Source organism: Myodes glareolus, chromosome 25, assembly GCF_982192425.1.
Source record: "Myodes glareolus chromosome 25, mMyoGla1.1, whole genome shotgun sequence".
Taxonomy (NCBI): domain Eukaryota; kingdom Metazoa; phylum Chordata; class Mammalia; order Rodentia; family Cricetidae; genus Myodes; species Myodes glareolus.
Genome location: NC_142050.1, coordinates 21,987,274 through 22,059,362, shown reverse-complemented (window position 1 = coordinate 22,059,362; position 72,089 = coordinate 21,987,274). Strand labels below are relative to the sequence as shown.

Below are 72,089 nucleotides of genomic sequence, written 5' to 3'. Positions count from 1 at the left end.
GACAGTATATGTTTCATGTGCACATCGTCTAATGTGGGTAGAGACTGTATGTTGCATGGCATATATTCACGCCATCCTCTATTCAGCCCTGTAGAAACAAAGGCTTGCCTTTCTACTGACTTTTCCAAAGCTGTTAGCTGGTAGTGGTGAACTATGTATCTTTCTGATTCCTCATTTCGTAGTAATTTCTAGCCAAAGATGTGTGATGTTTAATTTTTAATTCAATTTTTGTGTCCTAAGGAAAAGAGCTGTCAGCTTATATGCTGCAGAACAATCCATCTGGGTTGGTTGGAATGATTCTTTTCTTCCTGTTTCTCCTGTTTTGATCCTTAGGTAATGAGCTCTCTCTAAACCTAAGGGAATCTATAGATGAACGGGTATGATAGATATGACCAAGGGCACTGTTTCTCTCTCTGTCTGTCTGTCTCTCTGATCCCCCCACCCCGCTCTCTGTTTCTCTGTCACTCTCTCTCACACACACACACACATACAAAAATGGGAGGGAATATGGGGAGAGATGGAAGAAGGTAAGGAAAGGGAGAGAAAGGAGGAAGGGATTAATTTTAGCTTACAACTTTTAGGTCACACTCTATCGTTGACGGAAATCAGGGCAGGATCTGTAGGCAGGAGCTGAAGAAGAAACCATGGATGAGTGCTGCTTACTGGCTCGCTTATTATGGCTTACTTTGTCCATTTTTACCATCCAGAAGCAGAGGTCAAGGAATAGCAACACCCACAGTGGGCTGGGCCCTCCAATATCAATCATTAATAATGACAGTACCTCAAAGATTTGGCACATTTTATAGAAGCACTGTCTCATGATGCCCTCTTTTCAGATTTGTCTATGTTCATGTCAAGTTGTTGAAAACTAATCAGCACTATGGCATTCTGTGCATACTTATTTAATTCATTAATAAGATATTGGGTCTGGGGAGAAGGCTCAGTTTGCAAAAATGCTTCCTGTACAAGCATGAACACCTGGATTCAAGTTTTCTGGTGCCCACATAAAAATCTAGGTGTGGCTACATATGCTTGTAGCCCCGAGATTGAGGGCACAGCAGAGACAAGAGGATAGCTGGAGTTTCACAAGGACCAGTGTAGCATCAGGCTCACTGTTTTATCTCAAAGGAATAATAGTGTTTTATACTACATGCATCCAGCACACCCATGTGAAGGCACGCACACGCACACACACACACACACGCACACACACACACACACACACACACACACACTTATATATACTTTAAAATGTTAAAATCATGCTTGCACATAAAATAGTCATTCTCTTAGTGAGATTTCCCTTTGAATTTTATTGTGGTTAAATTGTTAAATAAAGTTATGTATATTAAAGACACAATATAGCGACCTCAGAAGCAAATAAATTGTAAAATAATTACTAATCGAGTTATCATAATGTCAACTCTTACATTCATCCATATGCATGTGTTGAGAAATTTATAACCTATTATTTTAGAAATGTTTGAGTAAACAGTTGATTGTTATTAGCAGTTCGTCTACTCTCACTTCCCTTGTGTGAAATGCAGGGTCTCGGAGGCCACAGAAGTTCAGAGACCACATCACCAGGCCTATTCATTGCTATACTACTTGCACACATCTTTCATCATGACAGCTCATCTCTCTGTACTCCCAACTGTCCAGTAATTTTTCTGAGATCATATTTTTATTATACATGTATGTTGTTAAAAGGACCACTGTTCAGTAGCTCAGGAATTGAGGGGGAGTCACTGAGTACATGAACTTATCATTCAATTTGACTTTTCTATCTAAGGAAGCAAAATTTAACTCTTTGGGACTGATGAAAAAGGGAAAAACACACATAAACACACATGAAGGCAGAGACTGTGCTTCCATTTCTTGGCCATCCAGACCTGAATAATCACATAGAAACTATATTCATTACAACACTGATCGATGGCTCAGGTATATTTCTAGGTAGCTCTTATATCTTAAATCAACCTATGTCTATTAATGCGTATACTGCCATGAGGCTGTGGCTTACCAGTAAGGTTCTGGGTATTATGCCCAGATCTACAAAGTCTCCCCAAAACCATCAACAAGACCAAATCAGGCATATAAAAGCAAAGAGCCTTTATTCTATACAAGTTTGCAAACTCAGACTCTTTGTGTGTCCAGTGTATTGGAATGATCAGAAGGACCCAAGCTCAGCTAGAGATGGTTTTTTATAGTGGTAAAGGAGGGGGTGAGAGATTTCTAAGGTTCAGGACCCCTGATTGGCTGACATTTGTCTAGGGGTGTCCTGGGGAGGGTGGTCTGGCAGGTGATCCTATCTACAATGGCTTAAACGTTAGGAATTTCCTTTGGATGGTGTGTTCCTAAGTGGTATCTGGGCAGCCTTAGTTTGTGGTCTTTCCTGCAACCAGATATTGCCTCAGGGTAAACTACTGAGACTCAGACCTCCATTAAGCTTATGGTGGCTAGGTCCTACACTGGCAGGTGATAATGATTGGAAGGTAAGAACTTCCTTTGGGTGGTCTGTTCTTATTAAACTTATCATGGGTGGGTCCTACACTGGCATTTTTTCCCCTTTGGCAGATACAGGGTGTTTGCCTGACTTCACTTTTTTTTTCCTCCTCTATCTTTGCTTGGATTTCCCACCCTACTATATCCTGCCCTGCCATATGCCAAAGCTGCTTTATTTACCAATGGTAATAAAACATATTCACAGCATACAGAGGGAAATCCCACATCACACACTCTTTCAGGATCTCCCTATCTTCTCTCTTTACCTTTACTTTTCCTTTAACAGGTTATATAGCCCAACAAAAATTTTCAAGCAATATAAAAATTACAATGTAGTTATAATCTATTTTTCAAGTGAATGACTGTAATGCATATAGATGAAAAGAAACATGTTTCTCATTTTCCTTAAATGTTTAAATATTTTATGTTTTACAGGTGAAAAAGAAATTATTCCCAAGAACTCATACATGTATGTCCAAACAACTTATTATAGATTAACAGAGTATAAGCAAGCAAGATATTTTTTTCTCAGCCAATTCCTTTACTGGAAGGCTAGAGTTTGCAGTTACAAAGAAAGAATCAATCATTTTATTATCTCAAAAATAATCTTAAAAAACTTAAAATAATCACAAATCTAACCTTTTATATATGAAAACAATCAGCTAGCTCTATTTTAAATCCTCGGGTTGCACAGTCATTAATCAACAGTTTTTTTTAATATCAAGTAGCTGAGGGCAGAAACAGGTACAAGGAATTAATCATCACCTTTGATCATCAACCCATCCTATCAAGAAAGGTCCATCAGCCAGTAATAGCCAGGCTGCCATTGTTTTTTGTTTCCTGACTCCAGTGAGTCCCTCACTCAGCTATTAAAAGTATGTCATTAAGTTGTTCCCCAAGGTTTTCATATTTTGTCTCAAAATCCATTACCAAAAATATATTAGCCTAACCTTAAGTCACTATTTAAAACTTCGTTTCAGCTATGACGCACACCAAAAACCACAAACACATCTCCCAATATTAAAATTAAAGGAACATGGGCCAGCTTAGCTTCTGGGACTCAGTTGTTTTTCTTAATCATTAATCTAAGTCACAGTCTATATGACTCTTCGAAAGGAACTGGCAAGTCCTAGCTGTGTGACACTTCTTTGTTAATATTTTCTATATTCTCCAGTCCCTACTTTATAAGGAGCAGGGACAACACTATAGTATGCCATCACCTATATTAATTTCCTACTAAACTAACTTCTAGTCATTCACACCATGCTAGATCTAAGAGAAAAATGACAGAAACAAAAATGTGAAGAAAGACACAGCAACAGCAAGAGGCATTCTGGAGCCAGAGCCCTCAGGGCCTCTAGGATTCAGCAAGCAGTGCCTTGCCGATTTCCCGAAGCTCAATTGCCACCTGCTGCTCCTCTGACATGGCCACTGGCTCATATATTTCTAGCATAGGCCTTGACCTATAGTATTTAATGTTTGCTACATGTAAGAATGTGGAGAAAGAGAAATAAAGGAAAGTAAGACTTCACAGAACACAAACATTTCTTTTTTTCATATATGGGATTAATTAGCAGTGTAATTCATTACTTTTCTCTTAGAGCCTACCTACGATGGAAGAAAAGAGATATGACTCTAGTGCTGCATGGAATAGCTGGGGAGAACATGAATCACCCCTGTGTAACACAGGACACTTGGTCGACTGCAGCAGCTCTCCCGTAATCTCTCCACTGTTCTGTCTGCTCGAGTTTTCCTCCCTCAGACCTTCCCTTTCTTCTATGGAGAGTAACTTTGCTCCTCTCTGGCAACTCCAGGCTTTCATCACTTCCGAGTCTTCCTTCAGCAATAATAGATACATTCAGTGCCACAATCTACATTTGTTAAAAGGTAATAGGGACAAACCAGTCTAGCGTGAAATGAAAATTTATTCATTCATTATTTACTATAATTTTAACTAATGTACTCGTAAGATGGACAGAATGCATAAAAATGATTTCATACAAGGAGCTGTAAGAAATATAAGATGAATGGGAGAACACTAGAGATGACGGAATGAAGTTAAGAGGGGGACGCAAGAAATAAGTACACCTGATAAAGCAAGCATTTTATGAATAAATATGAGAGAGGCTTGCAAGTAAGCAGCAGGTTGATTAGGACTTAGATGCCCTCCATGTTGTAGAACGTGGGTGAAACAGGGCTGAAATCAAACACTTTGTTAGAAGCTGCACCGAGAGGCAACTGGACCTGGAAATCATTTCTCTATTACCTGTAGTCCAACAAAACTAAGCAATAGGACATGGTAGGAAATTTCCTTTCTGAAGAGAAAATCCCCAGTTACAAAGGATTATAAGAGCAGAGCTTCTGCAATAAGACAATGATAACATAGTGATAAAGATGAAGCAGGAAACTTGTAGGCCCACCCATTGATCACTGCCTCAGCTAATGGTCAACTCTGTCATGGTGACAAAATAGCACCCAGAAATCACCTTGAAGGAGAAAAGATGGATTAAGCTTACAGCTTCAGTCAGTGGTCACTTAGCTCCCTTGCTCTGGACTTGTGTTGTAATAGTAAGTTATATTGAATGATGAATTGTGGAGTAGAACTCTCAACTTCATGGCAGATGGGAAGCCGAGAATAGAGGCTTCCCATAGAAGCACAGTTTACCTTTGAAAGTCATATAATCTATTTCCTCCAACTCTGCCCATATGCTAAGAACCCACTCAACTATGAACTTATCAGTGCATTAGTCCATTGACAAAGTTCATTCCCTCATGATTCAATTACCTTTCAGTAGCATTTCCTTGTGGAGACCAAGCATTTAAGACATTGCCCCTTGATAAACTTTTATATTCAAACCTCAATAGCTTGGAGTAATCTACAATCAAGGATATGACTTTCCTATTTTCTGGAAAGTGATTAGAGGATTTTTTTTTCTCTACAGAAACTGAAGCATTGTGAAGAAAAGACCAATGGGCAACTATTTTGGAAGGAAAACTCATTTATCATCAATGGTTCATATAAAGAAGTATTTTTGGAAGAACTATTTACATCACGTGAATAAATAAACAAGGAACAACTAGTCACTTTACTTGTGGTGGTCAGTCTCCATTCTCAACTTGTTTGGGTTTGGAATTACCTAGGAGACACACTTTTGGGTATGTGATGTGATAACAAAGCACGGAATTTGCAGAGTGCTTAGCTCAGTGCTTAATTAAACCTTGTTAGTGCCAAGACCCTTTAATACAATTTCTCAAGTTGTAGTGATCCCCCAATCATAGAATTATTTTCATTGTTACTTCATAACTATAATTTTGCTACTGTTATGAATTGTAATATGAATATTTTATGTGCAGGATGTCTGATATGCAACTTCTGTGGGGATCTTGGCCCACAGATTGAGAACTGCTACCTTAACTGAAGAGAGAAGGTACATCCTGATTATAGGCAATATCAACCTATGGGCTGGGACTGCGAAATGAAATAAAAGTAAGGGGAATGGCTGTAGAATGCTAGCATTTATCTCTTCCTGCTTTCTGACTGCTGACACAGTGGGACAAAGTGTCTCACATTTCTACCATTGTGTTCCCCACTATGATGGTCTAGTCATGAACTATAGTAAATTGTTCCCTAAGTTTTAACTTGTCAGGTATTTGGTCACAGCAAAAAATAATAATAATTAATAAAGAAAATTGGTATTATCAAATGGAGTCATTGCTGCAACTACTTTACCAGTTGGGTTGCAACTGGTTTGGGGAAGAAACTTGTAAGAGTTTGGGGCTTAAAGAAGCCCTTTTGTGTTGATGAAAGAGCTTAATGGTCCATCCTGGTATGAATGTGGGTGAAGACATTAGGGGCTAGGAGTTGGTTGTCGGACCACCCTGTAGGACAGACTGGAGCAGAGACAGTGATGGGTCAATGATGAGCAGGACCAGACTGCGTAGTTATGTGTTTGCCTTCTATTTAAACATTATCCTTATGTTCAGACTCTGAAGGGACTTAATTATAGTCTCTGGATCTTTGTCCCTCTTTCCAATGTGGTTACATTGAATCAGTCTTCTTTTCATGCTTTTTTTAAATTAGTGCTTAATTGGCTCATTAAGGGTGAACTGGTGGTGGTACCTGATTTATTGGGACTATTAGAGTCCAGGCTAAGACCCCCTAATAACTCTGGTAACAATCTGATATTGGTTTTCCTAGTCTCTAACTAATGCAAAATAAATTTGTTGTTGTTTTTAACACACCCAGTTATTGCATTTTGTTTTAGAAGCCTAAGAAGACTGAGAGAACCATTTAGAGTTAAAATAGAGAGAAGCCTATCCAGACCAAAGGAAAAAGAGAGAGAAATTTGGGATGGATGTATTTAGGAAAAAAGGGTCTAATAATCTGATATGCTTATAGGTCGTGACCAAGTGAGCAAGCTATAACATTGCCTCAGCGTGACTAAACCTAAGTTTTTCCTTTGACTATAGGCTCCTTAGCTCCCTTTCCTTAGATCATATGCTTTAGAAAGCTTGCTGTTATAGGTTCTTTCTCTGTCCCCTTTGTAATATAAATCTTCTTGTAGAGTTTTACAACCCAGAATTGTCTTCTCAAAAGAAAATGTACTCATCAAGAAAACTTGAAGTTCCTCTCTCCCAGTCTCTGTGGAAGACAAGGAGCTTAACCTTTCTAAGCACCAATTAGCAAACACAGATGGTCTGATTGCACTGACCAATCTTCCTCTCTGTCATTCTTATTGTCTTCATTATGGTTTGGGTTTTTATGAGACATCATGACCACGGATACTATAATAAAGTAAAACATTTAACTGAGGAGGTTCTCTTACAGTTTCAGAGATTCAGTCATGAGGAGGGAGAGAGCATGGTGTCACTGGAGCTGAGAGCACTACGTCTTGCTGGCAACAGGAAGTCGACTGTCACACTGAGGGGAGCTTGAGAAAAGAGCCCTCCAAAGCCTCTCCACAGTGACACCCTTCCTCCAACAAGATGACACCTACTCCAATGAGGCCACACCTCCTAATAGTGCTACTCCCTCTGAGGGCCATTCTATTTCAAACCACCACACTTGTCTGACAGCATCAGTTGATTGACTGACTCCAGAGCATAAAATCTCTACTGCTCTTGAATTAGAGAAGGAGATCCCTGCTGCTAAAATAATTTGTCAAATTTTTTTCTTTGCCATTTTTATTTCTGTGAAACTTTTCTTTGACTCTTGAAACAAAGCATCATGAGGCATAAACCACTCTATTGGAAAGTTTGGGAAGAATTAATGACATTGAAATAGAAAACCAAAAAATAAAATATTAGCTCTTAAATGGAGTGTTTTCTTTTCCTAGTTGGCATGGTTTGATTATAAAATTTACTCTATAGTTTCATTTGTCAAGTGTTTGACCCTCACCTGATGATGTTTTTTGGGAAGTTCTGGACAAATAGTGGGTGGGGGATATCTGAAGATGCAGAGCACTGGGAGGCATAACCTTGAAAGGATTTCTTGTCCCAACCTCTTTCCTATGTACCCACCACGGAGCAAGTAACATCTGCCACACGCTGAACCACCATAAAGTTCTCTGTTGCCATGAAGCTGATCAAGGGCGCTAAAAGCTTCTACTAAAATATCTGAACCTGCGAGTCAAATTAAAGGCTTCTTAATTTGAAATTGTTTCTCTGACGTATTCTTCACATCAATAAAAAGTGAAGATCGTCCCTTCTGCTCCTCCTGAGGCTCTTTTCTTCAAGAAACTGCAGTCTTATCTATATAGTGCTTTTGTGCTCACTCATTTGTTACACAGTATTTTATTCTCTAGTAATGCTGGTGCTTAAAGTTTTTCCAGTATAGCCTGCAATAAGCCCAAGCTTACTAGCTTCTTTGCAGTCCGGATTGAAGCAATGACTTAAACTTAAATTGTCCGTCATGACCTATCCACTGTCCTTACATGGCCATCCTATAAAAACCATGCTAAGTGAAGCTGATGCCGCACTTCTATCAACAGAAATAAAAACATAAACCTAGTCAAGTTTTGCATTAGTTATTTTTCTGTTGTTGTGATTAAATGTCATGTCCAGAAATAATTCAAAAAAGAAAGCATTTATTTTGGCTTAAGTTACCATAAGGAGAATCCATAATGGAAAGGAAAAATAGTAGCAAGTGGCTAGACCAAAAGTGTGAACCATCACATATTCATCCCAAGGGGGGTGGGGAGGAGCAACAGAGAATGAACTGGAAATTCAGTAGGGCTATATATAAACTCTCAAAGTCCTTCTCCAGAGTTTTACTTCCTACAGCAAGCCTTCACAACCCCAAGGTTCCATAATCTTCCCAGAGAGTGCAACCGTGTGGTAACTAAGGATTCTAATATATGAACCTATGATTGACATTTCTTATTTAAACCATGACAGTTGTCTTAACCTTTCTAAGAACTGTCTAATTTCCAAATGAGTTTGAGGGGCTGGAGAAGTGGCTCAGCAGTGAAGAACACTTGCTGCACTTGCAGCTGATGTGCTTTGGTCTCCAGCATCCATATATGGCTCACAGCTTCTGTATCTCCAGTTCCAGAGGATCCAGTACCCTCTTTTGGCTTCTGTAGACACCAGGAAAGCATGGGGTGCACATACATACAGGCAGCAAACCACTCATGCCCATCAAAATAAATAAACATTAGCAAGTTAACAGCTTGAAAAATAAATTAAACTTGAGTCTGCCCTAACTCCCAGAGAAGTTATGAAGACTGGCAGACAGATCACATCTGCGTGTATCTTTACTTTCCTCCTAGCTATGATGGAGTAGATGACTAAGGCAGCTCAATGTGTACAGGGTTTGTTTTATATTTGAGTCTGAAGATTCAATCCATCATGACAGAGGAGGGTATGGTGCCGGGAGCATCTCTAGCTCTGATGCTAGCAAGTCCGCAGTCAGGAAGTGGAGAGATGAATGAAGAAGCTCTGTGAACTTCCTTCATTTTTCATTTTTATTGAGTCCAGTGAGCCAGGCTCAGGAAAGTTACCACCCACATTCACTGAAACCTCTCTGGAAACACTTCCAGAGACATGTCCAGAGATATGGTTCACAGATGATTCCAAATTCAATCCAGATGACAATACAAATTAACAGTCATGAACTGTTTTGCAAAATATATGATATAGTACATGCTCAACAAACCTAAAACAATCACTCTGTTGTTCTACAAGAGAAGACTAAAGTTAAGGGCCAGTAGAATAAAAGTTCAGAGAAATCCTGTCTCAAACCCCCCACAAAAGAAAGAAAAGATACTATATGATAATGCAGTTGGTCTTGAAAGCAATTCTTATATACTAGTTTATGCTATCTCTCTAGCATGTACCTTTTGTACAATAAAGTTTTAGACCATATTAATTTACAACGATAGTTTCAAGATTTAAGATGTAAATAGGAATTTTTTCAAAGTGAGTGTGGTCTAGAATATTTTGGGGTAGAGAGAAGACATGTCAAGAGAATGCAACACTTTCTAAGGGTTTTAGGCTGAGGATTAAGCATTATTATCAGATAAATCTCACTGCAGAAGAATGTTGACTTCATGATGATCTTTACTATAAGAACCACTTATGCTTTTTCTTTCTTTTCGTTTTCCTTTCTTTCTTTTTTTTTTTAATTGCTGAAACTGTCAGGTATGGGCAGTTTGATTGACAACCTTCAGACCTCTCTCCTCTATTCCTGGCAGGAATTGGAATCCAGTAACTATTACATGTCAGGCAGAGGATGATGCTTAATTGGGAGCAGCTATTTTTCCTTACACTAAGCAGTTCTGAAGGCCAGTGGAGCTAGACATGGCCCTACAAGGGCCAGCAATAAACACAAGTGTAGGCCTGTCCTTCTTAGAGGAATCGTAGGAAGTTCTGACAAAGTTTCATTTCTTCAGAGATTCCTGAGCCATCATCATGGATGTTAAGGCTGTTCAAACATCTTGGTCTGCTCAGGGAGATCCCACTTTCTCCACAGACTCTGAGAAGACATTGGTTCCAGTCACAGGAGTGATTGCAGCTTTTCTGCTGGCAGCTTTTGTGGTTTCTGCTTTGGGAGAACTTGTTTTAGCCACAGTCACTCGAGACACCATACATACAACAGACTCCGGAAGCCTCAACTTGGGCCACATCAAGTTCAGATGATCTCACTTAAAGCCATTCCTGGTGACTCCATCCACAGCATCTAAATGTTTCCTAAAGCTGTCCCCAATCTGTTTAGAGGAGTGCCTCCTCTTGGGCAAGCAAGCCTAGTATGCTAACACATATTGTATGACTATGCAAAGGGTTTGTTCTTGTTGGATAGTAGCCTGTGTACAAACATGACCAGTTATATAAGCAACTCTTCTCCTGTTCTTAGAGCACTCTAGGCAACCTACTTTCCAAGTTTCTGCACTATACTCCCCCCACCTCCAGGGCAGCGTAGGCCCCAGTAAAGACTTTTCTGAAATTTTTATTGTCTCCATGAAATCTTTATTATGAGTAGAATTGGTTGAGCTGGCAAGAGAAAGGTCAAGTAACTCCAGAGGAGACCAGTTCCCAGGTGTACTCAGAAGCAGCAGCGAGAGGATGGCTGAAGAATTCTAAAGTGTGGCCAGGAGAACTGAAGGGGCTGCATTCCAACACACAGAAGAAGGACTTTTTGGTCCATCCACATAACACTTTTATTGATTTTTCTGGGAGTTTCACATCACATACCCCATCACAATCCCTTCCCGCTCCTTCCGTATTCTCCCACACAAAAAATGATAAAAAGTAAATTTTAAAAAGAAGAAAAGAAAAAAGAAAAGAAAAAAGTCTACTTTGCATTTGTTACCTATATACTCATCAGAGTATGGTCAAATTCTCAAATTCCTACCCCTTAGATAGAACTGAGTCCTACTTCCACACCTTCACCAGAAGGCAGCAATTGTGGGGAGATAGTCTTCAGCATTTCCGCCACAGCTTTAAAGTGCTCTGTCATAATTTGCTTTGTTTTAATTTGGTGTGTGTGTGTGTGTGTGTGTGTGTGTGTGTGTGTATTTGGAGTTTGGGGAGTTTTAGGAGAAGCCAGGAGATAGAAGAGAATGGAGGGTACAGACGGTGAAGAAACTGAGAAGAGATGAGGTTCTTACAAAGCTCCAGGTTCCAGTCCCTGAGAGAGTTCCAGGAAGCAGCCCCAGGTAACTAGTTTTAGTTTCTACAAGGATGTAACTCTAATTAAGGGTCCTGACATTTTGTCAGCACCTATATGAACTGAACAAAGGAAGCTTCGGGATATTGGTAACAACAGACTGGGTATCAGCAGCAGTGGAGAATGGGTGGGTTAAGAAGAGATCCTGAGCGGAAGAGGTCACCATAGAAGCTGAAATCAGGAAGTAGGGAGACATCAGAAACTCCGGAGAGCATGCAGCTACAAGTAAACTGCTCACGCTGCTGTTCAGATCTGGTTTTCTTCCACAGTGTCACTGAAACAATATTTGACTCACCAGTGTAAATATTCTCAAAGGTAAAGATCGCTTGTACAGGGAAGGCTAACTTTTAGGAGTAGATGTTCCAAGTATTAATTTCATTCTCCCACAAGGAAAAAAAGAGAGTGGAGTTCTATAGATGTGTTTGGAAAACAGAAGTGCTGGTGACTGAGCAGAATGTGAGTGGATGTTTCTGTGAGAACAGTCCAGACCTGGAAACAGAGCCATTTCTGCAGCAGCTATGCCTGAGGCCTGCTGTTGTTTTCTCTTTCTGATGTCTTTGTTCAAACCATATGGTGCAGGAACAGCACATATTTGTAAATAAATAGACAAGAGTCTAGATTCCTTCTGTGTCCATGACTTGTTTATATCTCAGATTTATCACTGCTTTGGAAGAAAAGGGGATTGAGTTTAGGAAACTTTGCATTTTTGAAGAGTCTATGAGACAATTCTTCACTGTTTGCCAGTTGGTACCACAGGAAGACACATTTATGCACACCTGACAGCTACTGTTATTTTGCTTTGCAATGTTTTGTTTTTGGTAGTTGAAAGGACCACTAAAGTGATTGTTTGAGATTCTTTCCTTCTGTTTAGTTCTTCCTCCCCCTTCCTTCCAGTCTTCATTTGTATTGGTAGCTTGTGAGGCTATTCTAAGAGGTACCATCATGGCTGATGAAGGGCTGATGAACACAGTGAGAACTGGATTGGACCTTCTACCTTTGCAGACACTGCTAGCTCAAAGTAAAGTCAACTCTTCCTCTTCATCCTCTTCCTTGAACTTTCATCTCTTAAATGATTTAAGTTGATTTATGTCTTCGTATCCTTGCTGTTGCTCCTCCCTCCAAAGTCAGAGCGAAAAGGATTTTTGGGAGCCTTCTAGTCCAGCTCTTGTCCACTTCTCAGTTGAAAAGGCTGAGGCACAAAGAAGTGCAGCCACATGCTTCATACTAGCTATTTGTGGAGAGATGGGCCATTGTATACTCACTAAAATATTTTATTCAGCACATGTGTTACCAAAGAGTTGTTCATGTCCTTGTGAGAGACTGAGAGCTGCAGCTCACATCACTCCCCCTATCAAGTTCATAGATAACTGAAAACTGTTACTCGTGTACCTTTTATATTCTCTTATCATCAATCCTTTCATTCTGTATCATTCCCCAAATGTCACCTGACTAATTTTATAAACCAATAATTAATAATCAATATGCTGATGGGAGAAGATGAGAAGAGTCAAACAGAGAAAGACTCCTCCATACTGGATTATTGGCAGAATTCTAGAGGTGGTAGCTGTTGCAGAATACTGTATATATTGTGTGACATGTGTCACTGTCATTGGTTTAGTAAAGACCTGAATGACCAATAGCTAGGCAGAAGAAAATAGGTAAGACTTCTGGGGAGAGACAGAATACTGGGAAGGAGGAAGGTCGAGAGGCCAGAATAACGTGAAGCAAGTTGGACATACAGTACAGAGGAGAGGTAACCAAGGTACGTGATAGAAGTTAGATATAGTGTTAGTAGATAGTGTTAGGTATAGCAGATCTCAGAGAGGTTAAAGGGTCACAATTTGTTAAGTACATTCTGGATACACAAACTTAATTTCTAGTTACCTGGTTCAGCCTCAGGCTTGAAATCACATCCAGCTACATGAAATCACATAAAACTAGACGAAGCATATTTCCAGAATTAGTTAGTAATCTATATGATCATTAATATCATGACAGAAAGCATATCAGCCCACCTAATCTTAAAAATTTTGAGATAATTTATATTTTAAGAAAAGTTTTAAAGAGTCCAATAAAGCCAAATGATTACTAGATTAGTGGCAATAGACTATTCTCTTAATTTTTGTTTTTCTTCTGTCTCATACCAGGTGGCTCTTCGGACATGAGTTGTGGATTTTGGATTTTCCTTTAACAAGCATGCTTGGTTTTAGCAAAGGAGAGAACCATACTCCAACTCTAAAGCCAGCTTTAATTTTAATTTAATTGGGACTACAAAAACACCATTTACCTTACATGTCTATAGAGAACAGCAGAAACTAACATTTGGGAAGATTTATGAAATTTTATACTGTTGGAAATGTGTTATGCTATTTGGCCAATTTACTCTTTTTCTTGGGAAGTTTTCTCTGGATGATTTGCCATTTTTCTTCAGACGTCTCATTTGTTCAGTGGTATCTGGATTCCTTAGTTGGATGCTTTTATTCTTCTGGAAGCATAAAAACAACCCTGTCCCCCTTCTAACTTTGGGGAGGGGTTCCTTTTTTTTTTGACAGGTTATATCTGATCAAATAAAAGGCATTAATTAGTTTTATAAGTTAGTTTAGATTGAATGGCCATGTTGTTTGATGAACTTTCACTGTTCCTAATTAGTAGGTCAATTTTCCAAACAAGCTTTTTGGAGTGCTTCCCTGAAAAACTGTGCCATGCCACAAAATTCCCCTTACAGATCTTAGGGTCTTTTGAGTAGATCTGGGTCCTTGTTGGACTACGATGGTCTAGTTTCATTTCCACAGATAAGATAAGATGCCTTGGCAAAAAACCTTTTACCTTTCCATTCAAGGTTCTGACCTACTATTATAAGGAAGTCAAGGTTGCAGTAACTTGAAGCAGTTTATCACATCACAACTAGTCAAGATCAGAGAAGAGTGAATGTATGCTCTCTGCATGCTCACTTGTTTCATGAGCTCATCTACATACAGTTCAGGACCCCTGACCTAGAGAACCCTCAGCCGTGGGCCGTGTGGTCCCAGATCAATGAGTTGAATTAGGACAGCCCCCTTTACATACACACCCACAGATAATGTAGACAATGTAGACAATCAGTGAGACTCTCTTCCCCGGCAATTCTGGGATGTGTCAAACGGACGATTAGAGTTAATCACACTGTTGTGACTTCTTTATTCGCAGTAGGTTTCAGTCATGACTGTTTGAATGAATGAGTGGCTTTGTCTCTGAGAATCCAGAAATAAAGTGTGATTTTTTGGACAAGTTTCTGACCTTCTGGGAAGAGTCCCACTTTGATGTCTCCCCTTCTCACAAGGGTTTGGTTTGGATGCATTTGTTCATTTGTAAGCAATCTGAAATGTTTAAGTATTTGCTGAGGTAGACTCCAAAATGAATAACTGGCAGATATTTCCTGAAAGATTTCAACGGTTCACAGTTCATGGCCTAATTAGGAGCAATGACATCTGCATGCATGAGCAAGTACAATGCCTTAGAAAAACTACTTTCCCATGAAACTCTGGGGCTGGGTTCATGCAGTGCTTTGGCACATGGACTTTGGGACAAGGAAATTCAGGGTTCAAATCTCAGGTAATCCCATTACTAGTAATTTGCAAACAGTCACTTATAAACTCAGAAATGATTTAGTTTTTCCATTCACAAAATGGATAAAAATAGTATGTATTTTAGTTATAAAATTTAAATTATTAAATACATATAAATCCATAATTAGCATTAGGTACTCAATATGCTATTCACACAATATAAATTTATGTTTAAAGCTTGTTTCTAATTTAATTCTGTGCAGGACTTTAGCAATGCAAAGATTTATAGGCAAGATACGTAGTGTTAAGGGCTTGGAATTCTTCTGGGGAAACTAATACATTCACATCTCTTATCTGTGTAGATAACACATGCAAGAGTCAAGTCAAAAACTGCACATTCTGTGTGAGCACAGAGGCCCTGCTTTTCCTCACACAACTTTATTCCTGGATTCTTTCAATTCATTTCCCTACTTTAAAACAATTCTTTGACCTAGGAAGTTTAGAAAATTAATTTTAGTAAGTCCTAATGTTTAACGAGTGTGTCCAGAAAGTACATTTTCATCAGAAGAGATAATTAACTAGCTTTCATGTTCACATGACTGTCTTGTGACAAGTGGAATCCCTGAAAACAAATTAACAAACCCCAACCCCCACAAAAGCAAACTCATTTCCACTAGCAGGTCAAGCTATTATGTTCTTAGCTATATTTTCTTTTTCTGAGCAGTTTTCCTCTCAGAGTCACAACCTATCCTGTTAGGGCTAACAAAATGTCTTTCTATTTGTCTGTTTCTGTCTTTACTTGAATATGCATTAGCATAATGTGTTCATCAGAACGTGCTTCTAAGAGGAGTTTAGCCTTCCCAAGTACCCAAGATCTAAAAATACAGATTTGACCAGCTCAAAGGTTAAACATATCTTGTGATGGGAGAATTTCATTGTGGGAACCAGAGGGGTCAAGGGCTTCAGAAGAGCACAGCCCATGGAATCAACTAACTGGGCTCATAGGCAGGTGTTAGCCTTCGCACTTTTCTGTGAATACCCAGATCTCGAAATAGGCGCACGCTTTCCTGAACCGAGTCCACGAGAATGGACGACTGTCCTAAGGGTTTAAATACACAAGACATAAAGAGACCTGCTCATTCACCAAAGAGCAAATGGTCACTTTATTAAACTCAAGTTGGGTATATATACTAGTGGACAACGGGGACAAAACGGCACAGCCCCCTCCCATCAGGAGCAGTAGAAGAAGATGACAGGTGCCCAGCACCTCAGGCCAGAATCAGCTGGGGGAGGCAGGCGTGCCAGGCGTATAGGGCTCTCCTGGAACCTTGTTCACAGGTGGAATTACAATAACAAAAGAGAGCCAAGTTCTTTCTAAGCTATACCCTCAGGCCGGTGCTAGTGCAGGAGAGCCAGGGAGCCAGAGGTCAAACAGCCCTGCATATTGCCAAGAACAAAAGGGAAAAAGACCTGTGTACCTATGGGGAGGGGCTCACAGACTGGAAAGACAATCATGGGGCCTACCTGGGTCTGACCTAGGTCCTCTGCATATATGTTATGACTATGTCATTTGGTGTTCTTATGGGACTCCTAACAGTGGGAGTTGGGGGTGTCTTTGAGACTTCTGGCTGCTCCTCCTGGGTTGCCTCATATAGCCTTGATATGAGGGTTTGTGTTTGGTGTTATTTAACTTGACATGCCATGTTCAGTTGATATCTGTGGGAAGCCTGCTCTCTTCTGAAGGGAAAGGAGGAGTGGATCTGGGGAAGAGGAGAGTTAAAGAGTGGAGATCTGGAAGGAGTGGAGGGACAGAAAACTGTTGCGGATGTTAATGTATGAGAGAAGAAAAATAAAAAATACAAATGAAAAAGAATTATAAAGTGAAATATTGATAGTAGTAAAACACCTTTTAAAACACCATTTAATGGGCTTTATTTTAGCAAAAATTATTTTCTTCACATCAGTTGAATATTATCAAGTTTTAGGGATCAAATAAGATGGATATAAACAAATAAAAAATGCTTTGAGGGTGTGAAAGGGCAAACTAGAGAAGAGAACTCAGGAAGGTGGCTTAGTTCTCCATGGTTGTGGGTACTCATTTATGTAGCAGTGACAAGGGTCAAGAGAAAGCCTTAGAGTTCCATGTATTAAACAATAGATGTAAAGTCACTGTCACAGAGTAGGGCCCCATGGAACACTGCTCACCATTGCTTTTCGTTCCTGTATTGTATTAAGACTTCAATTGATGAATATATATATATGTATGTATATATATATATATATATATATATGGGTGTATGTATGTATATGTATAGATGCATATAAATCTGACTCCTAATTTGTTAGCGTTTTCTTCCTAACAATGATGGATTGTTTATTAAAAGTCACAAAATGACAAAGACAACCCTTAATTTAAAAATTCTGAAACTTTCAATTTTTAATCCAATATTCCTCAATTCATTTCAATCAAAATTTCTTTTTTTATGTTTTGTTTTTATTCATTTTACATTCCAACCACAGTTATCCTTCCTACCCTTCCTTCTACTCCTACACCCTGCTCCCACCTCTCCTGTCCTCTCCAATCCACTCCTCCCAAAGATAAAGCCTCCCATGGGGAGTCAATAAATGCTTGACTAAGGCCCATCCCCTCCCCCCAATCCCTCCACCTTGCATCAAGGCTGAAGGCATCCCACCACAGGGAATGGGCTACAAAAAGCCAGCTTTTTGTACACCAGGGATAAATCCTACTCCCTCTGCCAGGGGTCTCTCAAATAGACCAGTACCTCAACTGTCACCCACATACAAGGGCCTAGTTCCGTCAAATGCAGGCTTCACAGCAGTCTGTCTAGAGTTCGCGAGCTCCCATGAGCTTGGTTCAGCTGTCTCTGTAAATGTTCTTTAGCGCCCTTGCTCACACAATCCTTCCTCCCTTTTTTCAGCTGGATTCCTAGAGCTCTGTCTGGTGCTTGAATAATAGAAAGCAGGTCATACACCCCTAGAGGAAACCTACTATGTTTATCCTGTTAACTAGAGGTAATAGCAAACCAACTGCTAGTGACTTTTCGTTAAACCATAAGTTAGTGCGCCTCTTAGCCCTCATGAGAGAAGCTTCCTTTTGCAGAAGATGGTGATTAGAACAGAGATCCACAACTGGCCAATGTGCAGAGAATAAGAGACTGCCAAGTATTCAACCTTAAATAGGACATCTTTTTCGCATCCCTCCTCCTAAGGCTCAGGGGTCATTATTGTAGAAGAGGGGACAAAAAGATTATAAAGGCCAGATGTGAAAGATAATCACAACAAAACAGTGTTTTATGGACACAACAGAATTGTTGCACATACAGCTCACAGTGGTTGTGACGGCATGCATGCGACTTACACAGGCTCAGGAGAAGAAATGCCTGCATGAAGAGGGGAGGTGGGCATGAAGTTTCATTCCTAGCTGAGGAGCACTTTGTAATTGCTGCTTGGGGAGAGTTGATTTTCTTTAAGTATGTGGCTTTTGGTAGCTTAACCAAGCTCCAGTGGATGGTCATATACTCAAGAGTATATGGGAATCACAAATTGAATTCAATAGGTTAAAAAAAATGAAGACACAAATTGGGGTGTATAGGGAAGTGGAGGTAGATCTGGGAGGAGTTGGAGGAAAGGAGTGAAGATTATAAAAATACAATGTATGAAAGTCTCAAATAATAAAAATACTTTTTTTTTCAAAAAGAGAGAAAGCTAAGTGTCTTATGAGAAAGTTATCGGCCATTTTCTTTTTACATGAATAATGCCATTTAACTTATGCTATATCAACACTCTGAAAACAGAGGACAAGTCTGTGAGTTTTGACATCGTCATCTAGAGGGGCTTCCAAGGAGGCAGTATTAATTCCCGTGGCAATGGGAAGATGAGAAGGGGGAAGATACGGGAGCACAAGAGTTGTCACATATGTTCTACACTGTCGGAACAGAAACAGATGTTTTCAGAGAAGGAGCTATTGAAAGAGGATGGTGAGGAAATGTACAGAAAAGAAGGGTAAACTTACAGGGAGAAGGGACAAGGAGACTGACTGTCTGTGGCTTTCTCGGGTTTCTGCGAGCCCATTGCCAACAGTTGTCCCTATAACGGTTTCATGCGGGTGGGAAGTTAAATATCATCTTGCCTGACTGCTGTGCAGCACTGCTCAGATTACTTTGATGATTTATCCCTGCTTCGCTAACATAACTTGGCATGTCAGAAACTACTCTCCCAGCAGCCATACATTTTCTTAAAGCTTCATTTCATTTTAGGGAGAAAATTAAGTGTCCATTCCAGCAGCAATAAGGAAGAATAAATCCCATTATAAGTACATATTTCTTGCCGTGAGCTTATAATACAGTTTTTATTTAGACTGGCTCTCCTTTTCTTGCAAGCTGATGCTGGATTGTTGTAGTGGGATAAGAAGAGTAGAGACATTCTACTGAAAGAAGGGCAAAAAGGATCGCACCGCACAGATAATTTACTCTCTTAAGTTAATTCATATTTGTGTGCCATGGCTAATGTTCATCGATGCTCGGCAAGCGAGCAGACTGTGGCTGTATTGACAATTCTGTTCTCACACTAATGCTTTATAAAGGTGCTTAGTTTTGTCCTTCAACTCTTGGTGGCCCAGGGCAAAGCTTTATTTCCAAACATCTACCTGCTACTTACTTCAGGATTATCATTCTGGATATATTCAGAGCCAGCAGCAATAACATTAAGTGACTGCTTTGAAGCGCATATAAATGATGTGGCCTTGTTTACAACTGAAGCCATTGCTAAAACGATGTTTTCTACTGCTGCTTACATCTCTCAGCTACCTCTGGTAAGTCAAAAGTACGATAATTTTGCTCTAATACCCGATGTGACGACTTTTCATACTGCATCTTCTTTCATTTATTCTTTATTTTTTCTTCACCCTACTTTAGTGTGGATTCTGGAAGGTTATTGTCCCCTGTTCTTGTTGCCAATGACATAGGGAATCACAAAGGTTAGTTTATGTATTAAAACATTCCTTATTTCCCTAGAAATGAAAATATTTCATGAGTAGGATGGTTTCCATGAGTATATGTACATTATCTGCTTGTTTACTTGTAACAAGGCAAAACAGAACAAAATGCAACAATACTAATACAAAAGCATATTTTTATAATATACTTCACAGTAATGAAACTTCGTTTCTGATTAAATAACTTCCAATGCAGCTGTCAGTTGGAGTACTGAATGCCCATAAAAGGGTTTGAGGTATTTCTGCGCTTATTGTCACAAAACACAGCCTAACAGATTAATAGAGGTAAATTGTAAAACGCTATGTGAATTTTGCAACATTACTTTAACACAATATAAAGCTGTATGCCTACTTATACTTCTCTAGAAGTTTGGAGAGAAGATGGAACCCAGGTAGGGGCTCAGCATGCAGTCATTACTGAAAAGCCCTCCCAAATCCCAGGCCCTTACATTTGAAATCTCTGTTGTCAATATTCATTTGTCTTGTATGAACCAGATATCTTCAGGGGTACTTTGCATCTTTAAGCAGGCAGTGAATTTTACCACCTTGTCTCATGCTTCAGCAGGTTTGAGCTTGTCTCTCTGGACTCTCACTCCTTACCTTTGTAAGCTCTTGTCTTTTTCCAGCACATGCATCCCCCTCATTATATCTCTAGCTTGTTTTTCTCTCTCCTAATATGCACACTATGTGGTCATATTTTTGCTCTTTTTATTCACTAAGGTTTATCCAACAAACTCCAAAGAATGACTTTATTTACATGTGTATCTTGAAAACAATTTCCATATATGTGTTTCTGAGTGTGAATGCATATATATATATATATATATATATATATATATATATACGTGTAAATACAGTGGAGATTAAAAGTACATGAAATATAGTTGATCACATTATTTATAGTTTCAATATTTTTAATTTTAAAGGTGATCATTATTTATAGTCAAAAATTTTATAAAAATGCTTTTACTCGCTGATAAAAAATGAATTTACTGAAAAGATGGCATTTAAAATCCTATGATATTCCCAGGTATGAATCAATAGTAGATATGGGAATGTCAGCTTGACCAGGTTTGGAATTATAAGACAAACTCGTGATCCCAAATCAACCCTTCATCATTTAAATTTGCTTTTGTCTGGTATTTTGTGTCAGCAGTAAGAAAAGCAAATAATAAAGTTCAAAGAAAGCAACCACAGCTGTATCTATGATTGACAATTTTATGTCTAGTTTTTGGAGGTCTCCCACCTAGGTGCCCTGATCTCTCCCCTCTTGCTTCTTTTTTAATGTCTCCTGGTTATTCACCATCCCTTTGTTTCCCAGTTCCTCCTGTGGCAAAACTGCCTTTCCTCCATATTTCTTCCTATATACCAATTAAAAACACACAACTTTGCCTTTTAATTCAGTAGAAGTGCTTGTAATTTTGTCACTATGTACATAATGTTTTATTTTTATTTATTACAGATCTTCTTAATATGAAGTTAATTTTAGTCATTCACTATGAATGCATGTTGAATACCATCAAATGCCTCTTGGGTGGACATTTCCATTGTAATGACTACACCTTCCATATTAATGTAATAATTTGGTTTATCATGATTGTTTCTTTTTATTGGTGATATAAACCTCACTTGATTGTCATGTAGTGTTCTTTCAGTTCTGTATCCACATATTTTATTAAGGCTCCTGGGGGCTGAGCCATGGCAGTGCTGGGCAGAACCCCCAACTTCCAGTCAGCTAGATCTTTCTTAGTCCTTGGATTTTTATTCCCAAGCCATTCTTGGTTAAACTCTGCCTTAGAAGTTTATGTTTTCTCTAATCTGGCTTTGACCATTATCTGTCTTGTGTCATTTTTAATCACCAATTCTTGTGTTTTAAAAATCTGTGTCTGAGTGCATGTGTATGGGACACAACACAATATCACCTTGTGTAGTAGAAATCAGAGGACAAATTTTTAGTCTCCTTTCACCTTGATTTTTGAGGGAAAGTCTCTTGTATTTCTGTTGCTGCTGCTTTGAGGCTGACCCTCCTGGCTCTGCCTCTCATTTCTCTATAAGGTGCTGGACCACAGGTGTAGTCACACTCCCACAGGTGCAATCATACTCTCACAGGTGGAGTCACACTCCCACAGGTGCAGTCACAATTCTACAGGTGCAGTCACACTCCCACAGGTGCAGTCACACTCCCACGGGTGGAGTCACACCCCCACAGGGTGTAGTCACACTCCCATGGGTAAAGTCACACTCCCACGGGTGGAGTCACACCCCCACAGGGTGTAGTCACACTCCCGCAGGTAGAGTCACACTCCTATGGGTATAGTCACACTCCAGCAGGTGGAATCACACTCCTATGGGTATAGTCACACTCCCACAGGTGCAGTCATACTCCCATGGGTATAGTCACACTCCCACAGGTGGAATCACACTCCCACAGGTGGAGTCACACTCCTATGGGTATAGTCACACTCCCACAGGTGGAGTCACACTCCTATGGGTATAGTCACACTCCCACAGGTGTAGTCATACTCCCATGGGTATAGTTACACTCCCAAAGGTGGAATCACACTCCTATGGGTATAGTCACACTCCCACAGGTGCAGTCACACTCCCATGGGTATAGTCACACTCCCACAGGTGCAGTCACACTCCCATGGGCATAATCACGCTCCCACAGGTTCAGTCACACTCCTACAGGCACAGTCACACTCCCACAGATGCAGTCACACTCTTTCGGCTTAATTTCACTTATATTACAGGGATTGAATACAAGTCATCCTATTCCAAGGTCCTCTTATTACTAATTTTAAAGCCAATCAGTTATACGTTCACTATGTATTTACTTTGTATGCATGTGTGCATATGTGTACATATATAGCTTGTGTATTGATGTCCCTACTTTATTTCTTTCTATATATTCTATTACTCTGATAATAAAGGTTTGAAGGCTGCACATAACAAACTATATATAGAGAAAAATAATAGAAAATAAGAATACATAGAAGATGGAAATTTTTAACATGAATAGTACATCTTTTTGCTAAAAAACATTTTGTACAGTATATTGTGATAATGGTTTCCTCTCCTCAGCTGCTCTCAGATACTTTCCACCTCTCCACCCATCCAATTCCGTGCCATTTCTTTCTTATGTCTAGTTAACTTATGACATATGATATTCATAGTTGCTTCAAGATCTACAAATGAAGGGTGGAAAGAAAGTCAAACCAGTAATCCCAGCTACTGGGGAGACTAGGGCAGGAGAATCACAAATTTGAGGTCTGTTACAGTGTAACTTCAAGACCAACATAGGGAAATTAATGACTTAGTGACCATATCTTCAAATGAAGTGGACCAAGAGAGCTCGAGCTATAACTCTATGGTAGAGCATTTTCCTGCCCCAAGTATGACCCTTGGTTGAATCCCTAGCTTCTTTTGAAAAACAGAGAAAATATCAAGTTGTGTTATAACTTGTAGTTTTGGTATAATGTCTCTCTCTTGGATTTGTTTTAGTTCTGAGAGTCATTTCCTCTCTGTGTTCTTTACAGGAAATATAGGACTTTGGTGGGATGCTTGCAGTCAGGATTCCAGGCAGTCTGATGCCAACAGGGCTGCCTGTGGCTGTAACATAGAGGTGGGAATGTGCAGACATTTAACTTTAGAACAAAACCTTCCAGGTCTGAGAATAGCACACAGGCATACACAGTTCCATCACTACCAAAGCTCAAACTTTGTGCATCCAATAATTTGTAGCTTCTGTTGGAGACCCTAGGAAGGATTTTAAACTACTCCCTTTTTACTCAGGCCTCTTTTCCTACTGGCTCTTGCATGTGAAAAGCTAACCACGTTCTATTTTAGCAGATTTGTTTCTGGAGCAAGTACATAGAGCTCCTTTTCCAACTCCAGTCTGAAGCTTTTTTTTTTCCCAAAAAGATTTTTTTAGGAAGAATTTTATCTGCTAGAGTAAATGGTTTACCAGACAAGCAAAAGAACAAGAAAATTGCTCACATTAAGTTTCAGAGGAATGAGAGTTCTAGTAAACCTCTAAAGTTTAGGTTGAAACTATACAAAGTAGGCTTTTCTACTCCAATACATGGAACCTAGAAAATAGCAAAACTACGTAAACACATATAAGCCAGTGGATCCATGACTCAGATTTAATCACTATTGTGCTTTGGAGAGCCGTGACATGAATTTATGCTTAGATATTATTGTTACCTTCTGATAAAATTCAGAAATGTTCCAAGTATGCTCACCACAATTTTTTTTAACATCTACTTTAGTAGGTTCCTTTAGCCAAATATGTCTATACATATACATACATATACACACATATGTGTGCGTAGGCTTCCTTTATTAGTTTCATTTCTAGCTCTCTATATAATACACATAAAATAACTTAAATAATATAGATTGGTGGAACTTCTTAGATCAGCTTCCATACCACCAGTTAACACACACACACACACACACACACACACGTATATATACATACACACACATGTATACACACACACACACACACACACACACACACACATATATATATATATATATATAACCTATATAACACCTCTCTTATAAGATGGCTATGGACTCTGCTGCAAAAATACTCTTGGAAACAACTATTATTTTAAAATGTGTCTTTGAACTTTCTTACTGGTTAGTCAGTCACGAAAGTATCATTCCACTTCCTCACCAAAAGTCTTGAAATGTTTTATACAGGGTTGTCAGATACTTAGAACTAAAGGAACTTAATATGGAAAGAATAATTAATTATTGGACACAACAGAGATATTTTATACCACAAAATGACAATAATAGGAAATCACATTAATTTGCCCCTAGTGATCCTTGCTAAGAATGAATGACTAAAAAGTTACAGTTTTTGGCTAGTAATAAAAGCAATGAATTGTTTCTTTACTCTTACTATTGTTTCATGTTTCATTGATAGTAAAACACAATCGGAATTTTGCTAACAAGCAGCACTTTAATTTTATTTTCTTAGGATAGTCTTTGTTTTGACTGAGAAGACAATAAAGTCTTAAGAGCTAAAAGAAAGAGGAACTAGAGGTAGATTATCACTCTCAGCCATAAAAGTAGGAGAGACTACATAGATCAGACACTGTCAGTCAGAGCCAGTTGTTACTTGAGAGAATGTTAGCCAACAGCAGATAAGTTAATGTCACTGATGGGAGAGAGACTGAGAGAACCACAGGCTGTCTTTGAATCTTCCTGCAACTCCTGACTATGCATACTGGAATTTCTTCCACTGAGGACACAGAACTACCCTCTACCCCCACCCTTGATTTTTTTAAAGTGCTTTTTTCCAGTACTCCCTGATCTCCGTGGAATTCTCCAACAGATAATCTGATAAGTGGTTCTGTGCTAACAGCAGAAAAATGTCTAAGCATCAAAGTCATGTAGGGTACTAAGAGCACAAAAAGTTTCTTAAGACTGGGCTTCCTTCTCAGTACTGAGTGAAATAATCAAGTGATCCCAGTCATGTCTTCAATAGAAGGGAGTTCTGGATACAATGGACAAGCAGCATTTGGGAAACTTATTTAGAAAAAGGACTCGAGGTAGCCCTTGAATCACACCATACAGAGACAGGTGTCAGATTGATGTAGTGTCTTTTATGAATCTGAATAAAAAAATCAAAGAGTAATGCTTATTTCTGCATCACAGAGTGCTTGGAAAATAACAGCAATAGGAGTCACACATCAATAGATACTTTTTAGCCCTCAAATTGATCCTTAATTTCTTTAGCTGTTGCTTTGACACAGAAATCTTTTTTCTCCAGTTGGTTTAAGAACATTATGCCCTCAAGTACATAAGTTGTTCGTCCTGATTTCTAAGAATAGTAACACACCCACCCACACCTGAAATGTAATTTAAAGGCTAGTAGGAATACTTTAGAATCCCAAGGTAGCAATAAACACTTACTTTTCATTTTCAATTTGGCTGCAACTGAGAGATAAAATGTATATACATAAATCATTTCGGGAAACTTGCCTTTCTTATCATTTAAATAACATCTTCAAAATTTGAAATTTGACAACTTTAGACATTAACTGAGCCTATTTTCCTTAACTCCATAAATATATTGAAAATGATGGCTCTTAGAATGAAGAACTTTATCCTGTTCATTAGCTATAGTAATACGGACCTGCAATCATTACCAAAGGCAACTATAAGCACTCCCTTTTTTTAACTAAAGTATCTACTTTTAATGAATATTTATTCACCTCTAGAATGAAGAGCCATACCAGACAGGAAGTTCTACTCTTTCATTCTTTGGACTTGAAAATTTCTATTCTAGTAAGCCTCTTGATAAAACTTGTACAAAAAAAAAAAAGAAGAAGAAAGAAAGAAACAAAAGAAAGTTAAAGAAAAAAAGAAAAAAATCATGAAAGCAATAAAGTTACTCTTTAGAAAGCAATTACTTGAACTCTGATAACCATCATTTTCTAAGAGAAAAAAAAATGAATGTGAAATTTGTTTGTCTTCTTAAGGTCTTATATTTTATTACCAAGTGCAGATCTTTATGAATGAAACCCTTAGGGTATTTCAGTTTTGTGTCATACTGTTGTCGTCTGATGTATATTTAAAAATATCAAGAAAAAAACCCCACAAATTTCAGCTAGTTGGATTTTGTTTTTACTTACTTCGTCTTAATTTTTCTTGTTTTAGATTCTGACTTAATTGAGTAGCTGCAGTGAATACTGTAGTTTGCTGTGGAGACTCTGCTGCTAAGAATGAGGCATAGGAATTTATTGTTTGATGACTTTTAGCCCACTTCTCCAGGAAACACCTTGAGCCAAGAGAGCCACCCTGCCTACAGCCACACCCTCCTGGGTTATCAGGCAGAGGCATAATCATCTAACCCCATGATTCAAGAAAGGGGCAGCACTCAACCTCAAAGGATTTTCTCGTGTTTTCCCTTAATTTGCTTCTTCCCTCTGCCAAAATCACTACCTATACTCCCTCATAAGTTTTTCTAATAGAATTTTTGTATGCAAATGTTTGCTTCTTGGAAACATTAATGTATAAATTTGAGAACCAGACTCCTTTGATTCCTTCGATGAGCATTTCAAGGATAGAACACATGTTTGGGGCCAAGTGAGACTGGTAGACAATACTGATTACAAAATTATTTTTTCCCTTTTAAATGAGAACATGTAACCTGCACACAATACTTTCCTACACTTTCCTAGTGGAATCTGATCCCTTAGATTTTTATTTATTCTCCTAAGGAGAATGCTTTCTCCTGCCCAAGGAATGCCTCAGGTAAGAAGTTTACTCTTCCTCAGCTTAGCACATTCAAGGACATTATACAAACATCTCTCATTTGGCAGCGAGACTCTCTGCCCCCTGAGTGTGTATTGAGAAAGTGATGAGAATGACTTCATATCTTCATCATTACTTCCCTGTTCTAGCTTTGAACTCTGAGCTATCTTATAATAAAAAGCTTCCAAGAAGTACAGTAAAGGTTCTTGATTTGTATCACCTAGAGTCCCCTGGTTCTGCTGAATCTGAAATTCCTTGGCACAGGGCACTGGTTGTCACAATAAGCGCATTATAGATAATCCCGAGTTTCCCATGAACTGATGGGTGCACCACAGGCCAGAGTTTTGAAAGGAACTGATAGGAAGTAGGTGCTTACTGATGACAGACTCATTGTTAGCTCTGTGAGGGACTGGCCTTGCAGAGTCTTTCCCATTTGCTTGGATTGAGTATTTTTTCCAAGACTGTGGAAGAATAACTACTTATGAAAGTTTAGTAGTTAAAATTTAGTTGAAACACATGTCTTTCTTCATTGAGAGTATCAGGGGCTACAAAACAAGATGAATGGCAAATTTATAAATAACAATAGCAATAAGAGTAATTATAAATTTCAATAATTCACACAACGAAGGAGGCATCAGAGCAACCAGGATGGTCCTGCAAGACTGCCCATAGGAGGGAAGTACAAGGTGTCGCATCATAAGGAAGCATGTGGGGTTATGTCATGTTAACAAGCAGTGAAAGAGAATTTCACAGAAGAAATAAGATGGAAACCGCAAGCCACAAAAAAAAAAACATAGAGTCTAGTCTGCTTTTCCTTTTCCATAGCTTGTTTTTTAGTGAGCTGGCTCGGTTTGAAAATGGCCACCATGACTCATATAGCTGCGGCTGACTACTTTGTAGCACACAAACAATTCCTCCAGGAAAAACTGAAACTACAGAAAGCACATGATAACTACATTATCATTACACTATAATTGTTCGAGGGCATCAGAGAGTTGCCAGGGTGGGAAAGACATTAGGACCAGATTGCTACAAAAAAGGAAAAGAAAATGAATGAGCCCAGTACTTTTTCTTCCCTTAAAGCATTTGCCAACACTCATTCAGTGTTCTAACTAGGAGTTGTCCGTTTTAGGAGGCTTGGCTCAGGAAAATGCCATTTGAGATCACTAGGGAGAAGAGATCTAACGACAACTCTGGGGTCTCAGCGGGTACTACTCATGGTGCGTCGCTTAGACACACCTTAGCTCACAGAGATAGCCTCAGGTTCAAACCAGTTCAATTTCAATCTTACTGAATTTTGGTGGATTTTTGTTATTCTGTTTATGTAAAGCAAAATTTGTCTAGAATTCTTGTTGGACTTCAGGAAACAAGGGCAGAAATAAATGGATAGAAAAGGAAAAGAAATGCTGAAAGTTTTTAGCCATTCCAGGTACACGGTATTATGTACTTGCCTTCCACGTATGATTTTAGGCATTCCTGAGTTCCCTGTGTCTGAGGAGGATGTTTGGTGCATTGAAGATGAAAGTTCAGCTATTTTATAACTCAAGATGTGAGTTATGAATGAAGAGAACTATTTGCCACCTCCTTAAGTCATTTGATAAACCTTTTTTGTTGTTGTTTTTTAATAGAAGTTTTTCTTTTTAACCTTAATTTTTATTTGTTCGTTGATAACATGACTACTGAGAAACACATCAATAGGATCTCTCCTGGGAACTATGACATCTGTAGACATTGGTTTTGACCTTGTTTACAGCACCATGCAGGAATTCCTTCCTGTAGAGTCCATCTTACCCCCACACATAATCGTGCCTCTACCACAACAGTGGGGACATTTTGCCTGACAGGATGGTATTGTAGCAGGCAAGGTCCAGCACTAGACAGCAGTGCTCTGAAGAAAATAGCTATTTACATAATATGAAAAGGCTGTTCATCTAAGTAAGAGATTTGCATATAATAGCCACTTTTTGAGGCTTCCTTTATTCCACACCATTCTCTTGCTTTAAATATACAGAAGGTATGATGTTACCTTCAGAGAAGGGGCAGTAAAGCCATTATATCTACCATAACCAGTCCAAAGGTCACCAGGTCAGGACACAGGCACCAAGAATGCAGAGGACCTTGTTGGTCATGCTTGGATGAGGATAGCTTTGCTCAAGGAATGTGTGCATCTGAAAAAAAAATGGTAAACACAGGAATCTTGCTTTGCTTTTAGAGAAAGGAGACCTGAAATAAAAAAGTATTTCCAGGCCCAGAAAATGAACACAAGAGCTTCTATTTTTTTTGTAAGTTACAGTGTCAAAAGACATAAGAAAGTAAGAGGAAAAAATAAGAAATTCAGTTTGAAGAGCGAATGGTTGGGCCCAACAGAGCTATTGTTCTGTCAGTGTTGGCATTATAAATCCCCGTCCTTGGGTGTTTATAAAATCCGGTTAGACCTGAACAAAATACACTAGACTCTAACAGCAAGCAATTTCAAAAAAAATTGAATAATGTGCCTCAATCACTTTTAACTGTAGGCTTTGCAAATTGCTCTGCCATCAAAGTACCCTGAATGTGCCCAACCTCGTTTGACCTGAGATGGAAGTTGATTTCTTTCAGACACATTTCAGTTTATAAAAGTATGGTTAAAGGACTCTCTGAAGGTACTTTAATTTAGATAAGTGTAGAAATTAAACTTCATCACAGCCTACAGAGGGTATTATCTTCAGAATAGATCTACCTACTACTGTGTACTGCTTGAATTAAGCTCTTTTAGTAAATACAGTATTTACTACATAAGATTTTACTTAGAGTAACGCTCTGCATTTGAAAAAAGCATCACTGAAAGTAAAGCCCTGGATAAGAACTGATAGATGACGAGAATGAAATATGACAGCCCCAATGTGGCCACAGGTGCCTGCATAGTATACTCATGCACAGAATCAATCTACCCTGCCTCGTTCCAGTATCACTGCATACATGTTTCAGTAGGCTATTGATCTTGGTGTGAGAGACAAGAATAGGAAAAAGCATGGGAAAGTCAATAGGACTTTATTTTTCTTCCTTTATTCCTTCTTTCCTTCTTTCCTTCCTTCCTTCCCTCCTTCCCTCCCTCTCTTCCTTCCTCCCTTCCTCCCTCCCCTCTTCCTCTTCCTTCTTTTTTGGTGTTTTGAGACAGGGTTTCTCTATAGCTTTGGAGCCTGTCCTGGATCTAGCTCTTGTAGACCAGGCTGACCTCAAACTCACAGAGATCTGCTTGTGTCTGCTTCCAGGGTGCTGGAATTAAAGTCATGTGCCACCACTGCCCAGCTTTAAGATTTTTCTTTAAAGGATTTGTGGAGGTTACATTGCATGGGTATGATTGATTAAATCATTGGTTGTTTGTGATTAAATGAATCTCTAGCCACTGTCTCCTTCTAAGACTGTAAGGGAATATGATATTCCTATAATTATAATCAAGAACGTTATTTAACTATAATAATTATTCATTCATTTAGCAGATAATTTCAATCCCTAATACATACCAGGGACTTTTCTAAGTGCTAAGGATATGACAGTGAAATGAATATGAAAATTCCTCTCCATAAATCTATGTGTTCACTCATGGATTAATGGATAAGTAAAATATGATATGTAATAAGATATATCTGATGTATCATATATATGATATATCATTTAGCCTGAAGGAGGAAGAATATTCTGGCATGTTACAATAAAAACAATACTTGAAGGCATTAAAATAAGTGAAATAAATCCATCACACAAAAGCAAGTACTAGGATTCTACTATGTGAGGTACACAGTAACAGAGTAGAACAGTAGCTTATTCCTAGAAGGAGGGGAGACTGGGGGGTTGACAAACTGGCATAAAAACTAGCCAGTATAACAGATGTTAGAAAAACAACAAAGACCCCTGCATCACACATTTAATGAAAGAAGTGTAAATAGACATGATTCAGGCAGACAGCTGGAAAACTAAAGCAAAGAAAAAACAGCCAAGCGGCTGCTAGCCAAATGGCTAGTCCTTCTCATGTATCCTTCTATCGTACCGAGCAAAGGGAAACGTGTGGATCTTGATGTTCTCATCTTGAGAAATTTGTTCACAAGTGCCGTTGAAATGAAAGATGTGTGCTACACTGGCCACAAAGAGACTTCTCCTGAGTTGACTTACTCCTCACTGTTGCCTGCTCTTATACTTTTTTTTTTTATTTCCCTTTGAAGGTCAGCAATGCTCCTATGAATCACCTGCATCTGATTCAGCTGGATGGCTTCTGAACTGCCAGGGCTGACTTAGGAATCTGCTTACGTACAAGCTTCTTAGATGACTGGGAAATGTGAATGCCTGACAATCATTATTAACAGAAGAAATTTCCGATTGTTGCCACGTTCTCCTGGGCCTGAGGCTCGTGGTCTTATTTTGGCTTGAAGTGTGGCTATTACTTTTTACCAGCCACCTGCACAAAGATCACTTCGGCTACGGCGATGATTGCGACACAGCAATGTTTCCCTGAGAACCGTCAGTATTTTGTGGCTGACTGGAGAAGAGATATTTATTTTGACTCACAGTTTCAGGGAGCAAGAGTTCCAGAAAGCATGATGGGACATAACTGCTTACAACAGAGCTGTTAGAAAGAAGGCCTGTACTGATGGGGTTCCTCCTTCTTCGTCTTTTACTCTGTATTCTAGACTGGTGCTGCCCATAATCAGTTCCCCATCCAACCCAAATGAATTCTTTTGGAAACAGCCTTATAGATACACCCAGAAATGTCCTTTAGTAGTTTCCCAGAGTCTTCTCAATCCAGCCCAATTGTCAACCAAGACCAGCCACAGCATTTGATCATTATACATAGCAACTCGCTTTAGGAATGGGTGCTTTGCACAGCGAATGATCTAGGTTCCTGCAGACACCTCCTGATGTTTCCTCTCATATAAGTGGGTTAAATAACATTTGTTAGTACAACTTTAATAATTCAATACTTACTCAATGCACATAAATAAAGCAGGTTCGGGAATCAAGAATGATCACGTTACTATGACACAGTGGGAAAAATGACAAAGAAAATTTTCTTGAGGCTGATAAACTCCTTTAAATTAATTAATGAATGATTTTGGAAAATGATCTAAATGTTGAATCATGAGCTTTCCATTTCTGCTGAATTCCTTGAGCATCTAGTAATCATGCAACTCAACTTCTATACTGCTCTATTCTTGCATCAGTAAGTAACACAGTGTGTCTAGTACCTAGTCAGATAATAAATCTCTGGAGGAGAGATATTAGCATGAGATATCTAGAATAAGAACTCTGAATGGGTTGTCCCTGCTTCCTTAACAAATATGGCTGTGTGAAATAGTTGTATCTGTATCCTCGGTGTTTCATACTGCATCTTGTATTTTTGGGGTGTTTGGGAAGTTTCATTTGAATTAATATAAGAAATGAGTATTGAACATCAGCCTGCAAGGCATGGAATTGGCAGAGATGCTCAGGAACAATGCTTGCAGTAGGATCCTAGAGTCCTGGAGTGACAGTTTCTGCTGCCTAAAAGAATATGTATAATATATATATATATATATATATATATATATATATATATATATATAAATCTTCTAGCATATAATCTTGCTCATAAGTGAGCAAGATTCTAGGGGATAAAAAATTCAACTTTCTAAAGTGGAGACCTCTTTCTAGAAGATTCTGTTACTCAGACATCATTTTTCTAACTAAGGAGTTTCTCAACACAAATAAAAAAGGAGTCCCAAGAGAATAAATGCAAAAGCTGTGACTTTGGTTTGCAGGAAAACCAAGTGACTGGAAATTCAATAAGGAGTTTTGTGGCTTAATATTGGAGATTCAAATGTGTCTGTATTGCATTTCATGTTGGCATATGCATTTATGTACAATGTCCATTTTTAACTTATGTAAGTTTACAAGTTACTCAGGATCAGTTATTCAGCTTGTTTCTGGAGGGGAGATATTTTGCCTCTATTACAAAAAAGCAAAGGTCAACAGAGCAGAAGAGAAATAAAGGTGAAAGCACTTTGGAAACTATTTTCTTCTGTAAATGTAGACAAAATTCCCAATGTGTGAGAAAGCCTATGATTTGTGCTCTTTGTCTCTAACAAAGGATAATTTTGGAGGATTATATTGAGACTAATTTTCAAGATCAATTAGTTTAATGGGTAAATAAATGGTGTATGCATTTTCTTTACATGACCTGATGTGTTTCCACGTGTGGATGCAGCAGAAGGGCTAAGTAAGCCATGAACACACATGCTACCCTCATAGTTCGTTGTGATGAACACATTTAAAAAAACGTTTCAGCATTTTTCTAGGATGTACCTTGTCACTAACTGTAGTTACAATGTGGTACAGAAGATCTGTGGTGGCTAATCGTGTTTGTTACCTTGAGTGGATGAAGAGATGCTGGGATCAGTAAGGCACAGTTCTCAGTGTGTCTGTAAGAATATTTCCAGAGATGACTGACATGTGGGTGGACTGATAGTTAAGGGGAACAATCACACACCCGTTCAGCTCTTTTCTGAGAGCCCAGAAGGAATAAAAGTACAAGAGGAAGCTCGCTGACATATACAAGCTCCACTCTCTCTCGGGAAGTGTGTGCATTACCAGTGCTGTCACCAGTGCACATTACATTTCAGCTTCTTTCATCTTTCCAGACAAATTCATACCAATGTCCCTCCTGGAAACTTCCAAGCCATCGATCAGCTGCGTCCTGCATTGATGGTCTCCTCTTGCTCTGACACTTCTAAATTCTCATTCTGTATTTCTTCAGGGCTTTCTACCGTCCACAATTTACACAACCATTGTTGTACTAATTATCTTCTAAGAGTGCAGTATATACTCCAGTCAAATAAATCCTCACATACCACACTACTTATGCAAAACACAAACATGAACTCTCTCTGTTTCTCTCTGTCTCTCTCTGTCTCTCTCTCTCTCTCTCTCTCTCTCTCTCTCTCTCTCTCTCTCTGTGTGTGTGTGTGTGTGTGTGTGTGTGCACTGTTGGTCCTGTTCATCTACGGACTCTTAATTAATAAAAGAGTTCTTAAGTCTATTCCTTCTACTTTTGACCAAAATCTCTTAATCTCCAACCTCAAACCACCCACTCTGAGGAAACCACAATTATACTTTGTACATTTTTTTTGAGCTCAATGTTGTTATTCTTCCCATGTGTGAAAGTATCTGAAGTAAAAATCCAGATAGTCTAAGTCAAGAGTGTACACTACACAACTTGGTGTAGTTCTTATATAAATAAGGACTATGGACAATGGACAAAGACATCTCCTTTATAATCCCAGTGCAATTTGAGGGGGTTGGGGGTAAGAAGAGAATGGTATAGAAGTGGACTTCTGAGTGATGCAGGGGAGGAGGGTTTTCCTTACAGACATTGCCATCTTCCAGTCTTTACTCATTCACTACACAAGCCCAGTTGGAGACTTTCTGCATCAAAGTCTGTATTTGAAATGGGAGGTTACTCTGTGTTAGTTTTTTCCTCACTGTGGCAAAATATCACAACCAACGTTACGGAGTCAAGATCTGCTTGGGCTCAGTTTTAGTAAGCTAAGTTTGTGATTTCCTGGCCCCATGCAGTTGGGCGGAACATTGTGGCGGCGGGAATTTGGAGCAGGGGAGGTTTTTATCACACGGCGACAGATAGAAGATGAAGAGCAGGAAGGGGTCACTGACAAGATACCTCAGGAGACTTGCGTGCAGCAATCTATTTCGTGGAGCTAGTTTCCACTTCTGAAGATTTTCAGATCTGCTGAAACAGTGTGATCAGCTGAGGACTGAGTGTGAGATTGAGTGTGTTCACAAGCGAGCCTTTTGGGTAGTACTTACAAACAACAATACTCGTTTAGGGTCCAGGAGAAGGGATGCCACATTCATAGGATAAAAATTCCACCATTCCTGGCTAGGTCCTAGTCCCATTATTAGGGCTAGTATAGTATTCCCTTTGCTGTCCTTCTGTTGAAGAGCAGAGTCAAAAACCAGAACGTCTGGGTTATCCAGCCAAAACTCTTATGGCAGCTAAATTGTAAGAAAAAAAAGTAGACTGTGTTGCGAGCAGGCTGCTTATTGGCCCGGACACCCTGTTATCTTATACCAGAAATAATCACACAAACTCTCACATCTTGATTAACCCATTTCTATTAAATTTGTGTATCACCACGTGACTGAGGCTTACCCGGCAAGATTTTATCCTACATCCTTCTCAGGCAGGAGATTCATGGTGTCCGCCACACTGTCCTTCTTCCCAGCATTCAGTTCTGTCTACCCCACCTACCTAAGTGTGACTCTATCAAAAGGTCAAGGCAGTTTCTTTTTTTTTTAAAAGTAAATTTTATTAAATTATAAAAGTTTTCATTTCCGCCCCTCTTCCCAACACCCTCCCACTCCCCCCACTCCCTCTCCTCCTCCCTCTTCGTCCCTTAGGGCAGTCAGGGTTTCCTGCCCTGTGGGAAGTTCAAGTTCCTCCCCCCTCCCTCCAGGTCCAGGAAGGTGAGTATCCAAACAGACTGGATCCCCAAAATCCAGTATATGCAGAGGAAACAAGTCCCAGTATCATAGTCAATGGCTTTTCAGAAAGACTTCGGGCCAGCCACATTCAGAGAATCCGGCCAAATTCCGACAATCTGGTTAGATCACGTCCTCGTTCAGTCCCAGTCCAACTGGCCTTGGTAAACTCTCATTAGATCCGTTCCCCTGTATCAGTGGGTGATAGCATCCCTCGCAGTCCTGATTTCCTTTTTCATGTTCTTCCTCCTTCTGCTCCTCATTTGGACCTTGGGGGGCTCAGTCCGGTGCTCCAATGTGGGTCTCCGTCTGTATCTCCGTCCTTCGCCAGATGAAGGATCTATGGTGATAAGCAAAATATACATCAGTATGGTTATGGGCCACGGCCGGTTCAGGCACCCTCTCCTCTGTCCAGAGAACAATCTGGGGGATCTCTCCTTGGACCTGGGATCCCATATATAATCAAGTCTCCTGTAAACCCTAAAATGACTCCCTTAGTTGAAATATATTCTTCCCTGATCCCATATTCATCCTTCCTCCCTCCCCCCCAATCCCAGACCACCGAGCTTTCCCCATTCCTCCCCTACTCCCTTCTCTCTAACCCTCTCCCCTTCCATCAACCCTCCCACCCCCCCCCCATGCACCCGAGGTTACCTGGGACTCTTGTCTATTTCCTACCTCCTGGCGGATAGCTAAATAATCTTCATCAGGTTCATCTTCTTATTTAGCTTCTCTAGGATCACGAATAATAGGCTCAAAGACCTTTAATTATGGTTAGAATCCACTTATGAGTGAATACATACCGTATTCCTCTTTTTGGGTCTGGCTTACCTCACTCAGTAAAGCGTTTTCTATTTCCATCCATTTGCATGCAAAATTCAAGATGTCATTGTTTTTTACCGCTGAGTAAAACTCTAATGTGTATATGTTCCACACCTTTTTTAACCATTCTTCTATTGAGGGGCACCTAGGCTGTTTCCAGGTTCTGGCTATTACAAATAGTGCAGCTATGAACATAGTTGAACAAACACTTTTGTAGTATGATCGGGAATCTTTAGGGTATATTCCCAAGAGTGGAATTGCTGGGTCCTGAGGGAGGTTGACTCCCAGTTTCCTGAGAAACCGCCACACTGATTTCCACAGTGGCTGCACAAGTTTGCATTCCTACCAACAATGGATGAGTGTTCCCCTCATTCCACATCCTCTCCAGCATAGGCTATCATTGGTGTTCTTGAGTTTGGCTATTCTGACAGGTGTAAGATGATACCTCAAAGTTGTTTTGATTTGCATTTCCCTGATCGCTAGGGAAGTTGAGCATAACCTTAAGTGCTTTTTACCAATTCGAAGTTCATCTGTTGTGAATTCTCTGCTCAGTTCAGTACCCCATTTTTTAATTGGGTTAATTAGAGTTTTAGTGTCTAGTTTCTTGAGTTCTTTGTATATTTTGGAGATCTGACCTTTGTCTGATGAGGGGTTGGTGAAGATCTTCTCCCAGTCAGAAGGTAGGCTTTTTGTCTTACTGACAGTGTCCTTTGCTTTACAGAAGCTTCTCAGTTTCAGTAGGTCCCATTTATTTATTGTTTCTCTTATTGTCTGTGCTCCTGTGGTTCTGCTTAGGAAGTGGTCTCCTGTGCCTATGTCTTGTAGACTACTTCCTACTTTCTCTTCTATCAGGTTCAAAGTGGTCGGATTAATGTTGATGTCTTTAATCCATTTGGACCTGAGTTTTGTGCATGGTGATAGATGTGGATCTATTTTCATTCTTCTACAGGTTGACATCCAGTTATGCCAGCACCATTTGTTAAAGATGCTTTCCTTCTTCCATTGTATACCTTTAGCTCCCTTGTCGAAAATTAGGTGTTCATAAGTTTGTGGGTTAATATCTGGGTCTTCCATTCGATTCCATAGGTCGACTTCCCTGTTCTTATTCCAATACCAAGCTGTTTTCAATACTGTAACTCTATAATAGAGTTTGAAGTCAAGGATGGTAATGCCTCCAGAAGTTCTTTTATTGTATAAGATTGTTTTGGCTATCCTGGGTTTTTTGTTTTGCCATATAAACTTGATTATTGTTCTCTCAAGGTCTGTGAAGAAGTTTGATGGGATTTTGATGGGGATTGCATTGAATCTATAAATTGCTTTTGGTAGAATTGCCATTTTTACTATGTTGATTCTCCCAATCCAAGAGCAGGGGAGGTCTTTCCATTTTCTGGTATCCTCCTCAATTTCTTTCTTCAAAGACTTAAAGTTTTTGTCAAATAGGTCTTTCACTTCCTTGTTTAGAGTAACCCCAAGATATTTTATGCTATTTGTGGCTATCATGAAAGGTGATGTTTCTCTGATTTCCCTCTCTGCTTCTTTATCCTTTGTGTATAGGAGGGCCACTGATTTTTTGGAGTTGATCTTGTATCCTGCCACGTTACTAAAGGTGTTTATCAGCTGTAGGAGTTCTTTGGTAGCAAGGCAGTTTCTTTATTAAACCAATGAAAGCAACACATCGACAGAAGGACCTTCTACATTAAGACTGATAACAAGTTCCAGGCATAGGGAAGAGAAAGTAAAGCTGATCCACCTCCACAGACACCTCCACCTTTTGTGTACAAGGATCAGACAACAAAGGAGACCATCTGGGCCAGGTAAAGCACTCTAAGATGGATAGGCCTGCAAGCGAATAAAGTGGAAATAACTTCTGACTAAAGCCACAGATTTTGATAAGAGTTGGATTTGATTACAGTACTGGTAGATATACCCAATCCTCAAATCTATACTCATACAGATTTGCATATATAGTGTGTACAAGAGAGGGGATATCAAATCAGCCTTTCTCGTAACCAAAGATTAACCAATGTCAAGAAAACACAGACCCAAACGGGGAAAAATAGCAATAACATTACTGAGTAAAATAACTCAGCAATTTTCTCCAAAGAAATGGCTAAAAAAAAAAAGCAGGAGTTCATATCACTTATGTTGAGTGGCTCTTATTTTCCTGTAACTTCAGCTCTGGGAGATCTGCTGCTTCTGGATGCTTAAGGGCACCTGCACACCACACCACACACACACACACACACACACACACACACACACACACACACACACACGAGAAAGAGAGAGAGAGAGAGAGAGAGAGAGAGAAAGAGAGAGAGAGTTATAATAATAAATAATAAGGTTTTGAATTTTTTAAAAAAATTAAAATTTAGACAAAGTTTTCTGTGTGAAAAACAAGCTTGTTTCTCTGATGGGAGGACTATCATTCCACTTTTATCATCCTCAAAGAGCTCTTTGACTCAAAAGAAAAACCATAATTACAGTAGATGATGTCTTCCACGATTTTTAAGATTACCTTTAAAAGTAAAACTCTCAGGCATAAAGTCTGTTAAGAGTATAAGTGTAAGCTAGGGTTAAAAACTGTTTATTTTAGTGAGATAGAAAATTCTCCTATCCTTTGGCACCTGCCATATTTCTGGTCTCTCTTCTGCAATGTTTCCTGAGCTTAGGTAAGGAAGTTGCTTCACAGATGTGTCCATTTACAATGCGCCCCACAACTCTGTGTTTTGATTGACAGGGGAAAGACCCTCAGGCCTCAACCTTACACAAAGAACTGCAGCAAACTGAGGAATGCTGAGAGTCAGAGAAACAGTCTTCCCCAGGGAAGAGCACACCAACCGGTTACTCAAAATCAAAAGGCCAGCACTGAAAACATACATACAAGAAGTAGCAAATATATAGTATATTATATATAAATATATGTTTATTCCTAAATATAATATATATGCATGCATGAAAAATTAATGACTGGAGATGCTATGAATTTGGAAGACATCAAAGAATATATGGAATGGTTTGGAAGGAAGAAAGGGTATAATTATAATGTAAATTCAAAATGAAAAGAAATAATAAAAAATTATGTTAGAGTTATAGCTCAGTCAGTTAAGTTTCTGCCTCAGAACCATGAAGATGTTGATAATATTCATAGGCACCCACAACAACCAAAGCCAAAGGCCACACCAATAACCAGCACAAGAAAAAGCTGGCTGTAGCGTGCATGCTTGCAATCTCAGCACTGAAGAGCTGGAGACAGCAGCTCTTTAGGCTCACTGGCCAGCCTACTCAGCAAATGCCAGGTCAGTGAGAGTGCCTCCCTCAAAAGATACTACACCTGTATATTCTCCACTGTCATAATTTCTTTTACTATTTCATCCCAATTATGAGGAATTCTAGGAATTCAGTCCTGAATTTGGTGCTAATGAGGACAGAGGACACCCAGCCAGAGGCCTGTTCTGTTGTTCCTGGATCCATGTTCAGGGGTCTCTCACCAGTCTGTCACCCCTCTGCCACCCTGTGGAGCTCTAGGTTAACTTGTAAGGAGCTCCATATTCATCTGGGAGTTTCTGCCTCCTGCCAGGTTATGAGTCTCTGTAGTGAGTCCTGGCCATGACAGAACCTTCCAAGAAAGTTTTACTACACAAAAACAACCTTACATCGGTTAATAGGTGACAGAGCTAAGTACGGATAGCTCTGTTCTTATATAAAGATGTCCAATCTAATGAATTTTGGGGAGCCACAGGCCTTACAAGCACGTCTCTTCGATATCACCTTTTCGCCAAGGCTCTTCCACCAAAGCGTTTGATCTTTTACCTTCTCTATTTCTTTTAATGTCATGATTTATTGTCTTCATAACAAAACCCAAACTGGATCACCAGGTCCTTTCTCTCCTCATTGCTTCCCAGTTCAAAATGCTCTCATCTCTCAATAGTAAACATCTCTTAGATCTGTAGTTGAGCACAACACACTGAAGCTTCAGTGCAGCCACCTTCTTCCCCTCCTCCTCCTTCTCCTCTCTTCTCTTTATTCTTTATTTTGTAGGACACAGTCTTAGCCTGCCTACCATGGTCACTCTGCTTCTAGTCATAATGCTACTTTCCTTGGGAATAGAGAGACTCCTTGCCCTTCTTGTGCTGTGCCATTTTTGCAATTCTTGCAGAGTCAAGAGATTCAAGAATTTTCAACACGTGTACAGGAGCATGATCATCATAGGCAGCCTCCTCCAGTTGTAAGTTGTATCTTTGTGCAACTGTCAGTATGAACATAAGTGTCCTTCCTGCTGTTTTGTTCAGCATTTTGTTTAGTCAGAATTCTCGTTCTTTTTCCAGAAGTCTTGCTTTGGCATGCCCATGTCCACATCTCTTTCTCTTTCTTCCTCTTATTTTTTTTTGTATTTTTTTGGGGGTGCTAGGATTTGAACTAAGTGTCTTGCTCAAGTTAGGTACGTAAGCACATGTTCTAAACAAAGCTATGGATTGCACACAGCCCAGTGCAAACAAAACCTGTCACTTTAAAAAAGCATCACTTTATTTTCCTACCAAAGTTTTAAGTTCAATTTTAAGTTGACCAAAATAAAACTATGGAACTGGCAAAGAAGATAATGCTGGGACAATCAGAAATTAATGATTAAGAAATGGGTTGGCTGTAGTTGGTTATTACAGATAACCAAAGTCAAGATTTGACTGAACTCCCTCCTATTCCCCCCTCAAAGGGCCCACAAATTAAACTACATCAGACAAAAGGAAAAAAACCAAAATTGCAGTAACTTCCTCTACTGTGAAAGAGATCAAAGTTTAGCAAGTGTTTGTGAGACAAAAAAGGAAAAAATTCCATGATTTAAAAATGTGTTTTCCAGAGAAAAAAAAAGCATTACAAAGGTTCTAGTGTCACAAAATGATGCAAAACATCTGTGTAGCAAATGCACTCAGATGATAGACTCCATAAAAGCCGTCGCCTAGAAATAAAATAAGCATAGACTGTCGAGTGATAGCGTTGGCCTAGCAATCAGTTGTGTGAACGAAAAGTCTAAATTATTTATCAAAATAGGTTATTGCATTCAAATCTATACTTTAATGCAACAGTTGTAACAATAAACAGGAAAGTAAAATACCAAAGAACAAGGAAAACAGCAAAGAAGGCAGCAATAAGTGGAGTTCAAGCAGATTCAGCAGAACAGCTAACACGTTCTTGAAGCCTGTCTTACATGTGTCCCAACGGTGTCTCCTAAATATTTAATTTTCACATAAGCCCTAGGAGGAAAACACTGTTATTATCCTCATTTTTTAGATATGTAACAAAAGCTCTTAGAACAGCCAAGTAACTTGGCCAAGATCACATAAATAGTAGGTCCTATGTCTGATGCCAAGGAGCTCTCCTCTATAGTATATTGTTTTTGTCTCATTACTATTTGTGATAAATCTCAACTGAAACAAACACATAGAGAAAAATCAATGATTGGAGAGAATAGATACAGATATAGACAAATATTATTAACTTGTTTGTGCACTCCTATACCAAAATAGTTTTGTTCATATAACAGAAAAAATAAGGTTCATTGATACGAAAAATAAAATAATGTATAAATATTATCATGAGATGACTTACCAGGTAAAGACACTTACTACCTGTGAGGAAGCCTGGTGTCTCCAGTTTGATTTCCAGAACCCACAAAAAGGTGAAAGAGAAAACCAACTCCACAAAAGTACAAAAGTGTCTTCTGATCTGACCAACACACACACACACACACACACACACACACACACACACACACACACACACAGAGAGAGAGAGAGAGAGAGAGAGAGAGAGAGAGAGAGAGAGAGAGATTAAATAAAACAAAGATGCAAATGCAAACAAATAAAAGTAGCTGATTAAAAAAATTATTCAAGTGGCAGTTGGGCTAACAATTCAAGGACGGTTAGATCAAAGCAAGATCAAGAAAATCATTAATAGAATGCTTCCGACCAGATAAAAATCTGACCTATGCCACAGACCTGCTTGATATCATTAAGACAGGGTGAGCAGAAATGGATACACACCATCCTCCCTGGAGCAGTTTGCCTTGGAGTATGGGGAGAAACCATGGACCACTTCAGAACTGTTATGATGAGCAAATATATGGTTGGGCTTGTGTGTGTATGTGAGAGAGGCAGAGTGGTCCATGTCCTGGTTGAGAGAGTAACGGTATTGACTGTGATTATTATTATTTTTTTTTGTTAGAATCACACATTGCTGGGAAGACTAGCAATATATCAATACAGAGAGAAAATTTCGCCCTGCAAACAATCAACACACTGTAGGCTGTGGGAAGAATCCCCAAGCTATAATGTTAATGTGAGGGAAAGAGATCTTCACACCAGAAATCTGCTAGCATGAGGACAGCTAGCACATTCAGAAGGCAGTATATCTTACCACCCTGCTAAATTAGGTATCTCCACCAGATTTGCATCTCTGTTGACAATGTCCGTATAGCCTTGCTAAATAAGGTCTATCTCCACGACATACGCATCTCTGATGGGTTGACCCTGAAGTACCTGCTCAGCTCTTACTGCACAATTCTGCAGTCCGTATCCAACCGCAGCTGGAATGAACCTAATCCAAGTGGCTTGTACTGCCACCCATGACCTGAGATGCTGCCTGAGAGACCCGCGTCTGGGTCTGTGGCTCTACCTCAGCCAGGGTCTGCATTGACGTCATTGACTCCTGTTACCACCGAAGGATGAGCCAATTCAATTCCCATGGTCTGGTTGACACCGGAGGCCATGTTAGTACTTGAGGGTCATGCTGCCGCCAGTCTACAGATGGGGTGATCTTTGCTGCCACCTGAGGCCATGGAGATATCAGGGCCTGAAATGTGGCATGGGGTAATGGCTGGGTCCAAGGCCTTGACACAGCTAGGGTCTGTGTTGAGGTCCCTGGTTCCTGTTGCCCCTGGGTGCTGGACAAATATCAATGATCTGGTCTTGGCATGGAGCCATGTTATAGTCTGCTGACCCAGAGCTATGGAATCATCTGGGTCTAAGATGGCCATATCTGGGTCCATGGACTTGATGCATCTGTGGTCTGTGTTGATGTCCATTCCTGTGTTTCTACAATGACCAATGTGAACCATGTGTTGAAGTACCTTGCTGAGCTACGCTATCCCTCACACCAATTTTCTCTGGCCCTGGGCGAATTGACTCCAATAACCCATGTATGGGAGAACTGGCCCCTCCTGTAACAGTAGAGATGACCCCAGGACTTGGGAAAGCTGGCCCTACCCTCACCAGATGGGTGTAGTGCTAGTGGACCAGACTGACAAACTCAGCTGCCACCTAGGCACACTTCCAGGGCTTTGAGTATCTACTCCAACATCTATCCCATCTATGATTTCCTGGACTTCCTGAAGTGACCAGTCTTGTGAAACTGTAGCAACGTGTTCTTTGTAACTTCGATCAACAGCGGGATATCTAGGAGGAATTTTGATGAAGATCCGGTATGGGTAGTGTACCAGAAGTCAGAGTGTCAGAGGCCATGAGACTTAGAGCTCAGACTGCTAGTGTTCAGATGTCAACCTACCAAAGGAACGATTATCTGAAGGAGGTTGATCCTGCCCAGGCAAGGCCTCCAGGACCATCAACTCTGGAAACTGTTGCTCACACTTGCTAAAGCAGCTTGGTCTCACCCCTACAGCTTGGCCTCACCCCTATATTGTAGTGTGTGATTTCATGTGATATGTATATGTATGTGTATATATATATATCTATATATATCTATATATCTCTCTGTGTGTGTGTGTGTGTGTAATCTCATGATTACATCTCAATCTTATGGGCACATATATCTGTGGGTGGTCATAAAGATGACTTTTAATTTAGATGCATAATTTTGATGTATAGAAATATACTAGGACTTGCTTTATAACTAGATCTATTGTCCCACGAGGACTGTAGGCACTCAAAAGTCTGCTTTGTTTCTTTTGCTCAGACTAACTGCACACAATTAGCTCCCTTTCACCCCAGAGCAAGTTTAAACTAGACTAAAGGCTTCTTGTAAGTAGATCATAAGTTTAAAGCCTTACAGCTGTGCGCAAGGTCAGAGTCGCAGGTATCTAACCAAGGTTACTATACAAAGCACCCTGGAAAAAGCACGCCAATTCTTTGCTTGCCAAGTCTAGCTTACAAAAGATCAATGTCTCTGGTTTGTCACTGGGCACTGCATTACCAGGATCTGAGTGCATTTTTACTCCTGAAACCTTGAAACTTTATGTTACCATAGTAAATGGCTTGACTCCTTATCACTTACTCTAGGAATGTGGTTTTGACCAATGAGAGGTAACTCTCATAATTTTTTTTCATGAATTCAAGCCTCTCATTGAGGAGAGAGTTTTTAGGCTAGAGGAGAAGAAGGTGGGAGGAATTAGAATTAGGATAGGAGAATCAGAACAGAGGCAGAACAATAAAGAGATGACTGGAACAGCATGAGAATAAACCTTTTCCCCCAGTTTAAGAGCTATCCTAGTTCTCTTTGCTATGCTGTGGCTTCTGTCCCAAACTCTGGAAGACAGTCTTGTAGAGCAGGCTTCCAAAGCTATCCATACTGGAGGCCTTGAACAACAACACATTACATAAACATTCACAAGTAAAGTTGTTTGGATGAAAGGGTATGTGGTGTGATACATCAAAGCTCCCAATGCCTCTAAGGGAAATGAAGAGGCATCACAGAGGCAGGAAAGAGGATGCTCAGAAGTTGCCTGTGTCCTATAAATAGGAGTAAAAATATCCCCAACATATGACACCAGAAGGCTTTAAATAAAGGTTTTTGTCTGTTTGTTTGTTACTTGATATTTGCATTATTTTTTATTTATTCTTTTCTTATGTTTTCTTATTTAGTTTTCCTTTAATGGGAGGAACAATAAAAAGGGTGAGGGGTAGATAGAGTGGAACTGAGAGATGAGTGGGATTGGGGTCCATGATGTAAAATTCTCAAAGAATCAATAAAAAATTATGTTTAAGAAAAAAAAAAGAAAATGCTTCAATAAGATCCAGCTGCAGACAAGCCTGTAGGGCGATTTTTAAATTAGCGATTAATGAGGAAGAACACAACCCACTGTGAGCGGTGACATATCTAGGCTGGTGGTCCTGAGTTCTATAAGAAAGCAGGCTGAGCAAGCCATGTTTAAGCAAGCCAGTAACATCCTTCCATGGGCTCTGCATCAGCTTCTGCCTCCAAGTTCCTGCCCTGTTCCTGTCCTCACTCCCCTTAGTGATTGGCTATGATGTGGAAGTGGAAGCCAAATAAGCCCCTTCCTCCCCAGGTTGTTTTTGTCGTGGCATTTCATCACAACAATAGCAGCCCTAACTAAGACAGATGGATTGTTTCATTCCTCCTAGCAGAGAAGAAAGATTCCTTCGTTAGCTCAAACCAGCAACAACAACAAAAATCTAACCTATGTATGAACTGAACCCCTGTGGAATATAAAGGCCAATGAAATGATCAAATTAAACTTAATTTTTATAACATTTTATCTGATTTTAAATATAGAAAATAACTAAACAAACATTCAGCATAAGTTTTGTAATTGGTGGAAAAAATCTCAAACATAAAAAGTGGAGCATAAAAATTACAATATTATGTCTTTAATGTGAATTGCCAGAGGCTGTCCAGTGTTCTGCATACCTTGATCCAGACGGGGTCCTAGTGAGTATTTATCTTTTAGAAGGATTGCTATGAACTTTCTACCATTCTTTTAGAATATTGTATTAATTTTTTAATTACTTTACAGGAATAGATAAAGATATAGATATAAGCAAAAGAGAGAGAGAGAGAGAGAGATCCCCCCAATTTCTGTTTCAACTGCTAATCACACATTTTTTTCAACTTTAAAAATTACAATATTTTCTAAATATTTTAGAGTTACATTTTATCATTCTAGAAGGAAGGAAATAAACCCTTAATTAAGATCTGAGTTGTTCCTTTGTAGGCACTAAGAAAAAAATTTTACTCAAACAAATACAATAGACTTGCATATTCATAAATAATTTAAAGATACAGATTAATTGCAGTGTTACACAATTAGTATTTTAAGGAACAGTGCTTTTTCAGATTTGAGGATAGAGACCATGAATTTCTGAAGATTACCTTTCAGTGATATTAAAAGAATCATCAGGTGGGGAACACCTCAAGCGAAGAAAGCAGATGTCTGAATTCAAGGCTAGCCTGGTCTACAGAGTGAGTTCTAGGGCATCTAAGGCTGCACAGAGAAACCCTGTCTCAAAACAAAACTAGAGCAAATGAAACTTATCACGGCTAAGACATCTATAGCAGAGGCTCTGAGAGACCAATAGTCCTGTGTTACTTGTAATTCTTCAATAGTATGATGGTTAGTACACAGTATAATTTTATTGCACTTATCAACTGAGTACATATGAGAAAAGATAAGAAAATGCCCTGGTAGAGATAGAGCCAGGGAAGATATGAAGATAGAAATGTGACAATGTTTGCAATTCCTCTGCTGTGCCTCCTAAGGGTCTAGAAAGGGTGATCATTTTCCAGTTGTAATGAACACCCCTACTGTGTTGTTTTACAAAACAAGTTTTATTTTTACAGAAGATGTTGTTTCTGAATTCGTTGATTGAGATATGCAGGTATACTCAGCTTATAATGTAGTGACATCCGAAGAAGCTGTCTGTTAGTCAATTGTGCTTTTGTTGGTGTGTGTGTGTGTGTGTGTGTGTGTGTGTGTGTGTGTCTGTTTTAAGAGTCCCAAGAAAAAGAACATAGTGTTAGGTGGCTAGAGAAGTGGGAAAGATTTGAGAGAAATTGAGTGAGGGAAATATGATTAAAATAGAGTGCATGAAAATACTGTTTCAATAAAAATCACTTTGGAACACTTAACCTGATGAACACCACAGCTTAACACACAGAGAACACTGTGACTTCCTCTTCATGGTCATGTGGTCAACTGGAAACTTGACTCACTGCCCTTCTCCAATACCATGAAATACCATATGCAGTCTCAGGTCAGAAGATCAAAAACATTTTAAGTCTGATTTACTTTGAATGTTTGCTATTTGCTCCTTCTCCGTTAAAATTCTTTGGAAACACTCTTAATGATGCTCTCAGAGATGTCTCTCCTTGATGATTTCCACTTCCATCTAGCTGACAGTGAAAATGAAGCAGCGAAAATGTGTATTACTTTCATGGTATAGAAAAACTGTAATTAAACCATTGTTTAAGGACCATCTTTACAGACATTTTACATGCCTCCTGGGCCTCAGATATCAGCAGTGCATGTGATAAGCTGATGTCTTATAATCACCAAAGTTTATGTCAGAGTTCACCCTTAGTTGTGTACAACATAATGGTTTGGATAAGTGTATGAGATGTATCCATCAATACAGCAGTATACAGAGCCACGTCACTGTACTAAAAATCCTACGCATTCTGGGTCCTAAAAAAAATCCTTCATACATTGCTTTCTAAATACCAAGAACCACTAAAATGTCAAGAATCCATACAGAAAAGCCTGATTATAGGATCAAGACTTATCTAAAATAGGAAGATCCAACATCTTAGTCAGCTTTATGTTATTGTAGCAAATGCCTATAGAGATAATGTCAAAGAGCAAAAAGTTCGTTTGGATTCACAAGTGAAGATGTTTTAGCTCCTTGTCTATCCACCATTGTTTTGAGCTTGCAAAATAGTATCACAGAAGGAGAACACAGTAGAGCAAAATCACTTTCCTTATTATGAGTGAGGGAGCAATGAGAGGGAGGGGACGGAGCAGCCATCCCAATCTGCCCATTGAGAGCATTCGTAATGGCCTGAGCATTTCTCATAGGGTACCACTTCAAGTCTTCATTACCTCCAAGTATCTCCAAGCTGGGGTTCACCCTTTACACATGATATTTGGGGAACATTACAGATGTAAATTGTAGTACCCATGAAAACCAAAAATAGGAAAGGCTATGCCTACTTGAGTGTGGTAACATACCCGTGATCTCAGTACTAGAAGGCTGAGACCGGAGGATTGTTGCAAGTTTAAGAATAGCCTACGTTGAATTCACAGGCAGCCTAGGCTGTGTAATGAAATCTTATTTCAAGATAGTCACCAGATTGCCTAACCAAACAAAACTTGAAATAGGTGTATTAATATCATGTAAAAAACATAGAAGTTAAAGGATAAAATATGTGTTATTGTCTTCAAGTTTTCATTGTTATGAGGAAATGCCATGACAACAGCTACTCTTATAAAGGAAACATTTAACTGGGGGCTCTCTTACAGTTTAGAGGTTCAGTCCATTATCATCATGGAAGGGAGCATGGCAGTATGCAGGCAGATGTGGTGCTGGAGCTGAGACTCCTATACCTTGTCTCAGAGGCAACCGGAAGTCGACTGAAAGTCACACTGAGGGAAACATAAACAAAAGTGATCTCAAAGCCCACCCCAACAGTGACACGCTTCCTCCAGCAAGGCTACACCTCCTAATAGTGCCATTCCCTTTGCGGACCATTTTCTTTCAAACCACCACACTAACTAAACACAAGTAAATTTATTTAAGTGTCATTCAAAGAAAAAAATTAACTTAAAAAGTATAGAATTGAAGATGAACAACACTTTTTAAAAGAATTCACTTACCTTATTTCAAATTTAGATATATTAAATAAGACTTCAAAATACATGAGAACTAAAATGCCCAAGAATTAATATATCTGGTAAAAATAGAGAAATGTAAAACATACTGGAATGTTGAAATTTTTCACTAGTTGCCAAAACAAGCAAGAAAATATCATTGCAGTTAGCACATTTAAAATATGTAGGGTATACTTGTAAATTTATTGTCACATTAATTTAAAACATTCTGACCTTGTATGTCACTGTGTTATTCTGCTTTCAGAAAACTTACTTAACTATGAAGACTTTCTCTTTGCAAATATATGCTGGACAAAAGTAATAAGATACAGACAAGACAGTGACATTTAAGATACAATTCTCTTAAAATTAAGTGGAGTTTGGCATGACTTATAAATACACCAGTGTGCACAGAGGCTAAATTTGATAGACACAGCACATAAAATGAAGACAATATGTTTTTTCATACTTCCCAGACAGTTTGAAATTCTAGATTCTACAGCCTCTAGATCCAAAAGCTACAGTCAAACTTGTCAAGTCAAATTTTTATGTGTATTCTAGTATCAGATCCCTGGCATATTTCTGGTCCTATTCATACATATATAGGAGTAAAAACTATGAACCAGTACTTCCCATTATATGTTCAAGTGCAATAACCAATGTTCTTGCTATCTAATTTTATTGAGATGAAAGAGTGATGCCTCAGCAATACACATGAGGTCATCTGTGAGAAGAACACATCCTTGAACTTCTTTCATTTCTGCACCTTGTCCAGCTGAGGCTCAAGGACATCCATGACCTCTGCCTTTGGGCTACAGCTGTGTGCTCTCCTTACTGGTCACCTGGCATTTCGATATTTTCTTTAACTTCTCCAATACCTCACTCATAGAACAGAAGTTATAGTATCTCACCGACTGCATGGTTTGACTATTAAGTGAGATACCACATAAAGAAAGCACTATGCATGTATATTAATATTCCCCTTATCTGACTCTATTCTTAGACTCTGAGATTGATATTTCGCTTATCGCTTCCAAGAAAAAGATTAGATAAGGGCACTAAAAATTACAACCTCTACCTAACAGCATGATTTGTTCAGCTGCTTTCCCTTTGTCAGACACCACCTCTTAATGCCCTCCATGAGCCTGTTGTGGTCATACTCTGGGTGACTTAAACACCAACCTTACCAGACAGGGAGCTTGCATTTTTCTTTTCTTTCTATGGCCAATGCTATAGCTAGTGTAGTATTGTGTGTTCATTTAACACTAGATCACAATTATTATCATTGGGATTGTGACTGATGATGATAATAAAACAGTCTCAGATTTCACAGATGATGTTGGAACTCCTCGAGCTGTCTGGCTGTTTCTGTTGGTTTCTCAGCCTGGTCTGAAAAGGATCCCTATGCTGTCTCTGTGCTGATAATGTCTCCCCTAACTCATTTGCTTTCACTCAATTTTTCCCCTCCAGACTTTAAATGATGAACAAGTTCTACACAGACTCTTCTGAGAACTGATTTAGTTGAGATTCAGTAGCAGTCTTGCTGGATCATGGAGCGACTGCTAAGTTTAATGCCACAATCATCTCAGCTCCTACGGAGTATTCATTTCATTGTCAGCTGGTGGGAACAGGCAATTGCTTGGAGTGTAAGGCTGATTCCCTTCAGTAATGAAGCAAGGCACAGAGACATTTTCATTTTTGAATTCCAAGCGACTACACATTGTCATTTCAGATGCTATTCCAAGAGCTATCATTTGCTGGAGTACATCTGGTACCACGTTTATTTACAACTTTCTAATTTTTCTTCAAATCTTGGGGAATGATGGAAGAAACTTTGATTATTGATTTGGAGCATATAGGTCTCAGCTTGCAAGATAGGAACAACTTATATTCTCCAAGGGGAAAAGCACTCAATTTCTCATCATTTCTGATACCAAAAACAGCATTAGAAAGAATAATTGAAAATAAGTAATAGAGAGAGGGTTTGTTTGATAGCAAAGAGACATCTACGTCCTAGGGAGAGATAATCAAGTTACAGGAACAGAATTCCCTATACAGTAATAAAGGGGATTGTGGCAATTCCTATTTTCATATTGAAATCCCTCTTACATTGCACTGGATGGCAGCAAACAGTATTTTCCCATTCTTTAAGATGAGAAAAGAAAACAGAAGCCTCCTATAGGATAGTGATGATTGTATGACACCAAGAAGAAGCCATAAGCAAAGTAAAATGGTAACACAAGACTGAAACATGAATAAAATATAATTAACAAGGGATTCAAGATATTAAAGCAGGCTGCGAATCAGAAACGTTGAAGTTCAGAAACTGTCACTACCTTCATGGAAAAGACAGAGTCACAAACAGGCCCGAGAAAGTCCACAAAGAACAGGTGAACCACAGCTTCATATATTGACTTTCAGTTTTCACAGGTTCCGGATAACAGACTTCGATCACTTGGGGCCAAAGAGTTTGCTAAGAGTGCTTGTTGTCTTTCAGAAGACCCGAGTTTGATTGCCAGCACACATTTTAGGTGACTTACAACAACTTGTGACTCCAGCTCCAAGGGTCCAAGGCCATCTTTGGGGTTCTGTGGATACTCATACACAAAAGCACATACTCACATACTCATACCAATAAATAAAATAAATTGTTTTTCATAGAAAAGTTAAAATTGAATTCTTCACTGTATATACCAAAATAGCTTTTCACATTTATCAGAAACCATTAGAGTATAAAATAAATAATTATATATACAAGAAATAAGTAATTCTACAAGTTGGAAGCAGTGAAAATTTTCATGATTAAGAATTGTTAAAAAAAAGACCTGATAAATTGACAGCCTCTCAGTTTTTCAAGGCAAATAAATATGAGTAAATTTAAGAGAAAAATAACTTTGAAGAGGAAAAGAAAATATTTTTGTTTTAACTATTGTTAATTTTCTCTTTCTAATTTAAGGTAAAATGATTTTTTACTGCTTGGCCCATTAGTTTTAGCTTCTTTCCCATTAGTAGGAATGGGTTACTAGTCTAACCCATTCTTATTAATCTATATAATATCACATAGCTGTGGCTTACCGGCCAAAGTTACCAGCATCTGTCTCAAGTAGCTCCATTGCTTCTCTCTGAACACGCCTCCTTTTTCCCAGCATTCACTTTAGTTACCTAGTTCTGCTCTTTTGCCCTGTCATAGACCAAGGCAGTTTCTTTATTCATTAACTGATAAAAGCAACATAGACAGAAAAACCTCCCATGCCAGACAGGTCTAGATTCTTTCTCCAGAACTGTGGCTACAACAAACCTCTTTTCTTTCCAAAACAACATAGGCTATTTCCATTGCTTTTTGTTGTCCACCAACTAGATGGTAAAGGCCAGTTGCTGAAGACACCCACTCACTTGGAATGCAGGATGTAGCTAAAGTAAGCTTTGGTGGATCAGGAAACCCTATTCCTGATGCCTAGCTTACTCAGTGTCAGAAGGGGCTATGCAGGAAGTCGGGTAAGAAACAAAGACAACAAAGGTTTTATCCAGCACTGGGTCTTGCATACTATAGCATTGACCTGCCTGCTAAGGTGCCTGCAGGTGAAATAGTGGTGTGATGCTTAAGAGGTTAACCAAGCTCAGGTAGACTGTTTCAGTGGGTGTCCCTGATGTGGGACAATGGTCTATATTCTGTCAATTATATTTTAAATAAACACTGATTGGTCATTAGCCAGGTAAGAAGTATAGGTGGGACAACTAGACAGGAAGTAGAGGTGGGTCAATGAGAACAGAAGAATTCTGGGAAGAAGGAAGTCCTAGTGTGCAGTTCTGACCCAGCCACAGAAGAAGCAAGATATGACTGCCTCTCCAAATAAGGTACCAGGCCATGTGGCTAACATAGACAAGAATAATGGGCTAATATAAGTTATAAGGGTTAATAGGAAGTCTGAACTACTAGGCCAATCAGTTTATAGCTAATGTAGACCTCTGTGTGATATCTTTGGGACTTAACAACTGTGAGAATGGGACAGGACAGAAACTCCTCAGTCAACATGTCCCTGTCATGGTCTTGACCTCGTTGCTCATATTCTCACTCCTCCCACTCTTCAGCGGGACTTTGGGAGCCCAGCCCAGTGCTCCACTGTGGGTCTCTGCCTCTGTTTCTGTTAGTTGCTGGATGAAAGTTCTGTGGTGACTTTTAAACACACCAACTCTAGCCAGACAGAGAAGCCAAACTAGTCCCTCTGAATGTGGGTGACAGTTGCATGGCTGGGGCAGACTGTGGGAGTCACTGGCAGTGGCACCAGCATTTGTGCCTACTGCATGTACTGGCTTTTTGGGAACCCATTCTCTTTGGATGGATACTTTGCTCAGCCTAGATATAGTAGGGAGGGCCTTGGACCTTCCCCAAAGCAATGAGCCTTACCCTCTCTGAGAAGTGGATAGGAGGTGGAGGGGAAGGTGGAAGGAATGGGAGAGGGGAAGGAGTGGGAACTAAGATTAGTATATAAAATGAAAAATGATAGTTTGTTTTCTTTTTAAAAAAACAAAGTAAAGTAATTGATATAAATAAATAATATAAAATAAAAAAAATAGAAAAAGAGATTAACCAAACACATTTTCCTCTTCTGTTCCATAGTTCCATAGGACAGATTTCATGCCTGACACTGTAAACCTGGCCAACAGCACTCGACTGGGGAGATTGTGAGTCCTAGAGATGCATGTACATTGGTTGCTTTTCTAAATCATCACGCTTTCAATTTGGCCTCTAAATATTGATGTTTCTCCACTTGATTTTGTGTTGCTTTCAACTCCGGTAAGCAAAGCTTCTCTTTTCAGTGGGTAGTAGCTATTGCAGAAACCTATAGCTGGCTGATGCACCTAGCATAAATAACACTGAGTGCTCAGTTGTAGGTGAGCCATCTATATTAACCTACTCCCATCTAAGGCCAAAGAAATATTGTAGGAGGAGGCAGGAAAACATGTGATAGCTGGGGACAGGGAAGAAAGCTGGGGAATATTGGTTTCCAGACGTGATGTGACTGCTGCAATCATCAGCTTGTAGTGGCTGTGGTTACCTGCACACGACCTGTGCTAGACCAAGCCAATGAAAATCTAATATCCTTGGGGACAAGACTTCCCAGGCCTCACCTTTGGCAGAGGTGCTAATGTCATGGGTGACTGCTGAGCAGAGAGAGTCACTGTTCTGATGATGTCGGGGGAGGGAGGGAGGAATATATCCACATAATCAAAATGCATTGTAAATGTACGAAGTTTTCAAATAATATATAGAAAATATTATTTAAAAAACTCTTTTCTTTCAAAAGTTATTCAACTTTAGGTGTTTCATTGTGATTTTAGAGAATTGCTATATACATATGTATGAAATATTATAGATCAATTTTATCAGAATTTTATTTGTTTATATTTATATAAACATGTTTGCATAAATACGTGATTATTCATTTATGTATATACTCATGTATATATATAAGTATTCATTATTTATACACAAAAGATTGCATATCCATTTTATTATAATTTTGTAGAAGCAAATACACACACAAAGAAAGAAGTAAACACACTGAGTTATAAAATTCTCATTTTTAGATAAACCCTGCCCTTGGGAGGTATAGGCAGGCAGATCTTTGTGAGTTTGAGCACAGCTAGGGTTACAGAGTAAGACCCTGTCTCAAATAAAACTAAACTAAAATAAAAATAAGGGTGATAGCATTTTCAAAAGAATATGTATACTTACTCCCAATTTTTAGTAGCTTATTTACTTCAGGGAGCCTATGCAGAAAGCAGAAAGAAAACTCTTCACCTGTGAATCTCTTTCCCGCTTCCAGGATGCCAGAGGTAAGAATGGTCTTGAACTTTGCAAACGCTGGCTGAAGTAGTATGCAAGCTGAAGAGTTAGATGAAGACCTAATAGCAATATTTACAGGAAGGTCCACACCTTTTGTCTATTTTAATTGTCGTGAGTAATCTGGAACTTAATGATTTTATTCTGATAGTTTGAACTAAGAATTCAATTCAGCTACATAACCAGAACAGTCCTGTGTGATTAACGAAGCATTTAATTAAAAGACAGCCCAAACTCGGTGGTTGCTCAGTGAAAGTATGACTGACATTTGAGTAGAAAACATGGAAACTAAATGAACCCAAATACACAAAATATTATTTGAAAATTGCATCTGATGTTTAGGGCCTTATGCATGCAGACGTTCCTAGTATTGTTGTTTTGAATTCTTTGTTGATATTTAATAAATCTGAGGACGAGGAAGATAATTATTTCATAAGTCAGGACTTTGCACTACGGAGATAAGATAATAAGCTCCAAAAGTGACAGTGCATGCAATTTTCTTAGCAAGGATGCTGACATGTTCTTACATAGTTGATTGCTGTACAGACCTTTATAAGAGGTTAGGGTCCAGCAGAATGAAAACAAAATGCTTCTATGGAACTTGAAGTTCCCTGGTGGAAATTTGCAGTTTCTTGAAGATTAAGTCTATTTTAAGGACAGAATTTCAAAAGCCAAGTGTACATTTTATAAACTCGTTTCCAAATCCTTATAATCTCAGGTTGTGTGTTAAGAGCTTCGTGGGATCTGTTTGGGACAGAGCATCTTGGAAAATACTTGTAAAGCATTTGCTGATTGAGAAGAAATGGGATTTAGATGTGCAAACAAGGTCTGCAGGGTGAAACTTGATTTCTTTTAGGGTCCTGGGGTTTGTAGCATGGGCTGTCCTGGAATTATGTAGCCCAGGCTGGCTTGAAACTTGCAGTTTTCCTGCCTCACCTTCCTAAATGCTGAGATTATAGGTGTACAGTCATCTTCAGTTTGGGATTAGTCTTGATTGGTATAATTCTTTATATGATAAAATAAATTATTCCTACTAGATCACTGTACACAGCATATCAATTCTAGATGCATCATAAAATCAAGACTCATGAGTTTGAGTGCTATTTGATTATAAAATTACCTTTTACATTTATTCTATAGTTATACATTACTATAATCCTTGTTCCCTAAATTTTGTACCTAAAGAAAATATTTTTCTTGCCCAACAAAGGGATCCATATTGAAAAAAAGCAATCAAGCCTCCTAACATAATTCTTACTGTAAATTAAAAGGAGGTCTTTTTCCAGCCAGCATTAAATCCATAGAGCTTTTGGCATAAAATTTTTATTTTCTTTACTGCGAGTAACCAACTCTGGACCTCTGGGGACTCTGCCACAGTATAGATGCCCTAACAGCTCATTACCTGTAGTTCTGGATACAGCAACTCAGAAAATAAGTCCTCCTTATCAGGAAAACCAAGGAAACAACACAGTAAACAAGAGAACAGAGAATGGAGGTTGAGAACAGGAGGTTCAGAAATCTCTTGAGTACCCAGGTCCTTGATACTGGGGAAGTAACGCTTTACTACTTCTGAATACACTCATATTTTATTGTCTATCCTACAACTAAAATGGAGAATTTACTCAAATCCATTTGGCTGACAAATGATTTTTAATGTAGTTTAATACTAGGGAGACAAGTAGTTGGCAAGGTTGGCAGAGCTCTTTCTCCCCGGGAGGCAATTACTTAAATGAAAGACATAGGTTTAATTAAGCACTCAATTGGTTATGTGCGGGGCGCCATCCTGTCCAGCAGGAATGAACCCCACCAAAAACGAGAATTCCTTCTCTGGTCACATCTTTATTTGGAGCATTCCCTTGAGGAAAATTGGGGGAAGGGACGATAGAGCAGGGACGAGAGAAAGCTTAGAGAGAGGAAGTAGGGTCCCGAGGCATCTGCTTTTAAACGGTGGAGCAGCTTGAACGCTGTCCTGATTGGTTAATGCCATTCTGCTGGTCTGAGCATGTGCAGGCAAGGGTGCAGGCAGGGTTGCTCAGCCCCACGTGGCTACCTCCAAACTGCAGGACCACCTGTGCCTCCAGGTGGCTCCCAACATCTCCCCCTAATTATTGTCTTTAAGAGCAATAAGGCAAAACTATTTTCCAATCTGGTCCCCACCTAGACGCAGCATGCCAAGGATATCTCTGCTCCCACCCATTCCTAAGGAAGGAAAAGGCAAAGTAGAGTAAGAGATAAGAGGTTGCACAGGGTGTTGCTCAAGTCGATGGTGTGAAACAGCTGCTCTTGGCACCGCCCAGAAGGTCATCTCTGCTGTCTCCGCACGAATCTTCCACAGCAGGACACTCAGCATCCACTGAGTCATCTTCTTTATCTCTCTTGTCAGTCTCGCTGGCATCCAGATGTATGTCAGCATTCCTAGAAAAACATAAACAAAACTCTCCTCCCAAATTAACATTTAAGAGTACTAAAAACTCTCAGTGTAAAAATTCAGCACAATCAGTACTGGAAGTAGGCTGGTTTTGAACTTAGAGATTTGCAGGTCTCTGTTTCAAAAAGCAAATCTTGTTTGCCTGTACCAGCAAAATTTTGAATTAAAAATTAAGTGTAAAGAATGCAAGAGAAATCCTTTCTCTGGGGGAAGCTGTCACTGGTAGTGTAGTCCCCCTCTATTGTTTAAAAACCAAAGCAGTTGTCACTGGGAATTGAACTTAGGACCTTTGGAAGAGCAGTCAGTGCTCCTAACCTCTGAGCCATCTCTCCAGCTCCCCTATTCAGATGGAAAAAACCTCTAGGTAGCATTTTTTATTTCACCCGTTGCCAGGGGCAATAGGTAATGATAACCAGGTTGACGCGCCTTTATTATGATAATTAGGACCAGTTCTTTGAGGGAGAATGGACGTAGATCATCTGGCTACTTCCTGCTGACAAAGGGGCGATGTTTGGGGGGATAAATGTTTTTATCTGACTGAATTTTTGGCGACAAATGTTTTTATCTGACTAAATTCTTGGCGACCTTGACTGAGGGCGGCAGCAGCGGAGGCGGCGGCTGCCACAGCTCCGCCTCTGAAGCCCATTATGGCGCGCTCCGCATGGCCCGAAGGCATGGCTCCGCCCCGGGCCGTGGGCGGGCTCGCCGGTTATCCCGTAACTGCGAACTGTACCTCAGCCTCACCTCAGGCATTGAATTCGCACCGCCAAGCTCCGGCGAGGGGGGCATCCGCCCACCCGTGGGGGGGCTTCTCCTGCCCGGTCCGCCCGCGCGCAGAGCCCCGTTCTCTGGGAACTCATCTCCGCCCGCCCATGATGCTATGGAAACACAGTTTTTCCGCAGAGCCGGTTCAGCTCCTCTCTGCTTTCTATGGCGCCGCTGCTCACCACGCAGCTTCCGCCTCAGTCAGGCGAGTCCGCTCAGGTGCTGAAAAAGTCCTCCAAAAACCATAGCCCCGCCAGAAGGCCTCTGATGTCACACGGACTTTAGCCCGCCCGCGACCTGGCTATTCGCAGGCCTCTGCGGACTCCAGCAAATTTCCCGCCAGCAACTGGTTAGCATGGCCACGCCTCCCGAACGAGCTAGCACTGGAGAGTGCAATTTTGCGTCTCCCTCCTGAGTAGCTGGGATTACAGGTGTGCACCACCGTGCCTGGCCCACTTCCGTGTTTCTAATCAGGCATTACCGCTCAAAGGCGGGCCGGCTGCCGCCAGCACTCTCAGCACGATCAAGCAGCTTGTCTTTCTCAGTCAAAAATTAAAGTTTTTTGTACGTGAGAGCCAGAGACTGAGCTCTCTTATCAAAATTAGGCGAAAATCACCTCAGAAACTCTGTGGCTCTTTAAGAACAGGGAAGGCAGTGATCAAGCTCGCCTCCCTACGAGACTGTTGCCTCCAGTCTCTAACAGCGAGTACGCAGGTGGACAGAGAGGGAGCGGAAGCCGTGGTCTCCCGTACCCCTTCGTCCTCATAGTCCCGCCTTAGTTACCTCGCCTTTTTGCTGCTGTTCACATTCCTCCTGCACTGAACTTAAGGGATTTTTCTTCCCTGTTGCTTTCTGTACCTTCTTTCAGATACCTTAACTTTGATTTTTTTTTTTTTTTTTTGTATTTTGTATTTTCTTTTCTATTTAGGCCTATCCTTTGAAATTCCTTTTTACATTTCTTTTCCTCCCCTTTCTGGGGATTTCAACCGACGTCACTCACCGCTCCATGTTCTCAGAGTTCTGAAATTCAAGGCTCTCTGTGCTGGTGTCTGATCTTGGCTTTTTCTCCCGGGCTTTCTCAGGGTCCCCCGGCGTAGTTGTCAGGGTCCCTCAGCGTCCGGGGTTTCGAGCACCAGTTGCGGGGCGCCATCCTGTCCAGCAGGAATGAACCCCACCAAAAACGAGAATTCCTTCTCTGGTCACATCTTTATTTGGAGCATTCCCTTGAGGAAAATTGGGGGAAGGGACGATAGAGCAGGGACGAGAGAAAGCTTAGAGAGAGGAAGTAGGGTCCCGAGGCATCTGCTTTTAAACGGTGGAGCAGCTTGAACGCTGTCCTGATTGGTTAATGCCATTCTGCTGGTCTGAGCATGTGCAGGCAAGGGTGCAGGCAGGGTTGCTCAGCCCCACGTGGCTACCTCCAAACTGCAGGACCACCTGTGCCTCCAGGTGGCTCCCAACAGTTATGCAATCATAATTGTGATAAATATTCAAAAGGAGATCACTGTGTGCAATGGAAGGTCCAGGGAAAGTGGGGTATGAGAAGTTTCTCTAACTTCCCAAGGTCATGAAGCCAAACCAACAGAGCAGACGCTTGAAGCCAGGTGCAAGCTAACCGACTCCTCTAATTGCCTCCAACTACACAGATCCTTATGAGGAAAAATGAGGAAAGTGTGTTGGATTTCCTGTAGATACAATGACAAATTGTTACAGTCTGCAATGTCAGTGACATATCAGGCACGAATGTATTTTCTTATAGTTCCATAGAAGCCCAGCTAAGATAAAATCAAGTTAAAACTAAGCTAAAACCAAATTGTTAGATTTTGTGTCTCTTCTGGGGTTCCTGAGGAAGAATCTGCCTTTTCTGTTTATTGCTCTGTGTGTGTGTGTGTGTGTGTGTGTGTGTGTGTGTGTGTGTGCAGCAAGTGGGGAGTCAGGAGACAACTTAAGGGATCACTGTTTTTTTTACTGTGTGAGTCCCAGGGTTTGAACTCAGTTTAGCAGACTTGGCAGCAGATACCACTATCCACAGAGCCATCTGTCCATCCCCTACATACCTATTTTCATTTTAGGGCCACTTTTGATGCCACCTAGCTCAATTGGATAACCCAGAAAAATATTTTTGCTTTAAGGTAAGCTGATTAGGTACATTATTTCCATCTTCAGTCTTCATTCCCCTCTGCCATGTGTTGGTACCAGGTGCACTAGTGTTAGGGATGAGGATATGATCCTGTTTGGAGGCCAATTCTCCCTTGTAGAAGAACACTCACAGTGGGATGGCATTAGCTTGTTACAAAGGTAAAGGACTTGGATGTGGCATTCGATGAGAAGGAACCCAGAATAGAGCTTCACAGAAGAAATTTGGGCAGGGGATTTTAAGTAAACTAGAAAGGAAGAAGATTTGGTTGGTTTTCTTCCAGGTTATAGCCATTCTGCCAGAAAGGTGGTGGGAGTAGGAGCAGAACTTTTAGGACAGAGAACAAGAGGTTACAGCAGGCATGACATTAATCCATGAGCACTGGCAATATAACAGGTCAGCAACATGGAATGGGTAAACAACAGCTTCTCCTCAAAGCTGTAGATGGAAAGATGTTTTCCTCTGTGACCCACTAAACTACATTCAGAAATGTCGCAGACTGAACCAAGCAGGAGGATTCAGAGCAGCATGCCCTTGGTAACCCGGGAGCCAGTGAAGAGGCAGGAATGGTCCCACAGAATCGCACTGCCTCTGTACAGGGATTCTTCCTCTTGGCCACAACCTTTCTTCATGTTTCCACTTTAAGATGAACAAGTTAAAAAAAAGATCACCACATATTCTTTTATAGGAAAAAAGAAGCATTTCTCTCATTTTTTAACGCCCTGTAAGGAAACTTTCAATTTTGTTATAGGTCCATCACCTTGGAATGACCAACTATTAACCAAAATAAAATACACTGTACAAAAACGCTACTTTCTGGAATATCTGGTCTGTTTGTTTTCATCTTTGCTTACTTTTTATTGATTTGGAGAAGTTTGAAAATGTAAATCACACATTAGTGGATGGGCACCAAATATACACATACCTAAAAATAGTTCTATTATATTTAATTTATCTTAAAATTTAAAAAGTTATAGTGGCTATTTCCTTACTGATTTATAGAATTCAGTTCTCAGATTGCATTTTCAGTGCCATGAAAATAAAAGTCAAAGGAAGCTCCAGGAACATTTTAGAAAAGTGTTATAATGGACTGAAAAAAATCAGCTAAGTAAGATCAATAAACAAACATCTATTAACCACAATTAATACTGAAATTAACAATAAAGGCTTAACATGCTCATAAAACTACTCGTACCCATTATCAAGGAATCTTATCTTTGTAACAGCTGGTGACCATTACAGAAAACCACATGATCAAAACTGCAGAGAATTAGAGATAGCATTGTGCCTAGTGCCAAGTGACACACCTACAGCCTGGTTCCTCCACCTAAGGTTCAGGAATCATCACAAACACAGAGATTTCAAGAGACAGAAGAACAGGAAGTTTGCTGTGGACTTGTGTCTCCCGGGAAAACCAGAGAGATCATCTCCATGAAGTCACATCAACATGGACACCTAAACAAGACCTGAACAACTGGGACACCAAGAGACATGTTAATATGAACCTCAACTCTAGATAAAAAACAAGGGAAACTAGGAAATGCAGAGAACAGGAGAAGTGGTCTTTCTCAGAGGAGAGCCTCCCAGTTGGCTATCCAATAGTCAGTCATGAGATTACATACATATAGTAATAGTATATGGACTGAATTGGTTGTGCTCATAGATTTTGGTATACATACCTAATATGTTTATGTATGTATATATATATATATATATATATATATATATATATATATATATATATATCATATTGTGTAGGTACCCAGGTCTTTTTCCCTTTTCTTCCTTGGCATTTCGCAGGACTGTTTGACCTCTGGCCCCTGGAGATTCTGCGCTAGCACTGGCTTGAGGGTAGCTTAGAAAGAACAAGGCTGTTTTTGTTATGGTAATTTCACCTGTAAACAAGGTTGCAGCTGGGGGCCCTACACGCCTCCCACGCCTGCCTCTCCCATAGCTGACCCTGCCTGAGGCTCTGGGAATGTATCAATCTATTCTACTGCTCCTGATGGGAGGGGGCCATGCCCTTTCGAACCCTCTTGCCTCCTGGTATATATACCCGACCTGAGTTTAATAAACAGCGGCTTTTTTACTCTCTGGCAAGCGAACAGGTCTCTTGTGTCTTTGTCTGCTTAAACCCTTAGGACAGTCGTCCATTCTCGTGGCCCTGGTTCAGGAAAGCGCGCTCCTGGATTAGGCCTGGGTATCCACAGAAAGCTAACAATATTGTTTGTATATAATATATTAATCTCAAAAATGGAAAAAATTATTATTATATAAAAATAAAATAAATCACTCAGATCAAACAAATAGGCCTACTGAATAAAGGGCAAAGGTCATTTATGTGTAATTTTGTAGACTACTGGCAAAGCTGCACATTCTCTATGCAGTCAATGAAGAATTGTACACTTTAAGAGATGGTACATAAAGCAACAACTCAGCACTCTACACTGCTTTAAAAACACCCAATTTTAATATAAATATGAACCTTTAAAGTAGTTGAAAACTAAAAGTCTCTTAATTTGCAACAGATGGAAATTAGTAATTAAAACAAGGAGTGTTGTAGTGATGAGGCGAGCAGGCCTGTTTTTCATCCCACCCAGCTTCCTCATGGCTAGCTTAGTCCCAGAATAATTACACAGAAACTCTATTCATGTAACCACTGCCTGGCCCATTAGCTCCAGCCTCTTATTGGCTAACTCTCACATCGTGACTAACCCATATCTAATAATCTGTATGCCACCACGATTTCGTGGCTTACCCGCATGAGTCTAGCCAGCATCCATCTCGGGAAGGGGAATTATGGCGTCTGCCTCATTGCCTTCTTCCCAGCATTCTCTTGTGTCTACTCCACCCACCTATGTTTTGACCTATCAGGCCAAGCAGTTTCTTTACTAATTAACCAATGAAACCAACACATTGAAAGAAGACCCACCTACGTCATTTCCCCTTTTTCTGTTTAAACAAAAAAGGAAGGCTTTCACTTTAACATAGTAAAATTATATATAACAAAACAGTTATCAAGCAAGAATTACAGTTACAATATTTATATATATATTATCTTTTATCATAACTAAGGAAAACTGTAACTATCCATTCTTCAACTCCATCAAAGACTCCAGAAGGATATAATATTACCTAAGTAAACAAGAAATAAGCAACTTCCAAACTCTAGAAATGACAGAGATATCTCGCTGCCTGTACAGTCACCCAGAGTTCCTCTGTACCATTGTGGCATCCATCTTCAGCCTACAGGCCCATAGTTTCCAGCAGACATTTCCATGAAGCAGGAAATTTCAAAGGCAGTTCAGTCACTATCTGCTATGTCCTGCAGAATGTCTCGCAGACTCTTTCATGAATCAGAAACCCTGAAAGACCATCTCACCTTTAGGCAAGCTCAGCAGTTCTCTCCCTGTGGGTTCTTTGTGTCCGGTTTATGCATCAGTCCAGGCAAGAGCAGTTTCTTGCCCAAATGGTTATCAAACTCCATAAGGAGTCTCTTCAATGTCCATCTTGCTCTTGAAGTAGCTGGTGCTGCCAGGAGCAGGCGTGTCTCATTGTCATGAAAAACCCTAAGTTATTAAAATATTAAATGCCATATTCTGTAGTCTTTGAAAGATATGAAGAATGCCTATCTAACTGAAATATATCTCTATATATCTAGAAAATCTAACTAACATGACTACAAGCTTGATTATTGATGATTATCCATTAACAACCTATATTTCCTAATTATACATTACATTTTGAAATTTACTACACAATCATAATACCTTAATCAAGATCGTAAATACATATACATATAACAAGATTGACCTTAAAATCCATACCAATGCAAATTATTCATATCTATATAAGAGTGTATCATTTATGACACCTTTACTATTAAATTCATTGGTAGAAAAACATTTCTTCTGGTATAGGAAGTTTACATTATAAGATGAACAAGAAACAATAGGAGCAAAGAGTGATCATTCAGTTCTCAATGAATTCCTGAAGTAGGCATGACTCAATGACTGTATACACAGAGAGGGTCATTTGGACATCATGTGCCTCTTGATGCTATAACAACCTCAGCTGTGAGTTTTCTGTTGTGGGTGGAGGAGTGAAGAGTCCTGATTTGGCACAGGCATTCAGATTCACTGCCAATTTAAAGAGGTGGATTACTTATTAATCCAGACTTGGAGCTTTCCAAATGACTATAGACAATTCAATGGCAAAGTCCAGACCACAATGCAAACAACTTACTTTCCTTAGTAATTAAGTTGAGAAGGGAAAAAAATAGGGGTAAAGTACTTACTAGTTAACAGAAATGTAAGAAATAAAGCAATGCATTACAAAGTGAATTCTATTGGATCCAGACTCAAGGAAACAATTAGAAAAATAAATATTTTATAATTATCACATATTGAAAAGGTAAAAACTAAACTATATCATATCTGACAATACAAATTATTATTGTTTAGGTATCATTTTAATGTCAAAATACTATAACCTAAATGTTTTAGAAATTTATTTCATTTTTAATTATTGTATTCCTTTGTGGGTATATGTGTGTGCATTTGAGTGTAGATCTCCACAGAGGCTTGATGAAGGTGTTGGATTTCTGAAACTAAAGTTTCAGACAGCTGTGAGTCACCCAGTGTGGTCACTAGGAAGAAAGTTCAGGTACATGCTTTTATCCAATGAGACATCTTTCCAGCACCCTATGTGTTTAATGTATAAATATTGTAGTTATATGAACAAAATTTTCAGTCATACACATGAAATATTACCAGATGAGATCATATGACACCTGAGTTTTGCTTCCAGTGTAGAGAAGGGTAGAGACAGGAGAGAGCTGGCAACTGGTTGATGATTTTTAAATCAGAATTGTGGGAACGTGGGGATCCATCTCTCTGTTTGAAATATTTCATACTGAAAATTTAAACTTAGCAATAAAGATAACATATCATGGTTTTGTCTATTATGTAATTTACCAAATACTACATTATTGTGAGTTCTGCGTTAAAGTTTTGAGATGTCATATTTCTTAGGGACATATAGTGTATCATTCAAGTAATTTTCTCTAAAGCATGTACATCTTTGCTTCCTAAGTAAGAACCTTATACAAGGATGACACCGCACCATAAATCAAGTCTATTGGCAAAGACTTTGAACTCGGTTATCAATGCACAGTCAATGACCTCTTGTCCTTCTTTATACTTGTGTTATAATTGGCATATCTAAATGAAGAGTCCTGACCTTTAACCTTAGATACTATAAAAATACTGAGATAACTCTCAACAGCATTACTCCAGTTACTACAGTTATTACTCCAGTGCCATAACCTTGACTTCACCTATCATAATGCATTTTTTTTCATGATCACGCAGATGACTTATTTGGGAACAAGCTAAAAATACTCACCTAACAGAGAATTACAGGAAATGGCATAGAATTTAAGAGTTTTCTGTGTTATAGTTGATGAAAAAAAAAAAACATCAAGAAGTGCTTCTAGAGAAAACAATACCAATTCTTTAATGCATTCTCTTTAAACATTTCCTATGGTCTCTTCTCTTTTTCTTTCTTTTTTTATAATTAATTAATTAATTTATTTGTTTGTTTATAAAAATTTTCACTTCCTCCCCTCCTCCCCATACTCTCCCATTCCTCCCACTCCCTCCCCCCCTCACTCCCTCTCCTCCTCCCCCCACTCCCTCTCCTCCTCCCTCTCCAGTCCAAAGAGCAGTCAGGGTTTCCTGCTCTGTGGGAAGTTCAAGTTCCTCCCCCCTCCCTCCAGGTCCAGGAAGGTGAGCATTCAAACAGACCAGGATCCCAAAAAGCCAGTCCATGCAGACAAAACAAGACCCAGTGCCATTGTGAATGGCTTCTCAGTCAGCCCCCATGTCAGCCACATTCAGAGAATCCGGTTTGATCACATGCTCGTTCAGTCCCAGTCCAGCTGGCCTTGGTGAGCTCTCATTCGATCCGTCCCCTTGTATCAGTGGGTGAACGCATCCCTCGCGGTCCTGATTTCCTTTTTCATGTTCTCCCTCCTTCTGCTCCTCATTTGGACCTCATGGCAAGTCATGATATTAGTGACAACAGTAAGATCAGACAGGCACATATCTTCCATAACAGTGAGAGGGAGTACTAAGACATTAAGCAGTTACCATCTACCTCTTTAATTGCTTATAATGGACTCCATTCTCTTTTGCTCTTCTTTTCCAATTTTACACATCACCTCAAAAACTCACTTGACTTTGAAGCTAACATTAAGACCTAAAACCATAAGTCCACAAAGTCAGTTTGCTCTTCTTCTTGATCTAGATGCTTTAAGCTGACGGGTCATATAAGCAGCCCTGCTGCTTTGGGTAGAGTGCTTCAATCAGTGGTTCTCAAACTGTAGGTTGCAACCTGTCTGAGGGTCAAATGACCCTTTCACAGAGATTGCCAAAATCATTGTGAAACACAAATATCTACATTATGATTCATAATAGTAGAAAAAGTACAGTTATGATATGGTAACAAAAATAATTTTATGGTTGGGGGTCACCACAACATGGGGAACTGAATTAAAGTGTTATGGCTTTAGCAGAGGTTGAGAACCACTGCGTCATATGATCTCCTGAATGACGTCAGGAAATTAGAGCAACGTATTCATGTTCAAGTACAACCTGATGAACCCTGTTGTTTGAATGTGAAGTTGTGTTGCTCTTTTTATCGTAGGAGCAAACCATAAGATACTGTAGAACTAGTGGTTATAGATTTTTACTGTAATAGCCACATATTTCTTTTTAGACTTTTCTGAGAAACTTGAATTTGAAGAAAACCAAGCTAGAAACACTGTCACAGTCTATTGCTACCAAGGAATTGGTATCTACAGAACGTCAGTCATAGAATGGAGTATTCTAGAAGCTATAACCTCATTACTGACTGATGCATATTAGGAACGGGATCTCTATTTTTGATTTGTTTTTTTTTTAAAACTTATCTATAAAAAAATGCAAATTACAAAAAAAAATCACACAGAAAAATAAACAAGACCCAAAGTCTATACAAAAGGGCCTCAAAAGGACTGGCCACTCCTTGAAGAGTTAATGGTTGCTTAGGGATGAGTAGTGTTTTTGTTTCTGTGGTAACTCACTCATGCTCCACATACAAGGCACCCTAATTAAACACAGTGGGTTACGGCACAAAAATAAATAAATGACACGAAAGTAGAAGGACTGATTGAGAATAAGGTAATTAGCAGGGATGAGAGGTTAATGGAGGTGAATACAATGAAAACAAATGTATACTATGTGAAATGTTAAAAATAAATTTAAAATAGTTTTTAAAACAAATTTTGAAAATATTCCATTTTCTGATTAGAAAGGGTAAAACAATAGTGAGATCATAGCCTCCAGAATACTCCATAGGTTCAGGAAAAAAGAACTCATATGTTCTTGCTCACATGTGGAGCATAGCCTATAATATACGTATGTATGCAAACAAATATATCATGGGTTCAGTAGAACCTGAAGAAAAAAGAACAAGAAAGACTACGTTTTAAATGATGAAGAAGGAGTGAATGTAGGTGGTGGAAATGAGTTGTGAAAGAAGATATGAAGCTAATTGCTTTTCTACTTCTATCATGGACTTTTTGTTTTGATTTTGGTGGTGGAAAAGTGCATTAAATATATTTACTGGTAAAGGTGTAAAATTCAGTATGAAGCTCCACAGCTTCATAATAACTGTTCTAACTGTATAGATGTTCACTGACATGTATAGACTTTGGGTCTTGTTTATTTTTCTGTGTGATTTTTTTGTAATTTGCAATTTTTATAGCTAAGTTTAAAAAAAACAAATCAAAAATAGAGATCCCTTTCCTAATATGCATCAGTCAGTAATGAGGTCATAGCTTCTAGAATACTCCATTCCATGACTGATATTCTGTAGATACCAATTCCTTGGTAGCAATAGACTGTGACAGTGTTTCTAGCTTGGTTTTCTTCTAATTCAAGTAGGCTATAGTTAGGTATTTAGGAATATGTATATATACGTTTATACATATATATTGTAACAACAACTAATGAAAAAAGAGCCTATAGGTTTGAACAAGAATAAGGAGGGTTATATGGAATGCTTTAAAGGTAGAGTGGAGAAAGTAATTGATGTAATAATATAATAATTTCAAAAATAAAAGAAATACTGTTTAAAAAGACAGCTGTGTTTCAGCTGTGGTTTCATACCTCAGACGAACCTTACTAGGAATTTGTAATCTAATTTCTTTCCCTGTTAGGTCATCAACTATAGTAAGTAATCTTTTGTCACGTGATCATAGCACAAAAATACAATGTTTGTAACTAAAATGTATTAAGGATTTACCTAGTCAGTAAAATGCCTTCAAAAGTGGAGGAATTCAAAGTTGGACAAATGCCTTTGAAAGGTACATATAGAATTCCTCAGAGCCATGGTGGGAACTCATCTCTCTTCCTATAGATAGGAAACATCTAACAAGTTTTGTAGACAACCTAGCCTGTTAATTATGCCTTATTTTCTGTATTCTGATACGTTGACATTGGAATCCTTGCTGTCTTAGAAGCAGTGCTTTGGGGACAGTTTGCACTCCCAAGAGTCAAGTCAAGTACTCTCTGTCAACATCGTTTTCAATTACAAACTGAGCAATACTGAATTTAAATTCTTAATGATCTTTTATCAGGCTACCTCTGCATGATTGGGACACTAGATTCCCAACCACTTCAAGTCTGGGTACTAGCCAAATATTGGTAGCCCTTATATCCACTAAATTATTTAAATTTGCTGATGTTACCCATGGAACCCTTCCTTCACCCATTTATTCTTGAAAACTCTAATAAAGTTGCTTCTCCACACCTTCTCTTCTCCCTATGGTTCCTGACTGACTGTGGGACTTCCATGGCTTGCCCTCTGGGATGTCCCATCCTTGACTTCCTATTGTTTGGTTCTACGATAGGAAAGAAGACTATCTTTTCAATGGAAAACTTATCCTGATCTTTTGGTTTTATTATACTTGAATAATAATTAAGAACCCTATATCTTGGAACATGTAGACCTTTCATAACTATGGAAAACCTTGGTTTGCTTTTACCATCAAATGAGGAGTAAATTTAGAGAGAATATAGGCATTAGTCATTGCCTCTGATTATGCTTCGTAAGAATATTTTGTCATGTCCAATTATTCACATATACTAAAGAGGACTCATGACTTCTAGTTGCACTATTACATTTATATTTAGTACAAATATTACAATATTAAATAAATACAAAATATACATTTCAATTGTTTCATTTAATCAATCCATTGTTTCCCTCCTCCACATTCATACAGACTTAGAAAATTGGGTTTGATATGAAAATATTTGATTAACTGATACACACAATTTATCTCTGGTTAATTCAATGCACACAGGACAAAAATGTATTTGACTTTGAGTTGGCAGTCTGGCTACTAATTGCAAGATTGATGCTGTAGGAAGGAAACAAATGCCTAGAATCCAATAGCACAAGCTTTATTTCCTTGAGTGTGTGATGATTCCATCACCAAGCAAGAGAATAGAAAGAGACACAGAGATATTTGGGAAGGCATTTGGGAATTTTCAGAGTGGGCAATTATATTCATATCAGATTTTTTTTTAAAAAAATGAAGCCATATTTGTAATGTTTTTCTTAGCTTTTACATTGATGTGAACTACAGGAAGTTTCTTTTTTTATATGTATAAAGTGGCCAAATATTGATAATTTTCTTATTCAACCTAATATTGAAATAAAGAGGGTTTTCCTTGGCAAAGCACTCACTCCTTTCTTTGAAAATCAGAACTGGAGCAGCAAGGCCTTAATTATCAAAGATAAGCTCTGTACATACTCATTTTTTAATTTCCCATTTAAATTACAGGCAGGAAACTACATTACATATGCAATTGCCACTGTCATATTCTCATAGAAAGAGTGGCTCTTGGGCTCATAAATAGAGGAGAAAGCAAAGAGAGCAGGTCAACACTTCATGCTATAAACTTTATAGCTAAGAAGACAGAAAGTTATGTTCTTATTTTGGGGTGATTTAAAGCCCTGGCATTATTATTTACTTTCACAGTCTCTAATTTCAAAATTACCGAACTCTCTAGTAGTAACTATGAATGGTCACGTAGCATTATTTTTACACCTTCCTCTAACATTTACAGATGGTGAATTTCATAGCGGTTATAAGAAAACACCAACCTTTAAGTAACTGTACTTTCCTCAATATTTTCTCCCTGCTGCTACATTTTAACACGGCATCTTTTGCAAGAACGGATAGAGCAGCTGGTAAATACAGATTATATTAGTAAAGATCTGTGCCTTCTCAGAGGGAAGGGAATTGATTGAAGTGAGAAAGAATTTCTATGGTGTTTACCTTAAGGCTAACATTAGTAGAACACATCTCCCAGGACATTTGTGTGCCTCCACAACCTCTTCTGCTTTTGCTTCTAGCCTTTGGTGTCAAAAAAAAAAAAACCCAAAAAACCTGTTTTCATAATCTGTGAACCCTGCTCTTTCCTCCTGACATTTTGATAGCTGTAGACCACTAATAAATCTACTCATATATATTCCATATGCTCTTCTATCCATGGTGAGCAATAGAGTAGATGACCCTGGAGACTTGCCTTGGATGGTTCTTCAGGAAATTGTCTCACTTGAGTTATTCTCATGGTCAGTAAGTACCATATTAAATTTGCATACTTTGGCTTCTCCTATGAGAAAAGAAGCATATTTTCTAGTTGCCTGTGAATCTAAAATCTCAAGTCATCCATGGAAGCAATATGGCTTTGACCATAGTAATAGTTCCATGATTTATACTTCATGGTCACAAACGTAATAGTCTGACCAGCTGTTGCCGAGGACTTAATTGATTGTGTCTTATCTACTTATTTATTAAAGTGGCTATAGAGTTAGCCTGCAGGTTTATTTCTATTGGAAGAGGTAATGAAGTAATGTCCCAGTGTTTTGTAATGCCAGGGCCTGTGTCCTAGGCAGATCTCCTGCACATCCAAGCCTTTGCTTTCCCCCTCTTGTTGGACAATTGTTTGCTGTGTTTCAAATATGTTGGCTCCTTCTTGCATTTTATAGTGTCCCTGTTGCTTTGTGATGTCTCTAGTCTTTAATATCACAAATTTTTCAAATGTCCAAAATTGCTGCCCTGATTTCTCCAGTGTTTAAACATATCTCAGGATATCACATGCCAAGAAACAGCTTATTGAAGAAATGAGAGCCCTGAAGATATTTTCTTTCTGTTTTATTTCAAAAATTATGCTTTACTCTATGACTATTAGTATAAATTCAGTTGCTAGGAAGTTTTCAATCTCATTTTCACCAATTAAAAAAAAATCCATTGTGAAGTCTACATAACACATTTTTGTCCCATTTATCCACCACTTCTTTCCAACTTCTCTCCTATCCTTTAAACAAACATGACTCATCAAG

The 72,089-nt window shown here is 39.2% G+C and overlaps 1 long non-coding RNA gene across 1 annotated transcript; it reads right to left on the bottom strand.

Moving 5' to 3' along the window:
• Positions 1-46,436: 46,436 nt before the first annotated feature.
• Positions 46,437-52,586, bottom strand: LOC146889700 (uncharacterized). The gene is made up of 4 exons (XR_015736672.1): positions 52,530-52,586; positions 51,995-52,051; positions 49,105-49,229; positions 46,437-47,980 (listed from the first exon to the last, which is right to left on the bottom strand). It is a non-coding gene; the product is annotated as an uncharacterized LOC146889700 (long non-coding RNA).
• Between the last annotated feature and the right edge of the window lie 19,503 nt (positions 52,587-72,089).